The sequence below is a fragment of the Amblyomma maculatum genome, chromosome 1, assembly GCF_055883805.1.
Source record: "Amblyomma maculatum isolate TAMU_Amacu chromosome 1, ASM5588380v1, whole genome shotgun sequence".
Lineage (NCBI taxonomy): Eukaryota > Metazoa > Arthropoda > Arachnida > Ixodida > Ixodidae > Amblyomma > Amblyomma maculatum.
Genome location: NC_139344.1, coordinates 68043017 through 68114516, shown reverse-complemented (window position 1 = coordinate 68114516; position 71500 = coordinate 68043017). Strand labels below are relative to the sequence as shown.

Genomic DNA, 71500 nt, shown 5'->3' with positions numbered 1-71500 from the left:
GGTTTGCAATATCTGCATACTCACAAGGCTTGCTCCTTAACTAGCTTGTAACCATCCCATCTAAGAGAGATAACTATCATCATAACCACAAACTTTATAATGCACATAAGACAGAAAACTTCGTTTGTTTGTTGTTGTTTTTTTTCTATGCAACTAATAATCAACAAAATTTATATTTTAACCATTTTATTATTATAACCTCTTTTTCATAAGGCGTTTATACCATTGTGGGAAAGCTCAAGCCCAAATAAGGTATTCGAGCCATAGGTAGCTCGTAAATGAGGTAAATGCACACCAAGGAGGTTTTAGAAGAAGCCTCCTTGGTGCACTGCGCGATGTGCCGTTCGAGCACTCTAGACAGGTGTGTAGACGGCAGCACAGTGCAGATCAGTGTGACAGGAGCTGTAGCCAACGTAATCTCATGACAGCGGCATCTCAGGCACAAAATTTCACTCTGTTCATGCAACAAAACATTTGTTCTAAACCTGTCGACACGGCAACGGTGCCGCTATGCCGAAAATAAACAGCGAGGCTAGCGGGCTTCTAACTTTAAGCCGGTGTTGATTTCCGCAAACAAACCTTTGTATTACGCCGCTTTAGGACCTTTTTCGAGGCTTTCTGGGGTTTGTCGGCGCCTTCCAAAATGCCTCCGACTGCTGGTGTGGATGGTGGTGTCGAATTGCCAACCTGAGCGAGCGCGCTGACTGCTGGTCGCACAGTCTCTATGGGCCCATCACGCTGTTGGCGGTAGTGAAGGAACTTCTTCAGCAGAAAACGACGTTCTTCTTTGGCTACGAAGATGGACTCTTGCACGCGTGCCACTTGATCGCACAGCGCTGCACTTTCAATGACCAAATCCTTCATAAAACGTTCGAGCTTACGGCACTTAGTGCGGTAACGCTCATTTTCCATCGTGAACATAAGATTGGCTCGTTTGAGCGCTAAATTGCTGGGGCCTTTCTGCCGCATGCTACGGGGAAAGTACTTAATAGTATGCGCGGTAATTCCAGCGTCCATATCACTAGAATCGTCCGACACGTCGTCGTTCATCCTTGTTACCAACGTCCCTTGAGCCGCTTTAACGCTTTAACGCTTTAACTGCTTTAAAGGCCCCAATATAGTCCGACGTTTTTGACGCGACTGGCTGAATCGGCGACGTCGGCCACGGCACGTCGGCTACGACGGGCGCGTCAAAAAACTGCCGCTTCTACAGTCTGGCGCGGCTGGCGTGCCCGGTGCCGCGTCGCGCATGCGCACAAGACGCCCTCGAGGGCTGGTACGTTTTCGGTGTGCATTTTCGAGCAGACGACAGGTCACCTACAGGGACGAACTGGCTGCCTATCGAGGCACTAATTATTGTTGTGATCAAGGCAATGATGCGATGTGTTTACTGCGAATGTTCAAATGGCACAAATCATGTACAGCCAGCCGTGGAGACGTCCAGCCCAGCAACGGTCTGAGCCCGCGGCGACGACGGCTACAGACGGGACGATGATTGTGTACGTGCGTGTTTTACTGAAAACTAATCATAATTCAAGTATCTGTACGAATACAGAAGAGTTATAGATTACACAGTAATGAGGATCACTTTCTCGGCCGGCCGCAGTTCCTGTAGAATTCCATAAATTTCGCGAATTCCCTGCTTGTTGAGCCGCTGACGTTCCGTGTGGCCAAATCGAGTACGGCCTTCGATTCCGGCGTGTACAGGTCACAACTCTATGCGAAGCCGCTTCCGCAGATTTTGGTATTTTTCCACTGAATGTACTGCAGATAAGTGAAACAACATCGTTACACCTCCTAGAGCAATGCATTAAAACGTGTATGGCACACGCACCGCAGCGAAGAACTCACAGCTGTGCCCGGCCGCTCTACTGACAGTTTGCATCCCAGGCATTTTTCTTTCCTCTGAACGTCTCTGTAGTCAATCCGCTTGGTATCATAGACGCAGGGCTGCCCTCGAATGCCTTCTAGCAGCTTTTCCGCAACACTGTCTGAAATGCGCGCGCGGTCGCTGTCTACATGCAAGCCGCCATCTTCACTGCGCGTGAGGAATGCTGGGATGCGTGGCCGACGCGGTCGGCGAGAAATAGGCGAGATTCTATTTGCGCGTCGGCGACGTTGGGCCGCGTCGGCTCGCGCTCGCTACGTCCATCACGCCGTGACGTTGGACTATAGACCTCGGTTTTTCGCCGACGTAACGTCGCGGAGGCCGACGTGCGCGCGCGCGTGCGTTACGTCCCTCTACAGAGCGCACCACGCACCACCAAGCGAGCTTTCAAAAAATTTCGAGGCGCTGCATCTGCACCAAGGTCAATGTACCATGTCTGCACCGCCTACGTGTACGAAGGTAAAAGCAGTAAAAGGGTGAAAGTATACGAAAGCTCACTCGTTCCACCGTGCAAGGTGGGTCGTGGTGGCTACCCAGGTGATGGTGGTGATTTCGCCGCTAAAACGCTAAAACCAGAAACTGTTTTTTTTTTTTTTTTTTTTTTTTTTTTTTTTCACGTAGTTAGTCGATGGGCGGAGCTTGACGTTGGCTGACGTCGCAGACAAAAAAAAAAAAAGGGGGGGGGGGGAATAAAAACGCTGACGTGAACTTTTCAGCACATATATTTTTAGCTAGGAAAGAATTTTACTACCTTTTTCGTATAGTAGAGTTTGGATGGCATCAATAACAACCAAACAAGTCACGTGGGCATTTTGAGATTAAAAAAAAAAAACGAAAAAGAAAACTAACAGATCTGTGAGCGCCAAGCGCGCTTCCTCGCTCGCGCACAACCTGTCTCCCCCCGGAAACTTCGCGCTCGGAAAACTGTAGTTACATATATAAAAAAGAAAGCCGAATCTGTGATCGCCACCGTGGTGCGCGCTCAGTGGCTCATTCTCATGGAGGAATTCCCTCCATGCTCATTCCTATGTCCCAAATTTTCTGATCTTTTGTGATGACTCATTTTTCAATTCCTCTTTCATCTTTTCTGAGTGTAAATAATATTTTATTATTATTTATTTAGCTGGACAAACTGGTTAATAATGCTTACAAAGGTGGACCAGTGAAGACAGACTAAAATTTAGGATGAGCATTTCTTGGGGCCAAGTTCCAGGCTATAGCTTTCAGATCATCAACCCCTGTTCCGTATAGTCCAGTTTCCCTATGCCGCATTGGATATAAACCATGTTATGTGCTACTATGCAATTTGGAATTTGTTCAGCTTAGGTGTACAACTGAACATTGTTAGCACAACTTTAAACATCCCTGTGTATTGATGGCCTGTTGGGTATATGTATGTATGTATATAATTATCTTATGCAAGTGGCTAGATAAGCATTTCAATACTTCATTTCAAGGAGTACTCCGGCCTGACTTCATAGCTTGACTCACATTCACGCACTACCAGTAGAAGCTCAGCTTTTGACAAATTTGTGAATCACTGTCGTGATGCACGTCACCTGAAGCTCCAACCTATTCAGGTCACAACGCATTGGCCCATAATTTTGATCCAGTGGTGCCTCCGTCACCAGGACTGTTATCACTACTATTGCCTTAGCTGCAATGCAGTCACTGATGGCCAACCTCTCACTTGAGCAATTGGCACCCTCACCACCAAGTGTTATGCCCTGGCTCTTTTCAATGAGTGAAAAACTAGGTGTACTTCAAGCTTACATCTCTGTGAATGCAAAACAGTGTGTGCTCCATGTCAGCCTTGTGTGCCCTGCGTTCTTGGTAATGCCAGGGCTTGCTTCTGTAAGGCGCATCTTGTAACTGTTTGAAAAAGTAGCCATGATTAGATTAATTGGCTCGTAATGATCCTAATTTGTAGCCAGCATGACATTTTGGCAAAGGTAGCAAGATATTTGAAAAAAAGAAACAGTTTATGCAACTGCAAAGAGCAGCTAATATTCAGCCAGCAGGTTACTATGGCCTGCTTTGTAAGTTTTTCTTGTCACTCACATTTTGCAAGCATTGCAACGTTAAGAACAGCTCCAATTAAGCTACGACCATTATCACAGCAGTTCCCACTGTAAAGCCTACTATTATGTCATAGATTATAATGCCCTTCCACATTCACCTATATCCTTTGCCTGCCGCTCCCTGCAATCTTGCCAGGCTGTGACTGTGATAGCAAAGTAAAACACAAGACCATTTGCACCGCGAACAATAATACTTATTTATTTATATGCACCTTACAAGCCTTCAAGGATGTTGATTGAGGCAGTTGTAGGTATAGAAAAATATGAATTGCATTGGGAGATTCACACTGAACACTGCATTATTCGAAATGAATAGCGCGAAAACAGATGAAGACAAGAGAAGACAACTGTAGTAAACTTATCATGCATAGAATTTTTGTCAGGATGGCACGAGTGATCAGATTTTGAATTCATTGAATATAACTTTTACAAGTAGTGAATTGCTAGAAATTCATATTCACACATAATCTTTTGCCATTACTTTCCCTACCTTTAGTCCTCCAAATCGAAGTATCAGAAAGACTAGACGACTTGCATCTGCATGCCTTCCTATCTGGTTCCATATGTGATAGGCAACTGATGAGCTGGAGAAAGAACAGCACATTGTAGCTGAATACTTGAATGTGCTTCCTGACATTCGAATAGAAACCACTATCAACATTCCACCACATGTCGACATGTTGGGCCAATAATTTGTGCCTGCATGCCTAGATCATGTCAATGTTTTTACCAAGAACGACCAGATATTTCTGCTCATGTATTATGGTGCAGTGATAAGACAGTGGATAAATATTTATCCGAGAAACTTTTGGTGGTCTTGTAGCCATATGTTTACGTATTTACCTTTTTGACCAATGTAATTTCTCCCACATGTGAAAGGTATAGCCTTTGTCAAAAGTTTAGAGCCCAGAGGGTTTGCTTTTAAGCCGTATATTATGAGTTCTTTAACAATCGTGGAAGTCCTAGCCATTGGAAAGGGTAGGACAAAACATCTTTTTGCCGTCAGCAAGTTTGAAAATCTGGGAATGCATTACGAGTCATATATAGTATGGCTCAGAAATAGACCCCATGGGCAGTAAACTTTTGACAAAGAGTGTGCATTATGTGCAACACATGTATATAAAATGAAATGTACGGTATGCTTAATCTGGCATCTCCTGCTGCTTACGCTTGGTAAATCTTGATTGTTAAATTTTTGTCGACCTTCTCAGAAATGCTACCCAACTTGATGGGCGCGGAGAGCACCACTTCCAGATCATACCCATGTCCTACATATTTTAGGCAATGCGACAGCCCATCAGTGTATGTCACTACAGTAACAAGATGCTTAAAAAAGTAAAGTCGAGCGAGAAACCAGAGATGCTGGGGGCTCCCCAAAAACAGAAAAAGAAATTTCCATTCAATCCTGAGCAAATGCTGTCTGATTGTTCGGTGTAGCTTTTTGTTGCCACAGTATGCTGCTATCAACAAACACGAAAGTAGATGTTGAGTTCTTGTTGAAAGAAAGCTTTACTTGTTATAGCATTACAATTTGCCACCTTTCTTGAAATCTTGAAAGCAGTGGAGATCACGTTCACAGACGATATGTAGTGAGCCTCTGGGACAAACGACACCTCATCAAACTCGTCAGGTAGCAGTACTTTGTCACCGAGAACATAGCCAGGGGTGTCGGAGTAGACGACGGCAGTAAGGTGCAGACTCTCTGACCTTCCGTAGGTGTGCGGCTAGTGTAGAACCACTCGACACCACTATGCAGTTCCAGAATGCCTGCTCCAATTGTGCCTACTAACAGCAGGTGGACCAGAAGACGACGGGGACCATGGCGGCAGCTACTAGAGACTTGCTATGCTCATGATGGATGTAATAAAGCCACGTCAAGGTCCTTTAAACAGACACCTGTGTCCTCAAAATGTTATAACAAAATGCAGGAAGCAACATGTACATGTAACGCAGCAACAAGGTGTTCTATATTTCTCTTTCAAGTGCGCGTGTCTGCATGCATCGCCTGTGCAACTAACTCCTTCATCTTAATAACAATGATGTATTACTTCATAAACTTCACAGCTTTCCTTGAGAATTATTTGCACACCCAAGTAGTAGTAATTGGAAATATTAGAAGCAAGCTCAGGCAGCTGGCTATTAGAATTTCTTAGAGATGGATTTTAGCAACCTTTTATTAACTCAACGATCTCAGTCGTAATTCTTCACAATGAGGTTTTCAAGTATGAGATGATGTGCTTTCAGTATCCCATGACATTAATTATAATCAAGATGTGGCCGGATTGCAAATTGGCAGAGCAACTGTTGTTTGTTAGTTGGCATTGAAACCTAATTTCTACCAATCAAAATAAAACTGAATTAGTATGCTTCCATGATCCACTGAAACTTATTCCTGTCACCAGTCTGCTTCTTCATTCTCTGTAGTGTAATAATAGTGCCTACTTTTTTGTTTCATACCTTTCAAGCAGTCATCTGGCTAATGTTTGTGATCGTCTGCCTGAATAGCTTGTTTGCTATATCCTATTAATGCATTCTGCCTAATTAACGCAGGAAAAACAATAGCACATGCATTGGTGTACAGCGTGCTTCGATATGGAATTTGTTTTTACTTGTGCTCGTGCAACAAGGTTATCATTTACTAAAATCTATAATTCGTGCTCTGCTGTAGATATGCCAATTACCAACAATTACTGCCTTTTTCGTGCTCTCGTATATCTCGTTCACACTATTACATAAGAAAGTGTTATTCTTAAGTATCAGCAAAATAAGGAATTCTGCCTCCATATATGTCCGTGCTCGAACGATCACAACCCCATGACTGTTTTATTTTGTCCACAGTGTGGACAAGACATATGGCGAACCTGTCCATGCTTTCTATGTGCCAAGGGTTTTGAATGATTTGCCAACAAATATATTTTCTCTTGAAGCAACCAGAAGAATGTGATGCCTGTTCTAAACTTGTGTGCTTTTTTCTTCCTTATTTTTCTTTCTTCCTATTCCCTAGTTTTACTTTGCTTGTAAATTGAGTGAGGCATATGCTCAGACTTCTCATGCTGCTGGACACTTCCACAAGCCATTTGTGGAGGCCTGTATGTGCACCATGGCATTCCACAAACAAATAATTCAGTAATAAAAAAGTTACATCATATTATGAGGATTATGTGTGCTCAGTGCATTATGAGTTACTGTAACTATTATCTATATAGATGTTTTTGTTTTGTGCAAAAGCTATATAGTAACATGATTGTGAACTCATTTTTGACCCTTTAAAAGTCAGCATATTTCGTGCAGTGATTTACCGAGTATTCTTAATCCTGATAGTACTTCAATCTTTCTGGCAACCAGTCACACAATAAAAACAGAGTGCGCAAACTTTACGGTATCAAATGTCCATTACCAGCTGCTCAAAGCAGAACAGAAAGTGAATTCTGAATGCAAAGGATGCCACTTATTAACTTGGAAGGTTCATAAGGTATGTAACAGAAACCTCTCACGTAAGTTCAAGCGCTCTTGGTTTCAGTACACTGCATATGCTGTGAACCTTCACCACCACGATTTGCGACCACCAAATACCTTTGGACGGCGGCTTTCTTTACGCGAGCATTTCATCTCTCAAGAAGTTCGAGTTTCGTGTCTCCTACATATTGCATTTAATCACGCACATGCCCACTCACGAAAGCTACCTGCCATTACTGTAGTGTGATATATGCGAAACTTCAGAATTCATGCACGGCACAATTCTGTTTATTTCTGACTCGCACAATGCATTGACGCTTCTGTTAACTCATATTCCCTTTGCCCATAATATTGTCACGTACAAAGTTATTGAGGATATCAAGAATAGCAAGGGGTTAGCTCCGACACAACAGTAGCGAGTAGCACAGACGCAAACCCGCAAGCGACACTTCGTCGCCCTTTTTAACTTCGTCCTCCTTCACTCAGTCATGCGCCACCTGGCAACACTAGGTGGCAATATTTAATGTGAATGGGATATCTTGGTGTACTACTGCTTCAAGCGTAACCTAATCGATGCATCGCAACTACCTTGATGCGTTGCACACACATTCGTTCAACAAGTTCAGACCATTCAGGCTGCCACAACTCAAGAGCAATGCCCTACAGGCTCCAGGCTCTAGGAAATGCCAGCTACGAAATCGTATGCACAGCCCACAGATTGGTGTGCATGCCCTTTTTCATGCAGAAGCCACTGCCAACAGCTGCTGGATGAGCACAGGACAGCGCATCACAACAACTACACGGGTAACACAGGCTAGAAAAAAAAAAAAAAGAAACACAACTCTTATTTGGATTGGATTGGAAAAAAATTTATTGTCAGCAATGAGCGATTCGTGGGCGCTACACTTAGATGGCCTCAAGTCCGTTGCTCTCGGCGACCTTTTGAGCCCACTCAGTAACTCGAACTTGCGTCAACGGGTCTGAGCTGCTGGCCAGTATAGCCAGTATAGCCACCTCCCACCGCTCTAAAGAAGGGACTGGTATAGGTCCGCTGGTGGCGGCGCTTTTTTGCAGCTCCATAATATATGATCGTATCCTGCTATTTCGCCGCAGTGTTTACAATTTGGATTGTATTGTGCTGGGTACATGTGCGCTAATTTAAATGGGCTGAAGAAGGCATGCGTCTGGAGCAGACGCCAGATTACTTCCTGCCTTTTATCTAGTTTCTTGTCTAGTGGAGGATATATCTGCCTTTCTAGTTTAAAGTGATTAGTGTAGTCATGAAATGAGATAAGTGCATCTCTCGAGATTTTGGGGGAATCAACCTGGCTCACTGCTCGGCCGACAACCTCGAGCTATACTGTGAGCCAACTCGTTTCCTTTGTTCCCTGAGTGTGCCGGCACCCATATTAATTCCACCTCTTTTTGGTTCCAGTCTTTACATCTTAAAATTCACTCCGTCTCTTTGGAGGTCATACCCCTCGCAAAATTGTTTATAGCAGATTTGGAGTCGCTAATTATGGTAACTGCTTCGGTGCTGACCATTGCCATGGCGATAGCCGCTTCCTCCGCTGTCCCCGAGTTGTTTGTTTTTATTGAACCTGCCATTAATGTTTTACCCAAGTTGTTCACGCTTACGATAGCAAAAGAGTTGCCTCCTTTGTATTCCGCCGCGTCTACATAAACAGTGTATTCAGAACCTTCTAACTTGGCCTCAAGGGCCTTTGCTCTTGCTTTTCTCCTGCCTTCATGAAAAGCAGGGTGCATGTTTTTTAGTAGTGGTTTAATAGCTAGTGCGTTCCTTACTTCAGTCGGCAGTTTTACTTGTGCATTCCGTTCCGGGATTCTATCTTGTAGTCCTAATTTACCCAGGATTTTCCATCCCTTGAATGTGGTGGCGAGCCTCTTTAGCTGTGTTATTATATGTGCCTCGCATAGTTCCATGGTGTTATTGAAGACCCCCAGTTTAAGAAGCCTTTCCGTAGGGGTGCAGTGGGGTAGCCCCAGTGCTGCTTTATATGCCTGCCTTATGATTGTTTCAATTTTGTTCTTTTCTGCCACCCCTAGCTTGAGGTAGGGGATGGTGTACACTAATCTGCTTATCACAAAAGCCTGAACAATTCGGCACAAATCTTTCTCTTTGACCCTGCGTCTTCTGCTGGCTATTCGCCTTATCAACCTGGTTGTCATGTTAATTGTTGACTTAAGTCGATTTATTATTTCTGTGTTCTTTCCATTGTCTTGGATTATCAGTCCCAAGACCCTGATTTTGTCCACTGTGGTTATCGGTGTGCCATTAATGTCCACCAAAATGTCTTCAGCGTTGATATTGCGTTTTTTGTTCCTCGGATTACCAGAAGTTCCGATTTGCTTGGTGAGCATTTCAGCCTTGCCCATTCCGCATATTCTTCAACAATGTCGATTGCCTGTTGATTTTCTTCTATTTCCCCATTGTTGCCTGTGCATGTCCATAATGTGACATCATCAGTATATAGCGTATGTTTCACCCCTTTCACAGTTTTCAGTAATGGTGGAAGGTTCTTTAATGCTAGGTTGAAGAAGAAAGGGGAAAGAACTGAGCCCTGTGGGATGCCCTTGTCTCCTAGCTTAATTGTTTCAGACCTGATGTCTCCATGACTATATTTTGCTCTGATATCCCTGTCTCCGACCTGTGGACTCTGCGACACTAGTTCTGCAATGCCCTTGTTGATGGAACATGCCTGCAGTATGTTGCAAATAACTGGTGTGGTCAGCATTCAATGTAGTACTTACTTGCATTTCCCGAAATTTATACGAGTCACTGCCTTTGGATCATCCGGAAGTGTGTACAGTCGGACTGGGGTGCACAACGAAAGTACCCCAACTAACGGGATAAGAAAAATTCGTCTCCAATTGATCAACTGGAAATACCAGTATAAAAAGGCCGGTTGGAACCTGTAGTTCGTACGAAGTTGCCTCTCTATCCTGGATTTCAAAAGGTCGGTTAGTGTATCCGGAGGGCAATTTTTTTGCCATTTTCGTTGCCTTTACAGGATGTACAAACAGGAATTTGGTGTCCAATTGATTCAGGCAGCTTCACACAGCTAATCTATTATGAAGCTCCGGTGCGGTAGCCACCCCGGGACTAACCGGGAAATAGAACCTCAACCGGGAAGGCCAGCTATTCATCACAGCTCTCAAGCGATTTGCTGCCGGCCTACTGGACTAGTCTGCAACCGTGGAACACAGGTATATTTTCCAGTAAACTTCTGTACTTAAGAGTGCCGGGAGGTACAACGCCCGCGCAAAGAAAAAATGCTCTCCGCTTCTCCCGACGCAGTCCTGCGTCTAGTTTTGCTCCTAAAGTTGAAGGCTCGAAGCGCAAGCTGTGAAATTCCTGGTATTTTTGCACAGTATTTACCTTCCAGCTGCTCTAGCTCTATACAGTTTATTTTCTTGTGTCGAATTCGTTTAGTCTTTTTTTGTTTTTTCAGAAAACATCCCACCGCATCCTATTTGATCAATGTTATTTCTACTTGCCCTGTTGTGCTTTTCACTGTAGACAAGCATGTAGACTAGTGCCAAAACAATAAATAAATGAACAGTGCTGCGTTCGTGATTACATCTTTGTCCAGTCATTGCCCTTGCGACAAGCTAGTTGCAGTATGCAAATATTACTACTCAGTGAAAGCAGTTTTGATAGAACCATTGCTGCGACTGACATGGCAAACAGTGCTTGTTGCCTTCAGTGATGTGTTGAGCACAAGGCCTGCTTGGAGATTTTAATCCTGTCAGTTAGGCGGAGTTGTGCGTTTTTGTTGTGTCATCATACATGCAGGCCAAGGTAATGCCATATGGTCCTTGTTTCCAACACTGCAATTCTGAAAAAGTGACTGCCAACACAGGTCTGATGTACACCGTCCCAATGCTGACCGTGTATATTCCTAAGTGATGTCCAAGTCTTGGGCAGACACCAATAGACGCAGCTCACAAAGCAACATTCCTGCCAAGGTGGTTCCCTACCATAAAAACCACATGCCATAGCTGCCATTCATGGCAGCCCAGAAGTTATGAAGTGCTGACGAAACACATTTGAGATGTTCAGCGAGTTTACACAAGAGGGAGTTGTTATTTATATGGTTAATTAGTAATTTGGTGAATTTACACAGAATTTATTTTGTTAAAGCTCTTTTTGTGAAGTAAAACAAGCTTCAAGTAGCCACAGGCAAAAAGTAGGCAAATGGCAATACATATTGAAATACTTACTGTGAACTGTGTTTTAATATTGGATGCCTTTGAAGGGACACTAAGGACGGACAGCAGTTTTCCTGTATCGCTAAGATACAGTGTTCTAATCTTAAAGAGACCACTTAAAATGAAAGCAGAGATTTTAAAAGGATGGAAAGACCAAGAAACAGAACAAAGATGCTGCCATTACCGGCCAATTTCGCAAGTAAAATGCATGCTTCCACACAAGTTTTGGTGCAGATTACTGCAAGATATATTGTGTCGTAGGCCACTCTATGTGGCAGTGAAAAGTCCTTTTCAGCAAGGTCATCATGAATTTGAATCGACTCATGGGAAAGGCTTCCAATTTAAATTTTCTCACCAATAAATACTATATACCACAATTGCTGCCAGACAACACAACCATAATGAGAGAAATAATCAAATTTTTACTGAATGGAGTTGTCCTCAGGGTCCTTTTAAAAGGGTGCACTGAAGCATTTAAGCAAAGTATGTACTGATGCATGTGAGAAAATATTCTGGGATAACACAATCTTTGCTCCAACAGAAGACTGGCAACTTAACCACAGAGAGGGAAAACAGCTGCCCAGGTACACTGGTACAGCACATACAGCAATTGCAAAAGTTAGCAGACATGCATTGCAATTCACAGAATGTCACAAAATGTAGTCGCTAGGTTAAGTGTAATGGCCTTAAATGTGCAAGCATATTTTGCAGATTGCTGTGATTTATTCGTTGTTTCAATTATTTATTTCATGTATATGGCCACACCTTTGGTCAACAAAAAAGGCTGTGCAGGTGCCAGGAAAGGGGTCAGATTAGATGTGCTAGGTTTCTCTCCTGGAGGAGCAAGGAGAAAATCATTCTCCTGTAACCAGTTGACGGTGGATTCATCCAAATGTGAAGGGCCGGTGTTCAATGACCCAAAAGTTACCTAAACAGGCATCTTGGCCAGCCGTCGACCAGAGCATATGCAAGAGAGGTGGTCATGTGTAGCCTAAGCACGGACATCTGCACGAGAGAAGGAAAAAAACAAAGAAAGAAAGAAAGAAAAGGGTATCAAATAAAAAATATTTGTAAGAAGCCCTCTCAGCAACCAAAAATGACGTACATTGTGCATGCATACAACGCATGAATATGTCTGCACAACTTAACAGTGTTGGCCGTTCATGCCATATCGTAATTATAATGTAGTGAGACTTGCTGATGAATTAAACACCTCTGGTTATCACAAACCTCTCAGCAGCACCTTCCCACAATCAATGTCCTGATCTTTCAATAAGACAGCTTTCTCCTCCTCGCATTGCTAGAATGCATCACAATGTTCTTGCTCACAGCATATAAATATGATCAATATGAGAAAGCTAACCATGAATGTCATTACGGTTTCTTCCCCTCCCCCCTTGTCATCTTCCTGTACTGTATGCACAGCTTTCTTGACCTATATATATCCCCATCCAAATGAGAACAGGGAATAGTGAGGGAAAAATGAACTTGGTCTATATCAATAAATTACTGTGTTTTAATAATGCAAGATAGGCTTTTTCTATGGTAGAAGTTTTATAGATTACAAAAGTGGAAACTAAAATACAGCTAAGCCACTAATGGCCGCTTTTATAAGTAAACCGCGGTGACGTTACTTGTTTACTCAGGCAGATCTCCAATGCACGATTACACAGCCGTTCACTACTGAATGATGATAAGTGTGTTTTGCAGCATGAGCTGCATCTCTTAAGGATTAAGGGGCTCTCCTGGAGAAATTTGTGATGCCTACATGGCATTTTCTGAATTGTGACCTTGTGGTCTGTGCATGTACAACAGTATGGTGCATGCGCAGAATGAAAAATTTCCTGCAAGCAAATTTCTGGTCTGAAGCCCTGAGGCACTAAACCTACTCTCTTGTCATCAGTGTCACGCCACGCACCACGTACGCGATGGGTGCATAATAAAAAGCATATAAATGGCACACGGCTACGAATGTGATTTGAACCCACGGCAAGCTACACAGGTCAGCTTCCCTGAGCACTGCATCAAACAACAAAGCTATGGGCCTAGTGCGCTGGTATGGAGGCGCCACTGGATGGATGGATGGATGGATAAGGCTGAACCCTTTGAATCGGGCGGCGGCGCCACAGGCCGCCTAGCCGTGAATAGTAATATATAGTGTGGACCTATTCTTGCCTTCCTTTCAGCCACCAATCAGCTAACCTTCGTTTGGTTATTTCTACCCTTTTAAAGTCTATTTTCCCTTCATTATCCTTAAACCCCAATGCTTTGGCTAAATCTGGCCCATTGCCTTGAACTATAGGGCGGAGCCCTTTACAGGAAATTATTAAGTGTTCAGGCGTTTCCTCATCCTCCCCACACACCCTGCACAGCGTGTCTATCTCTTGGTACTTGACTCGGTACGTCTTAGTCCGCAATACTCCTGTCCTAGCCTCGAACAACAATGGGCTGCCCCTAGAATTATCGTAAATGTTTTCTTTGGCTATTTCCTGCTTGAACGTTCGGTACATTTCTAATGCTGATTTAGTCTCCATCCCTGTTTTCCACAGACCCCTCTCTGTTTCCTTAACCTTTTTCTTAATTGATAACTCCTGGCTGGTCCCCCTACTGCTGTCCAAATATTTGCTTGCCAATTTTCTTGTCCGCCTTCTCCATCTTGTGTCAACATTCCTCATGTAGAGGTAGCTGAAGACTTTCCTAGCCCACCGCTTTTCTCCCATTTTTCTCAATCGTTGCTCAAACGCTATCTTGCTGCCAGCTTCCCTGCTCTCAAAAGAAGACCATCCCAGGTCACCCTGCACACCTTGGTTTGGCGTATTCCCATGAGCTCCCAAAGCAAGCCTACCCACCCCGCGCTGTTTAATTTCCAACCGTGCTCGGACCTCTGATCTCATACACAGGACTGCGTTGGCAAAAGTCAGACTAGGAACCATCACCCCTTTCCAAATCCCTCGCACCACTTCATACCTATTGTAATTCCAAAGCGCCCTGTTTTTCATGACGGCTGCGTTTCTACTTCCCTTAGCTGCCACATATTTTTCATGCTCCGTTAGGTATTCAGCTCCAGTATTTATCCACACCCCAAGATACTTGTACTTATCCACTACTTCCAGCATGTCCTCCTGTATCCTATGTTCGCCGGTCTCATTATCATTAAAAATCATGACTGCCGATTTTTCCTTGCTAAACTGCAGTTTCCGGAACAAGTAGCGCCACCTTCCGCCGGCGCACCCATATGTGGTATGTCTGCTCGTCGGAAAGAGGCGGCGGAGTGAACGCGAAGCCTACTCTTCTCGGCAGAAACCTTGTGAGAAGAAAACTTTTGTCGGTCATTTCCTGCCTCGTGTCACACGCGTACATAACTGACACATGTACCATGTGTGTGTGTTGAAAAATAAACCAAAAGCAAAGCGAAGAAAGCCGCTACCCATTCACGCCGTCTGAGAGAAGGCCGCCGGCGCTTTGGGCGCAGCGCATCGTGCGCGCGCGAGCGCGTCTGCTGGCGGCTCTGGCTTTTTTTTTTTTTTTTCCTTTGAAGTAGGAATTCGGAACCCGAACAATATGGCACTTTGAAAGTAAAGACATAAATAAAACAAAAACTAAGCCAGTGTGCAATGCGTAGCACTGGCTTTTCCCCTCGGTGGCAGTGTATATGGAAACGGCATGCTAGACCCCCCAGAAGCGACAGCCGAGAGCTGGGCTCCGCTGGTCAATAGAAAGGCTCTTCAAAAAAGAAAAAAAAAATCACGTCTTCCCCAGGACGGGACGAGCAGGCTGTATATGGAGATGTACCCTAAGGCGTCGGGCCTTGCGTGCACGTGCTTTTTCGGCGCTTGGCACTTCTACCGTAGTTTTTATTTTCTACTCGATGCGTCGAAATAAGTGGTGACGGTTCAGTGCGCGGAAAAACAGCCATGGCTGAGCAAGCTCCACAGCGCGTGCTGTTCGGGGGCTTTCGCGTGATCGGGAATTTTGAGACTTAATTTAAGAATAACTGCTCGGTGCGCGGTCAGAAACTGTACGAAGCCAGCACGTGCGTGGAGTGCGCGGAGAACTTCACAGTGCAGAAGGGCCCTCGGATATCTTCAGAAAATGCGCTAGCGAAATGAAAACCGCCTTCTACGACGTCAGCTTGGAGGTAAGTTTTATTCGGCCCTTTCGGCGTCTCTTCACCACATATGTAATTCATTTCTTTTTGTATGTAGTTGTTGGCAAACCCACGCAATATCACGGATGCCAGTTGCATCTGCAAGGCCGGGTGCCACTGTTAGCGACCAGACCTTCTTTATTGGAATGCTCCGTCGCTTCTGCGCATGCGCCAGCTGAAAGAAGTGAGGAGGAATAACTTGCCGGATGTGGCGTAAGACTTGTTTTATGTTTTGTTTGTAAAATGTCTGCCGCTTCTCGTCGCTGTTTCTAGCTATTCTAGCGATAGGCCGATAGCTGGTCGCCAGTGTCGCCGGCTCCGTGATCGCTCGCAAGCCGGACTGTGCGACTTGGCTGTGGCGATGGTGGCGGACGGGTTTCTTCGCATCGTAGTTTGAATATCGTAGCCGAGTGGCCGCGTGTGGCCGTGTTCCTTTCCACTTGTTATAATACTCCTTGAGCTTCGGCCTCGCGTACTGCTGTTCGTCAAGCGGCATGCTGTGATATTCCCATGCGTTCTCTTAGTTACAGATAGCACCGTCTCCGACCTGTGGACTCTGCGACGCTAGTTCTGCAATGCGTGTCCCGCCCTTGTCGATGGAACATGCCTGCAGTATGTTGCAAGTAACTGGTGTGGTCAGCATTCCATGTACTTACTTGCATTTCCCGAAATTTATACGAGTCACTGCCTTTGGATCATCCGGAAGTACGTATACAATTCGGACTGAGGTGTACAGCGCAAGCAGCGCAACTAGCGCAACACATGGGATGCGAAAAACTCGTCTCCGATCGAGTACTTGAATGGAATCTCGCTGTCATTTTTATCGTTGTCCTCGACTTCGACACCACTATTCAGCAGCAGTGGTAAACTTTAATCACCTCGAAAGTTTTGTTGAAGTTTTGTTAAACCACCTCGAAATACCAGTATAAAAAGGCCGGTGGGAGCCTGTAATTTGTACGAAATTGCCGCTTTATCCTGGATATCAAGAGGTCGGTTAGTGTATCCGCAGGGCAATTGTTTTGCCATTTTCGTTGCCTTTATCGGATGTACAAACAGGAATTCGGTGTCCAATTGATCCAGGCAGCTTGGCACAGCTAATCTATTATAAAACTCCGGTGCGATAGCCAGCCCGGGACTAACCGGGAAATAGGACCTCAACCGGGAAGGCCAGCTATTCATCACAGCTCTCAAGCTACTCACTGCCCGCCTACTGGGCTAGTCATGCAACCGTGGAACCCAGGTATATTTTCAAGTAAACTTCTGTACTTAGGAGTGCCGGGAGGTAGACCGCCCGCGCAAAGAAAAAATGCTCTCCACATCTCCCGACGCAGTCCTGCCTCTAGTTTTGCTCCTAAAGTTGAAGGCTCGAAGCGCAAGCTGTGAAAGTCCTGGTATTTTTGCACAGTATTTATCTTCCAGCTGCTCTAGCTCTAGACAGTTCTTGTATCGAATTCCTGTATTTTTTTTTTTTTTGTCTCAGAAAACATCCCACGACGTCCTATTCGATCGATGTTATTTCTACCTGCCCTGTTGTGCTTATCATTGTAGACAAGCATGTAGACTAGTGTCAAAACAATAAATAAACAGTGCTGCGTTCGTGATTCCATCTTTGTCCAGTCATTGCCCTTGCGACTAGTTGCAGCATGCACCAAAAACAAAGTTTGCCAAGTAATTATTTCCTCTGCTTTAGGAAACTGCAAAGATATGGACTGATATCCCTTCATATTGTTTCACACAATCATGCTAATGATGTGTTGTATTTTCAAAGACCTGCTTGCCAGCGCAAGACGGAACATTTATTGCGGACTGCATATTGGTTGTGTAGTGTCAAAATACACACATGCATCTCGATTTCAGGACATTCAATACCCTCGGGTGGTTGCAAAATACTCCAATTGTCATGATAGCCAACTGCAGCTATGGGATAAAAAAGGTATAGGGACATAAATCATTGCAAGAGTAACAAAACTGCGTAAATTTGCACTGTTAAAATTATTAAACACTACACAGTGAAAGTAGTTTTGCTAGAACCATTGCTGTGACTGACATGGCAAACAGTGCTTGTTGCCTTTAGTGATGTGTTGAGCACAAGGCCTGCATGGAGATTTTAATCCTGTCAGTTAGGCGGAGTTATGTCCTGTTTTTGTTGTGTTATCATACATGCAGGCCAAGGTAATGCCATATGGTCCTTGGTTCCAACACTGCAATTCTGAAAAAGTGACTGCCAACACAGATCCGATGTACACCGTCCCACTGCTGACCGTGTATATTCCTAAGTGATGTCCAAGTCTTGGGCAGGCACTAATCGACGCAGCTCACAAAGTAACATTCCTGCCAAGGTGGTTGCCTACCATAAAACCTACATGCCATAGCTGCCATTCATGGCAGCCCAGAAGTAATGAAGTGCTGACGAAACACATTTGAGATGTTCAGCGAGTTTACACAAGATGGAGTTGTTAATATGGTTATTTAGTCATCCAGTGAAATTTACACTGTATGTATTTTGTTAAACAAAGCTCCTTTTGTTAAGTGAAACAAGCTCCAAGTAGCCACAGGCAGAAAGTAGGCAAATGGCAATACATATTGAAATACTTATTGTGAATTGTGTTTTATTGTCGGATTCCTTTGAAGGGACACTAAGGAGGATGCAAAGCAGTTTTCCTGTATCGCTAAGATACAGTGTTCTAATCTTAAAGAGACCACACGAGTCACTTTGGGACGTTAAACCCCACAAACCATTAAAGAGACCACTTAAAATGAAAGCAGAGGTTTTAAAAGGATGGAAAGACCAAAAAACAGAACAAAGATGTTGCCATTGCCGGCCAATTTTGCAGAGTAAAATGCATGCTTCCACACAGAAGTTTTGGTTCAGATTACTGCAAGATATATTGTGTCATGATCCACTCTAATGTGGCAGTGACATGTCCTTTTCAGCAAGGTCATCATGAATCGACTCATGGGAAGGCTTCTAATTTAAATTTTCTCACCAATAAATACTATATGCCACGACTGCTGCCAGACAACACAGCCATAATGAGAGAAATAATCAAATATTTACTGAGACCAATGACTCAATGGAGTTGTACTCAGTGTCCCTTTGAAAGGGTGCACTGAAGCATTCAAGCAAAGTATGCACTGATGCATGTAAAAAAATATTCTAAGGTAACACAATCTTTGCTCCAACAGAAGACTGACAAATTCACCACAAAGAGGGAAAACAGCTGCCTAGGTACAGTGGTACAGCATATACAGCAATCGCAATAATTAGCAGACATGCATTGCATTTCACAGAATGTCATGAAATGTGTTCGCTATTTTAAATGTAATGGCATAAAATGTGCAAGCATATTTTGCAGATTGCAGAGATTTATTTGTGGCTTCAATTATTTATTTCATATATACGGCCATACCTTTGGTCAACAAAAGAAAGGGCATGTAGGGGTCAGATTAGATGTGCTGGGTTTCTCTCCTGGAGGAGCAAGGAGAATTAGTTCAAATTCTGCCACCAGGCTACGCCACTGATTCAGGACTGAGAAAGTGCCTATCGGCCTTGCCCCCAGTTAGCCGAGGGGCCCAACCATTGCTTTGTAGAGAAGCTTTCTTTTGTTGGAAGGTGGGTTTTCAAAGCCCCATTCTTCTCCCCGCCGTGCGCAGGGGGAAGCGTTCACCTGTTGTTAGCTTGACTACTGCGGATAGCAGGACTGCGGGGTGCTAGCTTGCCTTACCACGGCTGGACTTGAGCGGCGACGCGGACCGCCGCCGCTCGATTCGGCCATGACCGAATGTGCGTAACGTAAATGAAAAGTACCACCTCGTTTTGTTGTTCACTGTTCTGGATAGAGTGGAAGCTTGAGCGAGTTGATGACACATCGTCGATATATGTTCAGGATAGCTCAAGTGTATACCAAAAATGGAAAGGTGCGATATGATGGAAAATATTTATGTGGCCTTTGTATACTATACTTTGACTCACAAGAGATTTGCACCACTGCTAAAGGCAGGGGCTCCCTGGCCCATTCAAATGCGCACTGTAATAGGTAATTGTGCTCCGACGCACCCCTCGAATCGGCAAGGGCGACAGTGGGAGCACAATTGCCTATTATAAGTGGTGTGGATAGTGGTTATTCAAACAAAAGGAAGGAAAAGAGTGCTGCCGGCCCCTTCAACTGCTATCTAAAATCTGAAGCGCCCAAGCTGCAGCCGGCGGGAAAGCAAAATGATGGGGAGAGGAAAGCGAGGGGAAGTGCAGAGGGGAGCTATAACAAGAAATTACAGGGGGAGCTTTGTACATTAGTTACAAAGTACAAAAAAAAAGGGAAACGCGTTTGCCTCGCTCGCGCGCAAGTGTCCAAGTGTTCTTGGTCCATGGCGCCCCGGCCTTTCACAGTACTAAAAACATTTTGTGAGACGAAGTATACATCTTTGGTGGTTTCGTCATGAACTCTGGCTGAAATCCACACCTGTATTGTCTTTCCTTTGATACCCATCTTTTGAGCTGTTATCGCTTTTGAAGTTATGGCATTTATAGTAGGATATTCTTGCGAGCTCTCTGGTGCAGAACTACTTTTATCAAACGTTATTGCACATAATAAAATTGCAATAAAGTCGGTTTCAATCAACAGTAATCATTTTCTTTTTTCTTTTAGTTCGGGCTTTTCTAACCATAGGAACTGACGTTGGTAACCTAATGAGCTGAGAAAAGGGCGATGGCCAATTTCATTTTACCTTAGAGAGGAGAGTCGGCATTGCGAAATAGGTGTGAAATACCTACCAAAAGGGTAAGCACCACGCAGCTGCCGCAATGCATTCAGGCTAAATTTTGGGGGAAATGAATTGGAGAGGGTAGGGTAGCAGACAGTTATGAGGCAACGTCGCCAGTAGAAGCGGGTTAGTTTCGCAAGCGCGTTAGACCGCTCCTTCTCGACCCTTCCCCTTTGAATCTCCTCTGTACTCTTCATTGGTTAGATGTACGTCTTTGCTGCATTGCGAATCCAGTGTACTTTCTATATATTTATTTACTTATTTATTTATTCACTACCAGCATCACCTGCTTTCATAACAAGCATAGAACGGCAATCACTCGTGCTAACCACGGTAAAATGCATAACTGGCTGCCACTGAGGCATTCTTTGGAGTCAAAGGATTCGTTTCTGTCGTTGTATGTGCAACAAAAGAATAATGCAAGACGCCCTTCGGTTACTTACTGCCCCTAGAATTTGTCCGGACATGTACTTCCTCGCGCTGCCCTGATGTGGCCATTTGGCGTGCTGAACAGCTTTCTTTTCTTTTTTTTTTTAGAGCCCAGCTCTTTGGCGCCCGTTTCGCGTTGCAGTCTGCGTTGTCCCTCGTAACCAGCTCCGCAGCCAGGGCAGCGCACGCTCCTGCCACCATTCGCCGCTGCGTGTCCCCCCCCCCCCCCCCCCCTCCCCACCCCCCTACCTTTTTCCTTTGTGACGGCGACGGTGTTTTCCGGTGTAAGTGGATCGCGGTGCATACATCCTAAGCCGAAACGCAGAGCCACGTTGACTTGACTCGCTAGCGGCGTCAGCGGCATCAGTCAGTCGCTGCTATCTCTTCGCTGCGCAACGCTCCTACAGGTCCATACGCTGCCTTACGCGAACTCCTGATCCACAAAGCTTCCTTCATGACAGTCAAGAACTGTTAGTGGAGTGTTTCTTGAAGAAATACGTGTGAAAAATAAAATAAAAAAGTTGTCTTTGCCTCAATCTATCGAAAAGCTGGAACAGCCAATGAGATATGCTCAAATTTCGCATTAGGAAGTAACGTAATCGTCGGTAATTTTTCTGTTGTAATAAAAGTAGAAAAAAAAAACGCGCGCGCTGATATATGTGGGTGTGCGTACTTTCCTTTTCATAACGCGCTGACCGCTTTCTTTTTTCCCTGGTGGGGGGGGGGGGGGGGGGGGGAGGCATTTCCATTGAAACACACGAGGCTATATAGTGTTGACGGTAAGCTAACCGCCCCTCCCCCTCCCCCATTTTTGTTTTTATTTAGAATAGCAGCTTGGGCGTATTGCTTATGCATCTTGAGGTGACAGCGCGGAACGTGGACGGGAGCACAAGGTCAGAAGACGACACAACGAATAGATTGATGTTTTAGATTGAGCTCCTTGTGCTATATACAGCAACATGAGCAGGTGGGCTGAAGGCGAATGCACCAGCGCTGGTAGTAAGCGTACATTGGTAATGGTACTCCAGCTACAATAACTACCGCGAGCTCTAGTTTCAAGTCAGTCTGCGCTCTTGTTGCGACATTTTTAGCTGTAAGGTGCGTTGAGAAAGCGGACTGCCATACTAGCAGCACTCGAGAGCGTGAGTGCAACATATTTCTGAAATATATTCAAAATATATGTAATGCCTCCCTGAGGGGTAATGTAAATAAAATAAATAAATAAACATATTCTGAGCTATAAGACGACCAGAAAAGTGCGACATCACGAGCAGTTATCTAAATATGCGCCGCTTTGCAACTAGCACATGTGTTTCTTGACAATGATTTCATAATTTGAAATTTGCCAGCCCCGGAATTCTTTTGACATGTCTGGGGATCGTACAATAAGATACCCTTTTTGGTTCATCTGCGGTTCCAATGAAGAAGGGGGGGGGGGGGGGGATCGCCCCATTTAGACAAGTACTGGCGAACCTACACCGTTTGGAAACATTGTCCCCACGAATGTGTGAAGGGTTTGTTTCATCATTGATGGAAAAAAGAAAAACAGCCCGAGGAAACAGTACGGAAAATCGAAGAACTGACAAACATGGCTGTCAATCCTCACATTCCTTCTGTAGGTAAACCCTCGTAACTGCCATAAATAAAGAGGGTACTCCAAAGCACTTTCCATGCGCCGCGACGTCAACGCCGCCGTCACGGCAGGCGTCGCAAAAGGGGAATGCACCTGCATGTTCGTGGTGCTGGCTCGCTCACCCTCTCGCGCGGACTGAGAAAATTTGAAAACCGTGAAGAAAACTATTCTGTGAAGAAAAGAAGCAGGGGGAGCTAAGTGGACTTCAGGACGAGAAGAACGGAGTAGGGGACAGCCGCGCGGTCCCAACCCCTCGCTAGTTTTCGACGCGTGTAGCACGCGCCAGATATCTGGCAGGGACAGATCACAGCATCAGAGCTCGCGATGCACGCAGGCGCTGCGCGCATGCGCAGACCGGCTTTGGCTGACGCGTGCGACGACGTTAGCGCGACAGTGCATGACGCATGTGTGTTTGGAGTCGGGGCTTATGTATTCCAGTAGTTCCCTTCACCCCACGCCACTTCTACCCCCAACATGACGCAATTTTGGATGTACTTTGGGGAAGTGGTATGCCTTTATACTTTCTTCAATAGCCACACTGAGAGAAAAAACTTGACGAATGCTAAACAGCACAGGCACCGGAATGTATTCATTTTCATGTTAGACAAAACATTTTCCCAGTGCATGCCCAGATTATTTTGGTCAATTTTGGTCAATCTAGTCTGAATTTACTAGCTTTTGTAGGCTTACAAAAAGCGGCTATGAGCTTTAGGCACACTGTCTCTCTGCAATGCTGTTTCTTGGGCTAGTTGGTGGAGTTTGCTCATTTTGACAAAGCGCAAAAAAGAGGCAGGGATGGTCGAGAGACATGGGACAAAGGGCTTTGCCTGTCCCTCGTGCCTGTATATTTTTAGCCCTTGCCCAAAATGACCAGTCCCTGTCCTTCTCTCTTCCTCTATCATGAGATCAATCATGGTGGCAATTCGTTGACCTCACCCCAATGTTTTGTTGTTTCACTATGCCATGCAGCGTTTCAGCAGGATTAGAGTTGAACAATGGCAGAGCTGGTTCAGGGCCACTTGTTGCACCTAACCCTTATCCTCCTGCTTTTTTTGTCCACACAAGAACTCCTTAGAATGACTTTCCAATCAGTCGGCTGAAGAATGCTCGCGAACGCTCAAGATGCAAGTTGATAGACCCTTGAAGCAATTTCTCTAAACCAAGAAAATGGCAGATATGCTGCGAATATTTATGCAGTTTCTTCTGCGGCGATGCTGTTTCAAGTCATTTTGTTTTTTGAACATTATGTTTCCATTCCCTCCCATTTATTTCCGATTTTATCATTGCAAAGGAGTGGAAATTTGTTTTCCTATCACTAAAAAAAAAATAAAGTTGTCTGCAAGGCGTGGTCGCCATTTGTTATCTGTGCACAGCAAAAATGGGTGATGTTCGCTACACGTGGGAACGAAGCTATAGCGATAACTCGACGCGGTCAACTGTGGGTTTCACCGCAAGGTCTCGACATACAGCTGTCTACATCGAATTGACGTGGTATTGTTATCAAAAATCATTTCGAAACGGATTGAACAGGTTCAGCCCAGTTCGTGAATGCACCTTCGTGCAAGACTCAGGCTCATATATCTCCTGAAGGAAGCAACAACTGCTGCCTTGGTCGATATTGCCGCGTGTCTTCTGCGTGTTTGCTTGGAATTGCTTTCGCACTGCTAGCTGTGCTACTATGCTTATATTTCTGAATCTTTTTGAGTAAGACTACGTGGCTCCTTGATGCTAAGCAGTAAGGATTACAACTAGCGTTAGTCTTTCGTTTTATTTTCTTTTACTGCTTTGCATGTTTGTTATCGGAAATGCTTTCAGTAAAAAAAGAAAAATGCCGCTGGTGACCTCGACGTCAAAACTGCGCGCCGAATCAGACTGTCATGTGATTTCCGCTCCACACATCGTCGCATATTTCATTTCGGTGGTGTCAATCGATATTCAGCCATTCGGAGGCAAAAATTCTGAGCCTCCTCTACTTACTTTACTAAAACTAACTGACGTGTTCGAAGGTGTGAAGAAAACGATGTCCTATGTCAAAACCAAACGCGACGTTTATTTACTTTTTTTTTCGGTACAAAACCGAAATGAGGTGCAAGAAACACCCAAAAAGCTTGGAATTTCACCGCGACGACTAATCGGGGATCACCATGTGCGCTCGTAAAGGGAGGCTGTCATTGTGCTAATAAATAAGTTCGATTTTTTTCATTGCGGCAGTCTAAAAACAGTGGCGATGTGCGTGTGCCGCGGTGGATAACAGTACTCTCTTCTGCACGACCGCCGGATACAGACACGCGCTTCATTCCGTCAACCCACCACATGCACTAAATGTCCGCGAAAGCGTTTACGATGCATCGAATAATAATAATAATAATAATAATAATAATAATAATAATAATAATAATAATAATAATAATAATAATAATAATAATAATATTATTATTATTATTATTATTATTATTATTATTATTATTGTTAGTAATTATTGTTAGTATTATTAATAGTAAGCCTCGAAGCCCTGGATTCATGTTTCAAGGCCAGGGGTCTGTTTTAATAATAACAATATTAATAACAATAACAACAATAACAATAATAATAAGAATAATAATAACAATATTATTATTATTATTATTATTATTATTATTATTATTATTATTATTATTATTATTATTAAAACAGACCCCTGGCCTTGAAACATGAATCCACGGCTTCGAGGCTTACTATTTTGAGCATAGCGTAGACGCACAGAGAAGTAGAGAGTGCCGGCTGCGCACGCGCATTAGCCCTACTTGGCCCCACTAATGCCACTGCGTGTGCGCCGAAGGAATCCGGTAATTCGGTTTACATGTAGGCAAGCACTTTTCTCTTGTCAGTGAAATGCGCCCAGCTGCCCTCTCGGTGTCACTTTGTTTATGTTACGCTGTCTGCAGTTGAAACTTCTCTCTTTCCACGCAGCGTAATGCGGTCAACTGTCCCACCTTTGCGAAGTTGTCCATACACGCTTCGTAAGTGACCAAATACAATTAGACAGACGTACAACGGCTGTTACGTTTCATTATCGTTTCATTACGATGATTATCGGTGATGACGTCTGGTTTTTGATTATCTATGAGCACATATTTGTAATGTTTATAAGCATGAAAAGCACTGAACGAAAACAGTGTACATTCTCATTTCAGCTAACGCTCGACATTCGGTTCAGCAGCGTCGAATTCCTTCGTTTCTTTTTTTCATCTGTACTCCGTATGCGACGTCGTCCTTTTGCAGTTGTATTTCTTTTAGCGGCTGCGAAGCTACATTCAAAACGGTGCTTTCCGAGAGGACAGCTGCACCTAAGCACACGTGTGCCACTGAAAGCTCTAGGGAACAGAGCACGCACCAACGGAGATGTGAAGGAGACAACCACTCGATACCGCCGGCCGAAACTATTTCTTTTGGACTACTGTCCTATTCCTTTTTCGACCAATATTTGAGAGTCGCATGACGCACATAGCATCTAAACGGTGGATCATACGCGTGGTATGCCAGCTGGCGTATCGTGATATCACGTGCGAGCATTTTGCCAGCACACCATGCAGCATAACGTGGCGATATCCGTAGCACTCGCTGTCAAACACATAATGTCTACATTTTGCGAGAAATACCACTGGACCAACTGCGCGCACGGATGAAGAACCTCGTCCAAGCAACCTGCAATCTGTCAAGGCATGTCTTAATTTTGATAAATTTGCACTTTTGTCGTCAGCCGAAAAGCAAGCCCGATACATGTAAATTTACCGGAAGATTCTGCGCATTCTGTTTGGATTTTGAAAAAGAAGTTGTTTCGACAGGCAATGAATTTTTGAAAAGTGTGACACTCACCTCACAAACAGCAATGCAAATAGCAACAAGCAAAACACTTCACAGCACAAAAGTAGTATAGGTGGGTTGCTGAAACCTAGAAGTCAGCAGAGCTGCTAAACCCCTTCACCATGGCAGCCAAAACTGTTTTGAGGGCAGAAGTTGGGTGCAGCGCAGAATACTTCTATGTCCAGCCTGATGTCATGCGCGAACGTGTTGAGCAGAATTCCTTCACTATTGAGAGCCTGGAGGAGGTAGGGGCAGTGGAGGTGTTATGAATGGCACTCACAAACGGAGGGGTTCTTAATCCCATAATTGCGACAAGAAGAAGAGGGGTGCAGGAAATGTACGTGGCCATTATTACCACAATAGACGTCTCCTGCACTGCACCTGTTTTGTGCCCCCAAAACAGGTTTGGCCGCCATGGTGAAGGGGTTTTTGCACTGCAGAGAAGCTGACTTCTAGGTTTCTTGACTAGCTTCAGTACTTTGAAGGAGTGTAGTCACGCGCGCCTCTCCTGGCAATTGAATGAACTCGCACTTTTGCTGCTTTTACCTAGATGGCGCTAGCAGTAAAAAACCTTTAATGACCGAATACAGGTGCAAATACTAATTATCACCATGGTTTGTGCTTCTTATTTTAACTTTATTTTACAGTAATACAATATTAAAAAAAAGCCAACTCAAACAAGGCTCACGTTGTTGAGTATGAGGGCCTTCTCGATTGAATGTCGTGAACGAAAATTTGATTATATTTGAAGGCTCAGTATAATCGTGCTAATTGTATAAAGCGCAATTTGCGATCATGGTTCACAAAAACGACTATTCTAGTTTCGCCATGCATGATTCCTAGGCTGTAGAATGAGCGGTTTTCCTGGTCAAGCTATGCGATGTGAGGCAGTATTACGGAAATCTTCAAATTGGAAAGGTAATTAAAAACGAACTAGCGAATAAATTTCGATGAAACTTCGTACACTCAACTATTATAATGTGCGCCCGAAGTGGTAAAAATTTTACTGCTGTGCACGTTGATAAAGCGCAGATATTCGTGCCCAAAACAGCCAAACTTTACCATGTTTAAAAGGCTGCCGATCAAATACTGATTAAATTAAAACTAATTACGCTTCACGTTTCATAATATAAGTACCCATTCTATGTGTACGCCAAAGGAAACTGTTCTAAGTGCAGCAGTTTCTTCAGCAAACTAATCCGAAGTAGGGTATTTCAACGACGCTAGCGAATTTGTCATCTGCAAAACCACCTCTCATGCAGTTGATAACGTTGACACACTAAAGCAGCGCACATCATTTGACAGAGAGTATATTAAGCTTTCGAATGATGCCTACATTGTGATGTTCGAAAAAGAACAACGCGCAGAATGCTCACGCAAACATTGCCTAAAATGGCACATTCGCGCTGCCGGAGTGGGACCCCCGCCTTAACCAGTTGACGGTGGATTCATCCAAATGTGAAGGTCCGATGTTCGACGACCCAAAAGTTACCTAAACGGGCATCTCTGCCAGCCGTCGACCAGAGCATATGCAAGAGAGGTGGTCATGTGTAGCCTAAGCACGGACATCTGCACGAAAGAAGGAAAAAAAAAAAGAGCTCACATTTTGGGTATCACATCAAAAATACGTGTAAGCCCACTCAGCAACCAAAAATGACGGACATTGTGCATGCATAAAACACATGAATATGTCAGCGCAACTTAACAGTGTTGGCCGTTCATGTCATATCGTAATTATGGTGCAGTGAGGCTTGCTGATGAATTAAACAGGCTCTGCTCATCACAAACCTCTCAGCAGCACCTTCCCACAATCAGTGTTCTGACCTTTCAATAAGACAGCTTTCTCCTCCTTGCATTGCTAGAATGTATCAGAACGTTCTTGCTCACAGCATATAAATACGATCAATATGACAAATACCGGTATGAGGATACCGGTATGCTGTCTAAAGAGACGAAAGATTTGATTAAGAAACACAAGAGTATGAAAGCTTCCAATCGAACAGACCAGATCAAATTGGCTGAGATATCAAAGCTAATCATTAAGCGCAAGGTGGCTGATATAAGGAAGTATAACATGGAGAAAATTGAACATGCTGTAAAGAACGGGGGAAGCCTTAAAGCGGTAAAGAAGAAATTGGGCATAGGCAAAAACCAGATGTATGCGATAAGGGACAAGGCGGGCAACGTCATCACGAATATTATTTAAAGTCCCAAAGCGACTCGTGTGGTCTCTTTAAGATTAGAACACTGTATCTTAGCAATGCAGGAAACCTGCTTTCCATCCTCCTTAGTGTCCCTTCAAAGGAATCCGACAATAAAACACGATTCACAATAAGTATTTCAATATGTATAGCCATTTGCCTACTTTTTGCCTGTGGCTACTAGGAGCTTGTTTCACTTCACAAAAGGAGCTTTGTTTAACAAAATAAATGCAGTGTAAATTTCACTGGATGACTAATTAACCATATTAACAACTCCCTCTTGTGTAAACTCACTGAACATCTCAAATGTGTTTCGTCAGCACTTCATTACTTCTGGGCTGCCATGAATGGCAGCTATGGCATGTGGGTTTTATGGTAGGCAACCACCTTGGCAGGAATGTTGCTTTGTGAGCTGCGTCGATTAGTGTCTGCCCAAGACTTGGACATCACTTAGGAATATACACGGTCAGCAGTGGGACGGTGTACATCGGACCTGTGTTGGCAGTCACTTTTTCAGAATTGCAGTGTTGGAAACAAGGACCATATGGCATTACCTTGGCTTGCATGTATGATAACACAACAAAAACAGGACATAACTCTGCCCAACTGACAGGATTAAAATCTCTATGCAGGCCTTGTGCTCAACACATCACTAAAGGCAACAAGGACTGTTTGCCATGTCGGTCAGAGCAATGGTTCTAGCAAAACTACTTCCACTGTGTAGTGTTTAATATTTTGAACAGTGCAAATTTACGCAGTTTTGTTACTCTTGCAATGATTTATGTCCCTATACCTTTTTTATCCCATAGCTGCAGTTGGCTATCATGACAATTGGAGTATTTTGCAACCACCCGAGCGTACTGAATGTCCTGAAATCGAGATGCATGTGTGTATTTTGACACTACACAACCAATATGCAGTCCGCAATAAATGTTCCGTCTTGCGCTGGCAAGCAAGCAGGTCTTTGAAAATACAACACATCATTAGCATGATTGTGTCAAACAATATGAAGGGATATCAGTCCATATCCTTGCAGTTTCCCAAGGCAGAGGAAATAATTACTTGGCAAACTTTGTTTTTGGTGCATGCTGCAACTAGTCGCAAGGGCAATGACTGGACAAAGATGGAATCACGAACGCAGCACTGTTTATTTATTGTTTTGACACTAGTCTACATGCTTGTCTACAATGATAAGCACAACAGGGCAGGTAGAAATAACATCGATCGAATAGGACGTCGTGGGATGTTTTCTGAGACAAAAATAAAAAAATAAAAAAAATGCAGGAATTCGATACAAGAACTGTCTAGAGCTAGAGCAGCTGGAAGATAAATACTGTGCAAAAATACCAGGACTTTCACAGCTTGCGCTTCGAGCCTTCAACTTTAGGAGCAAAACTAGAGGCAGGACTGCGTCGGGAGATGTGGAGAGCATTTTTTCTTTGCGCGGGCGGTCTACCTCTCGGCACTCCTAAGTACACTAAGTACAGAAGTTTACTTGAAAATATACCTGAATTCCACGGTTGCATGACTAGCCCAGTAGGCGGGCAGTGAGTCGCTTGCGAGCTGTGATGAATAGCTGGCCTTCCCGGTTGAGGTTCTATTTCCCGGTTAGTCCCGGGCTGGCTATCGCACCGGAGCTTCATAATAGATTAGCTGTGCCAAGCTGCCTGCATCAATTGGACACCGAATTCCTGTTTGTACATCCGATATAGGCAACGAAGATGGCAAAACAATTGCCCTGCGGATACACTAACCGACCTCTTGAAATCCAGGATAGAGTCGAGGCAATTTCGTACAAATTACAGGCTCCAACCGGCCTTTTTATACTGGTATTTCGAGGTGATTAAAGTTTACCACTGCTGCTGAATAGTGGTGTCGAAGTCGAGGACAACGATAAAAATGACAGCGAGATTCCATTCAAGTACTCGATCGGAGACGAGTTTTTCGCATCCCATGTGTTGCGCTGCTTGTGCTGTACATACACCTCAGTCCGAATTGTATACGTACTTCCGGATGATCCAAAGGCAGTGACTCGTATAAATTTCGGGAAATGCAAGTAAGTACATGGAATGCTGACCACACCAGTTACTTGCAACATACTGCAGGCATGTTCCATCGACAAGGGCGGGACACGCATTGCAGAACTAGCGTCGCAGAGTCCACAGGTCGGAGATGGTGCTATCTGTAACTAAGAGAACGCATGGGAATATCACAGCATGCCGCTTGACGAACAGCAGTACGCGAGGCCGAAGCTCAAGGAGTATTATAACAAGTGGAAAGGAACACGGCCACTCGGCTACGATATTCAAACTATGATGCGAAGAAACCCGTCCGCCACCATCGCCACAGCCAAGTCGCACAGTCCGGCTTGCGAGCGATCACGGAGCCGGCGACACTGGCGACCAGCTATCGGCCTATCGCTAGAAACAGCGACGAGAAGCGGCAGACATTTTACAAACAAAACATAAAACAAGTTTTACGTCACATCCGAAAAGTTATTTCTCCTCACTTCTTTCAGCTGGCGCATGCGCAGAAGCGACGGAGCATTCCAATAAAGAAGGTCTGGGGCCCGATCCTCGATATTCGCCTTAGAAGCGTTTGCGGGTAGATCGGCTGGAAACGCTGATTGGTGGACACGCAGCGGCCTGGCGTGACGTTTTTCGCGTCACGCTCGATGCTTAACCGGATGTGACGTCAATGAAAACTGGGTTTGCTTGTTTTTTTCGTCCCTAACCCATCTAGGGAATCCCTAGGTACCGGCCGCTCCGGCGGCGCGCGCGATATGCCGGCATTCGGTTCGTGGTTCTCGCTGCGGCGCGTATTCGGCTCGTGGGTGTCGTTGCGGCGCGTAATTCCTATGATGGCGGTCCTGCGTGGTGTCATAATCGGCGATAGCCAAATGAAATTCTTGTGCAGGTCTCGCCTGCGGCTTTCGCCGCATGTTGAGACGTGCACTTTCAGTTTTGGCGGTTATGATGCCACCTCACTGTCATTTAAGGTCGCGCAGATGCGTTTGCACGCCGATTTTGTTATTTTGTATGTAGGGGGCAATGACCTCGCTAATGGTCATGGCCCGCGGGAAATCGCCGCCAACATCAAGGTACGTATAAATTACGTAAAATCGTCTCACAATTTGCTTTAAAAGTGCTGTGCCGTTCATCTTGCCCCACGTGCTTCCAGGACCTCGTGCGGCAGCTGCAGCAGCACGTCGCACGGATGGTGTTGGTTTTTAAAATACTGCCGCGGTATTTCAAAAACGAGAGCGAAGCGCTTCATGAAAACGCCCGTCGTCGGCAGCTGAACCGGCGCCTGACTGCTGCGCTGCGGCGCATGCCTGACGTGTGCATTCTGAACCCTGAGGTAAGAATGCTTTGTTTTCTCGTTTGTTACTCATTTATCAAATTGTTGAGTTCATAACGCAACTTTTTCGACACTCTTGCAGCACCGTTTCCTGGATGCTGCGAAGCGGCCGAGGCGTTGTCTGTACGCGGCCGACAGTTACCACGTGGCAAGGGGTCGCGGCATCGATCAGCTCTCGAAGATCATCGTCGCGGCCCTGGTCAAAGTGTACGGCTCCGACATCGCTGCAGCGTCAAGGGCAGAACCAGGAGCGGTGTACGTTGTCCACCACTGTCGGCGATGCAGGGCGAAGGGCCACGAGACGGGAGAGTGCAGCTCGTTTTGCTGACCACGCTTTTGCTGACCACGCTGCCATGCCACTGCAAGTCACCGATGGAACGCTGCGCATACAAACGGCCCTTTTCAGGGCCACCCCATTGTTTCCTGGCAGACCGCAGGCTTGCAGTCCCGTGATCCAGTTCCCTCTCTTTAGATATGTTGCACGTAGTATATCGTTGTACTTAAAGCGTAGCTGCCGCAGCGAAATTATATATTTCGTATAGCATGCGCATAATACTGCTGTACCGCTTATAGCTGCTTCCCTCGTGCATTATTTAAGACCCTAGGACAGGAATCACAAAACACGTGTAAGCGTAGCTGCCGCAGCGAACGCTAGGCCTTATTGCAACAGGGCTGCGCTCATTACGGCTTTGTTACGTCGTTTTTTTTTTTTAATGTGAGCACCATTTACTATAACAACGGCACAATCGTCTGAAATATGGATTCTGTACAGCCTAAATAATTGCCGCTTACCTCGTGGGACATCTGCAGCATCATGCCGCCCGCGTCTTTCATTTCAACGCTGCTCCGACGATCACATGTATAGGCCTCGCGACAGGAGTATTGTGCACACAGTGCGGTTTTCTGCCGTGTTTGTTTTTTTTTCTCTCATAAATCCCATGCATATTTCGAAGCATCTCGTCGCGGTGCTGTGTACAGCACCGCGACATGTGCATAATACAGCAGTATTATGCACATGTTGTATGAAATATATAACTTTACTTACCGTCACTCGACGAATTCCTCTTAAAGGGAGAGAAAAAAAAAAAAAGAGGCCTAGCGTTCGCTCTGGCAGCTACTCTACACGTGTTTTGCGATTCCTGTCCTCAGGGACTTAAAATAATGCACGAGGGAAGCAGCTATAAGCGGTACAGCAGTATTATGCACATGTTGTATGAAATATATAACTTTACTTACTGTCACTCGACGAATTCCTCTTAAAGGGAGAGATAAAAAAAAAAAAAGAGGCCTAGCGCGATACTTTATGGCCCAGCACGTCGAAGCGACGACGCTGTACGTGTAGTAAATATGCTGCCTACATTTCCCATGCTGTCGAAACGATTTTCGGACAGCACCGCAACGAGATGCTTCGAAATATGCATGCATCTATAAGAAAAAAAAAAAATGGAAATGTCCGCGACGATCACATAGGCCTCGCGACAGGAATATTTCAGTATAGTTAGTGCGGTTTTGGTCTGTCTTCTTTTTTTGATGACTGCAGGACATTTCGAGGGTCAGCGACGTGGTTATCACTGTCTGCTGGCCAAGAATATCACTTCGACAACACCGGAAAAGTACGTGTCTTCCCGTGGACGGCGCCATTTTTTTTTTTTTTTTTCAAATAAATGTATTCGATGTACAAGGCCTCACTATGCAAGGTTCAATTGTGCAGTGTGCTTTTGTATTGTAACCGTGCATAAAGTGAAGGGATGCCGTGTTTGAGTTCACTCTTGTTAGCTAGCTGCATTTAATAAAATGTTTGCATTTTTCAGGATTTCAAATGCACAAATATTGATTGTCACAATAAATCTTTCAGTAGGTATCTATAATTTTTGGTACCTCCTGTATAGTGTGTTTATTTTTTTTTTTATTACGTAAGCAATACTACGCCAGGTTTCAGCCTGTCACATAAACCCGGCCTGACAGTCAAGCTGTCGGGTAAACTCTGTCGATAGCCACGCCGTACCGCAGAAGACAAGAGAAAGAACAGAAAGAGAAGCTACGTCGGCTTTGTTTATATGCAACCTACCGGGTTTAACTAACAGTAAACCCCAGATAATTTTTCTTTTTCTTACCCAACTCAACGTCGGCTACTGCTCCCTTCTAAATGGCTCCGGAGTGCACCCAGGGAAGTTGTTGGATGCAACATTATTTATCCCTGGAGACTGTCCAATATGCTGATAAATAAAGAACTGAATAAGATTGAAATCTATTGACTCCAATTTGGACTTTGAAATTTGTCGCACAATTTCTAATTGCAAATTTTATTTGAAAGTCTAATTTTTAGGTTTTTATTTTTCCCAGGAATTAAAGCACAGCTAAGGAGTATACTCTGCAATCTATAGCTAGCTTCAGTTCCATAGCAAGTGCACACACACACAGATGATGCAATGTAATTCTAATTTGAAAAGAAAATTGAGTACAAAAAAAATTTGGGGTGGCTAAGTATGCAGTCTGTTTTAGGCTACAGGTCCACTAAACTATAGCTTGACATATATGCCATGTTATGAATGCAAAACGTGTTGCCATGAAGGAAACGCGCAAGACATTAGGTTTGTTTCAATAAATAAATATTGGACATACAAAAACATATGGCCGAACTCAAATGAACCATATGTTGCATTAGAACTAACACAAACTTAATACAAGACATGAACCTTATGGATCTCAATTGACAGCAAACATACACTAACATTTACAAAAACATACAATGCCATTTCTTTTCATGCAACTGACACCACAGTTGTCATCTTATACAAATATATCTTTAAAGCATTCTGCAAACCATCGTTGCCTTATGACAGAATAACCTGTTACAAATTACAGTAGAGCCTCGACACATTCCTCGTTCATACGTTCAGAGTTGCAGGAAGTAAATATCTGCCATACAGCTGCACTGTTCCTTTCCTGTTTAATATGTATGTTCCAGATAACACAATTTCCAGATATTAAATTCTAAATTAAAAAAAATATATGATCAAATGGCTCGTTTAAGCATTCAAATGTGCATGTTTCAACATAGGGCTGAGCCCAGGAGCAGAATGCATGAACTGAAAGCAGCAGCACCCACCCATTGTGGTATCTTCTTCGCAGTGCCTTGATGGAAGGGTGAGGCTAACAATTAAGCGAAGGTCATTCACGCAAAGACATGACTTGCAGAGAAGGCAAAAATTGAAAAACCAGTACATTTTTTTTTGCAGTGCATGGGACAAATCATTTGTGAAGAACTATGCGCTTGTATTTCATGAGCAGGCTGGACCCAGAGAATGCAGCGACAGTCAGCCACCCCCATAGTGTATTGGGGATAAAGCAACGAGAAACAAGGAAGCAATCTTGGCTTTCCATTGTCCTCAACACATAAAGTGTGTTACTAAACCTCATCTGCAACGAGTGCAACACAACTGTAAGCTGAGTTGTGAGGACTAAACCAGAAGCCTTTCACATATATCTTATGCCAAGAGATGACAATCTATGCTTCTTCAGATGAAATGTTTTCCCAAATAAAATGTTTCTACCTGCATTTTTGAAGACAAAGTATCAACAATGTTGTACATGTGTTCATGCACAGTGACACACGCACAATTAATACACTATTACTCTGACAACAGTGAAGTCAGACAAATACCGCTAGTTTTAGTTAATAGTTACTGATATTTTTTATCAATCTGAATGACTGTAACCTTTCTTGGAGCACTGACTTTACTAAGCTTTTGAAGCTTGCTCTGCAGCTAAGTTTCCTACCTCTAAAACTTATTTCAGCATCTCTGCGGCAATAAAATTTGCCTAAAATTTTCTAGCGCCACAAATTTTCCCCTCTTTAGCTGCTATTTTGAACAGTGTAACATTGCTATTGTATATCCCCATGATGCAAAATATAAAGTACACATGTTCATCATGCATGCATCTTTGAAGGCTTTACAATTGTTATTTCAGCCGCTGATCAGCATGCATTCTTTACTCGTGATATATCCACTGCATATTCTTCATTTATCACTACAGCTGAATGAAAAGTTATGTGTACTTATTTTTTCAGTCACAAAAGAAGTTATTTCAATTTCTTTCGTTAAGCATATGCATTAACCTAGCTGTACCACATTCTGTGATCCGGTGAAAATTTATATAAATTCAGCAGGAAACTGACAGGTCGTTTTTCTGTCATCTCACTATAAAAATGTTCAAATCATCTCTCAGTTTAGTGTTGTCTCCACCAGTGAGTAAAAAAGAATGAACCTATTTTACCCTCACAGTTCCTGAGGAAAAGCTTTTCAATTCATGTTTTCTTGCATTTTAAGTGCTTTATTTATTTGCTTGGAACAGTAACTGCTTATATATGCTCTCTCTTACACTTGTTGCAGTGACTTACCGTCATGAAAGTACTATGCATTGTGGCAGTTACATTTTCTTGCTCCGTTTTTTACTAATTGTTGAATGACCTAGCATGTCCACTTCTAGCTAGCACTTTTGACTCTTCTTCATACAATTACATGCAGCTTGTATCAGCTTGTATCACCTATCACTTCATCCTCAAGGCATTCCGATCAGCCTCCTCTAGTCATGTTTGTGTAATGACAATTCCTGCAAAGTGAAATATATACATAGGCATGCGCATGGAGGGCGGCTGTCCTCCCGAATTGTCTCAGGGGCACAAGTCAGCCCGTACTTTTACTTTGTTGCACTTGTGCCATCATTTCTAAACGTGCACAATTATGGTCATGCAGGTTTTCGAAGGTAAATACTGGCAGCCACTTGTGATGTTGTTTTGCACAAACTGCAAAACCAGGGGCAGAATGAACCATTGTGAGAAGCACATCGTCATGTCATTTTCAATTTTGCATTCATGGCGAAGCTTGATTTCTTTTTATAGTGCACAACATTTTGTACTGAAATAAAACAAAACAAGTGCACTGAAAAACCCATAAGACAAAGAAAACGACAGGACAATTAACTCTTGCAAGGACATTATTGCAGGCTAGTTGATGCATCCCCTTCATGGATCACTGCCTTGTCGTGGCGGAGGGGCTTGCGAAACTCGATGAAGTCGTGAGCTCTGCTGTGTAGGGCCACCCAAGATAGGCAAGTTACGGCAGAGAGTTCTGACAAAATGTGATTCACTGGAGAAGGTAATGGCAACCCACTCCAGTATTTCCTGCCAAGAAAACCCTATGGCCAGTCACAATAGCATTAATGATATGGCGCCGGAAGATGAGCCCCCCAGGTTGGAAGGCGTCCCACATGTTACTAGAGGGGGGGGGGGGGGGGGGGGAAGGCGTCCCACATGTTAAAGGGCGATTCCTAGTAGCTCCAGGGCGAATGAAACGGCTGGGCTAAAGCCAAAAGGACGCTCAGTTGTGGATGTGTCGGGAAGCGACCGGAAGGTCCGATGTTGCAAGGACATATATATCACATAGCAACATGGAATGTAAGATCTATGACGCAAGGTAAACTGGATATCGTCAAGCGAGAAATGGACAGATTGAACATTGATATCTTGGGTATCAGCAAGCTCAAGTGGACCAGAATGGGAGAATTTAATTCCAGTGACCATTATGTCTTTTATAGTGGGCACGAATCCAGGAGAAGGAATGGGGTCGCTCTCATAGTCAACAGAAGAATGGGCGAAGCAGTGCTAGGGTACAACCCCAAAAACGACCGAATGATTTCACTTCGGATCCAAGGTCAACCTTTCAAGTTACAGTTATCCAAGTCTACGCACCAACCTCTACTGCTGAAGAAGCTGACGTTGAGAAATTTTATGCTGACCTGCAATGTCTTTTAGACCGCACTCCCTCATCAGACGTCCTTTTTCTTAATGGAGACTGGAATGCTAAGGTGGGGAGTGAAGAAATATCCGGAATTACAGGCAAGTTCGGTCTCGATGAGGCAAATGAAGCTGGGCAGAGGCTAGTAGAGTTTTGTCAAGAAAATAACCTGACCATAGCGAATACTCATTTTCAACAGCACAAGAGGCGCCTGTACACATAGACTTCACCGGATGGTCTGTACAGGAATCAGATTGATTATATTCTTTGCCGGCAGAGATGGAGAAGCGCTATACAAGCAGTAAAAGCAAGGCCTGGGACCGATTGTGGCACCGATCATCAGCTTCTTGTTGCCAAATTTAAGCTTCGATTGAGGAAAACGCAGAAAACTAAAAGGCCTTTCAGGTATGATCTGGATCAAATATGCTGTTAAAGTGAGGAATCGATTTCAAGAATTAGATCTAGAAAACAGAGAGCCTGAAGAGATGTGGACTGATGTGCGTGATATAATGCAAGAAGTTGTTAGGTAGTTCCAAAGCAAAAGAAATGCAAGAAAGCAAACTGGTTATCTGAATAGGCTTTGCAAATAGCTGGGGAAAGGAGGATGGCAAAAGTTATGGGGAAAAAAGAAAGATACAAGGCTCTCAATGCGGATTTTCAGAAAATCGCAAGGAGAGATAAGAATGCCATCCTGAACATACAGTGCCTAGCAGTTGTGGACAACAGCCAATTAAGGAACACAAGAGCTCTGTATAAGACAATCAAAGATATCAAAGGAAGCTTCTGTGCTAAGCTGGGCGTGATAAAGAACAAACGAGGCAGGGACCTCACGGAAGCCTCAGAGATAAAGAAGAGGTGGCAGGAATACACAGAACTGTACAAGAAGGACCCGGATGTGCAAACCCAACATAAGACGGCTGTGATTACTGATCTCGAGCCGGGCATCCTGAAGAGAGAAGTTGAATGGGCCTTATCCAGCCTTGCTAAGAACAAAGCTAGCGGAATTGATGGCATTCTAGCTGAGTTGCATCAAAACCTCAACCATGACGACGCTGTTAACAATCTGTATACATTATGTCAGCAAATTTGGACAACCCTGGAGTGGCCACAGGATTGGAGGAGGTCAGTTTACATCCCTATTCCAAAGAAAGGCAGTGCCAAAGATTGTTCCAACTACCGCACGATCGCGCTTATTTCGCATGCTAGCAAGGTGATGTTGAAAATCCTCCTAGCTAGGCTGTAGCACTATGTGGATCGGGAGCTTCCGGACGTCCAAGCTGGGTTTCAAGGGCAGAGGAACTAGAGACCAGATTGCCAACCTTCGCTGGATCATGGAAAAAGCAAGAGAGTTCCAAAAACCCATCTACTTCTGCTTTATTGATTATGCGAAAGCGTTTGACTGCGTAGATCACAGCAGATTGTGGCAAACTCTCTAAGAGATGGTAGTTCAAAATCGCCTCATCTATCTCCTCAGGAACCTGTATGAAGGGCAAGAGGCCACAGTCATAGCATGGTCTTACTGATTGGTTTCCGATTGAGAAAGGAGTGATACAAGGCTGCATACTGTCGCCCTGCCTATTTAACCTATATGCTGAGTGCATCATGAGGAAAGCTGGTCTGGACGAGTCTTCAGCTGGAGTGAAGATTGCTGGGAAACGTATCAACAACCTTAGATATGCGGATGGTACCACTTTAATGGCAGTAAGTGAAGTGGAACTCAAGAGACTTCTGATGCGCATACAAGAAGAGAGTGAGAAGTTTGGACTTAAACTGGACATTAAAAAGACAAAGATCATAGCGTCTTGCCCCATCAAGACCTGGAGCATCAAGGGACAAGAAGTGGAAGCTGTGACAGATTTTCTCTTCTTGGGCTCCAAGATAATCCCGGAAGGAGACTGCAGCCATGAAATTAGGAGACGCCTACTTCTGGGAAAGAGCCATGGCTAGCCTTGACCACCTAGTAAAGAGCAGAGACATTAGTCTGCCAACCAAGATCCGTATAACTCGTGCTATGGTATTTCCAGTTGTGATGTATGGATGCGAGAGTTGTACTGTGAAGAAGGCTGACCGCCGAAGAATTGACGCGTTTGAATTGTGGTGCTGGCGGAGAATCTTGAGAGTTCCTTGGACGGCCAGAAGATCAAATCAGTCGATATTGTCGACCATAAACACTGACTGCTCATTGGAGGGTCAAATTCTAAAGTTAAATCTCAGCTACTTTGGTCATCTGATGAGAAGAGGGGAGTCGCTGGAGAAAGATTTGATGTTGGGAAAGGTTGAGGGTCACCAGAGAAGGGGTAGGCAGCGAACGCGATGGTTAGATGGCATCCTCGGGGCGTTGCAGATGAAGTTATGTTATGTTAGGAAGATAGTGAGAGACCAGAAAGCGTGGCGTGATATGGTCCATAGGGTCACGAAGAGTCGGACACGACTGAACGACTGAACTGAAGTTGATGCATTTCTTAAAGTATGCTTTATGACAAGTATGAGTAGACAGGACAAGGCGCTTGGTGGGACACAGGTTTTTCGACCAGGTGCAGCGCCTTTCAAGTGCAGGCTACCAGCCTTCACTGATGGCATCAGTCGCTGAAGATAAGCTAAAAAACAGCTATCAAGCCTGATCAATTGGATCAAAGTAAAGTTACGGTTATTCCATATATACATGGGTTCGCGCACAATCGGTTGCGAGGGCTGGCATAAAAGTGGCTTGTTCTGCACCAGATAAACTCTCAGGATATGCAGGAGGGTTAATCGCACAGGACAAGTCTGTCGCTTGTAAAATGCATCACCAGCAGCGCTTCGTGAAGTGTTCCAGGAGCGCAGTGTATTCAGTACCACTCACCCGTGGTAAACGATATGTTGGCCAGACAGGGAGATACCTTAATGAGAGGCTGAGGGAGTATACCAAAAAAATGTTATAGACAAATCAGGCAGCAAAATGACTTAACACATTCGGAAAAGCCGTAACTGCACTCCCGAGATGAGAAACACCACAGTGTTGCACAGGTGCAGGACTCAACTAGGCCGGGAGATTATAGAAGCAGATGAGATTGAAAAATTTGATTGTGTGTTCGGATAATGTGTGTGTTCGACTGGGCTTTCAAAAAGGAATTAAACTTTCTTGCTCAGCAATAGGCCAAGCTTCTTTGATACAGGTCTCCTTGTGAGCAGTAATTGTCCGTGTGTGCTTGCTTTCATTTCGTTCATAAGAGCAAATACAGTAGTTAAGCAAGTGGTCTTTCAATAAAACCTGAGTTGTTAGAGCGCCTTCTCCAGTCTACTCTGTTCCTTTTGTCCCACACTTAAAACATATACTGTAAACAATTAACTCTCATGGGAGTTACTTCTTGTTCCTTTATTCTCTTTCTTCTGTATATCTGTTTTTCCCTTGTTTTTCCCTTAAGCAGTATATATGTGCAATATGCATATCTAGCCCAGATATAAGTTTTGTCAATATTTTATTAATGTTGAAATTCCATTGCATCGAAACAGATGTCTTATAGCCATCGTTTGCCTTTGCGAGGTGTTTTGGTCGTAATAGCTAGGGATGGGGGGGGGGGACTTCCTTTAATTCATAACCCTGCACGCGCACGTATGTGTATACATCTGTGAAATATCTCATTTTAAAGATCAGTATCAGATAAAAATATAACTGACCCAGGGACATAAAAAATTAAGTGGGAAGAATTGGTGGGAAGAATAGTTCCTTAATTAAACCTGTTGAACCAGTAAGGATTTTCTTACAAATAGGGTTTGTATGCATGCATGCTCAGTGCAGCAATTATTATTAATGATTATACTGTTTCTTTGCACCTCATTAGAAATAATATAGCTGTCTCCCCCCCCCCCTTTTTTTTTTCTTTCATTCACTGTATAATGCAGTGCTCCTCGATCTCTTAATTGAGACCGAGGGGAGGTCAATGTGGTGTGAACTGCAACCACAGTTCCGAGAGCAGGTCGCGGAATCGGGCATGACGAAATAATTACAAAACTTGGAAAAGAACGGATACCCAAAAAAGCTTATTGAATGTGTGTCCAGACATCAGATCGACAAGCATTTGCAGCCGATGCCTACACAAAATGCAACGTCATCATCTCGACCAAAAGGCATGCTTTTGTACATTCTGGGCATAATTAGGCAAAGGCATGGGTCTTCAAGAAGCAAATGTGCATACTGGCCACATGCCATCCAGTAAACTGCGAGGGGCTCTTTTGAATTTTAAAGAGGCTTTGCCCCATTCAAAGATGCCAGGTATCATACATAAGATACCATGTGATGATCATCTTAGACTCTGTCTACATAGAGGAGATGAGAAATTTGACAAGTGTGATAAAAGAGCCCCGAGGCCACTAGAAACCTGACAGCATACCAAATGCTTTGGTAGAATACATGCAGAAATAAGGGCATGAAACTGCTTGGGATGACATGATAATCATTGCTACCAATAGAAGTCTATCAGCACAACTGTGCTCGCAATCTCTGATACAGTCAATGCCAAACAAAGGGGAATCTTCATCGTGCTTATGCAAAATCATTATGTTGACCTGTCAAAGCTACTTAAAGGTTTAGACGGCCGGTTCTTGAATGAGAAACTTGTAGGGTTTCCAAATTTTATACTGTTTTTTGAATTGGTTAGTGGTCTGAGACACATTCTACCATGTTCGGCTGTTGAAACATGAGCCAAAATAGTGACGAAAAAAATATTACATCACAAATTTCTTAGCAGTCTGAAAGGAATACCATGAAATGGTTGATGTACAGTGGACTCTCTTTCGGACAGACCTTAATGGGCTATGTAATAACAAAGTTTAGAAACCAACAGCAGCTATAAGAACATTTTTTAATACCAGCAGAGTACCTGTAATATATTATAAAGCATATCTACACACTGGTAATAACAGCAGACAGCATTAGTTGTGAAAGCCTTTTCTGACCTTCCTTCCACTCAAGCACAAATATGCCACCATACACTCCCGTAAGTACATCTCCATGACTAGGTCTAAGCTGTATACGCAATGCGTCATGGAGTCATCTCTACATGAGGCACTGCTTCTCTTTATTTTTTTGCAAAGGTGCATGGAAGACATCAGGGAGTGCCCTTCTTGCACAGAATCACTGTATACAAATATTTTTTATTGCTTACTTCCACCTTGCCAGTGGCAATAGGGATGTCAAATTCCTGGAAAATTTAAAGGCTGAGAAAAACCATATTGAAAAATTTGGAAAAATATTGAATATTTTCATTCATGAAGAAATGCATATACTTGCATTAAAACAGCAAACAGTCTTTTCTCCTAGCAGTTTGTTGCTCATGAAAATGTTGCGCCACATTTAGATGGTTATAAAAGACATAAATGACACCTCTGATGGTTCTAGAAGATTATCCTGTCTTATTTAATTTACAGCTTCCACTACTGCAATGAGAAGAAGTGGTCAAAGTTTGGCTTTGTGCATACCAAGGGCAGGAGCAGGTTCATGGGATAGAGTGCAGAAGCTGTGTTCATTCATTCTAACGTAAAGCTTAAAGCATCTAGTTTGAGAGCGGCACCAGAAATGAGAGCAGCAGTGATTCGGAGTATTGCGGGTAGACGAAGTCCTGGGTTTGTTTCCGTGCCTCTTTTCCCTAGTGCGTTTTTTTCACCTCATACATTTTCGCTTGTGATTAGCTTCTTTTAATGAAATCTTATGTGTAGTTCAATCTACGTCTTCTTTTTTTTTGCAGTAAATCATGTGGCAATAAGGTCTGACAACGTTTCTGCGGTTTTTTTTTCTTCCTGGTATTCTCGTCATTTTACATTCCTGTGAGTTATCTTGTACTGTTTGAGGTTTATCTCATTTCCCTTATGTCAAACGCATGATCAAATCTACAGGCAACTATTGTGTATGTTCCTCCTGTGTTCCGATGTATGCTTACTCTTGCTAGTGCTTTTATGTTTTTAAGGGAACGCTAAGGTGCAGTTGAAAGATTACCCCATTTGTCCCTAAATAAGCCATGCGGAATAATAAGTATCGACCACACTTCTACATTGTAAGCAATATTCTAATCATTTAATCAGAACGGTGCCTTTTTTTCATTGTGTAATCATGGTACATTAAAGTTGACCACAATTTTCAGTAGTACAAGAAGCCATATGTAACAAATAAAATTCTGCCCTGTTTCTTTACAGTCAATACAAAACAGAAACCTGAAATGTCAGTTCTGTACATTTTCCTGCGATGTTTCTTAGTTTAAATTTCACCACAATTTTTACTAAATCATTGACATGGCAAGGCACTCTAGTATCGACGATGTTTTTGTGTTCGCTGTTCATTTTGAGTTTTTTTTTTTTTTCTTCCATTCAAATTCGATCATGTCTTTAAACTGGTTGGGACACCAAATTTTAAGGCTATACAAACATATTACGGGTTTCTGCCTTATGTAAGGTCATGCAAGGCCAAGTTCTGGGCGCAACAAACTTTTATCATATATTTTATTCATCTCCAATGAGCTGTTAAATCTTTCTCCCAACTGAGACTCGTCGTTAGCACCATAATTAATGACACATGAAACACAGAAGGGTATCAGTGAATGCTAGTGACATCACATCTTAGTAACGTGACAGACTATCAACGGCTCAACGACGCTCGACATCTGCATGAAACTACGACCTGACTAGCTTCTCTTCGCACTTCATTTGAAATACAAATAAGCGAAACGAGACTACATTTCATTATGTTAATGCTTTGACACTCAGCTAGTGGAAGTGGGAAAAACAAAAATGCAGCATTTCAGCATACTAAATTTTTCCAGTAGATTAGGCATTGATCACGAAGCTTCTCAGGCAAGCCTAAATTGTGCAAGCAAACCTAAATAACAGCAAAAAAATATTTTTCTGCACCCTTTCCAGTGTTCTTTTGTATTTAGAAGCAGCCATCTATTAGTACAAATTTTCAAGCTTTTTTTAAGGGCATCATACTTAAAGCTTTTGTTTGTTTTAGCGAGCCCTCCCATCTCTATTGACAATGTGTGGGGTAGCTGTGATTCAGTCACTGGAAAAGTTTGTCTTCACTGAAACATGCATGCAGCACCTAGTTTCAATGGAATTTTGTTTCTGCACAGTCCTATTAGGGAAACCAAACAAATGGTCCCACATCGCTCACCTTATCCTAGAATTTGTTGCATTCTGCGGCCTCTAATTAAATATTGAAGTTAGAATACAAATACCTATTACACTTTCAGTGGTGATCTAACACTTATTTGTATAAGTTTGAAATGTTCTTCTTCAATGTCATAATGAAGAGTTGTGCTGCCATTATGAATGTGCCTTATACCTATTCACTTAGCAAAATGCTGTCTTGTTTCTGCACATATTGCTTGAACTTCATTTAGCAATAGTTCTTCAGTAAGATAGTGCAATTAAGTTAACAAATATTCATATTTCATCATTTCTGTTTGCCACTATTGCAGCTTTTCTTCTAGTCTTGAACGAGTATGCAACATCTGGCGAGAGAGGCACCAGCCAAGATCACAAGAACATGATAAAAACTGGTTTGGACAAACAGCTGCTAGACACAGACAAGTGTTACGTGTTAAGTTAATTTTGCAAATTTGTGTGCTTACATAACTATATCTAATTCACTGTGCAACCAATACCCTTGGCTATTACAACAGTATTTTGCTGCCATTCATACAAGTGCTGAAGAATGTGGTTCAGCAATGTCTGATGCCTGAAACATGTCATTATTAGGATAAATGATTGTGATTCATTGCAGTGGTGTGAACACATATCACCACCAAGTGTTGTAGTTTTCTTTGTGTTCAGTGCACTGCAGGCAGTGTTGCTTATATATCGAAATCCCTGGAAGCATGCATGTAGAAACAAGTGAGAAGACAACACTTTTGCAAGATCAAAATCAATAAATATTTTCATTGAAGTGCTAGGACAAGCAAATTCCAACATGAGGTGCAGGATGCGAATTACAACCAGATATCCCCATTAACTGAATGGATTCTTGAATGCAATTGTGAAAGGCAGCAATGGTGTCCATGTCTCTTTGCCTGTTTGTCCTCTGAAATGCATTACAGTGGGATTAATTAGCATGGAAAGTTCTGTTTATTTCGGTATGCATACATTTACCTGTCTTGTGATAGTGCACAATGCTGTCAGCCAGAAAATTTGTCTAGAACATGTTTGTATGCAAGCTCCACTCTAACAGCAATTTTTTAATTGCCAGTAGCATGCAGCCATGGACCTGGGTGAAAATAAAACATACAAGTGAGAAACATGACAAGGCATTCAGGTAAAAGCTCTGTTGGTCCGTGGGTGCAAGCACCACTCTTACGAAGCACCATGGCATTATAAAACACCTCGTGTCTGAGCACTCCTTCCTTTGATTGAAGCAATTCTGTTTTTTGTTAGCTCATAGCTCAGGTGCTTGGTTAGAGCCTCCCTATCCGCCACCTGGGAGACGCGCTCTCTAGCAGTCAGGCTCTGCCGAGAGAAAAAATGTTGTCTGGCTCTGCCAGATGCAGCGCACGATGTGCGAGATGCTGCGCTGAAAGAAAAAGTATACTTACCTGCAGCACACATGACCAGCGTGTTAGTGGTGCACAATGATGGGCTGGAAGGAAAAGTACTTACCTGCAGCATATATGGCCAGCTTGGAGGTGTTTCTCGCGCTCTAACGCACACACCAACCAACTGGTACCATACAGCTGCAAACTTCACCTACAGCTAGGTAAGATCATACAGGAAGCACAAGGACCTTTACAAATGTAGTGGCGGTGATTTCGGCAGAGATGAAAGGCTCAGTCAGTCTAAGGCAGTGCTCTTCTCAGAAGTAGGAATTCACACTTATTCCAAGTACATGCTAGTTTTCTGGGTTAAAAAAAAATGTAATTTGAAGTTAAATTTTCATGCTTGCTTGTGCATTTCCTGCTTCACATTATCTTCATAGATCTGTGCAGAAGAGTGGCATAGGGGTTCCATTCCACTTTTCAAAGATATTCATGTCCTGAAGATGTAATTATAAGAGTATCTTCGGTGGTGCTGTCGAGGATTTGCCTTTTGATACTCTCTTTCTGAAGCTCAGTTGGCTTAGAAAAACCTAAGCTGGACAACCTAGGTTTCTTAGTAGTATGAAACCTCAGTTGATGCCCAGCTTTCTTGTTGGCTGGCTCCCTTGAGTTGTGGGACTTTTGTTGCTTGTTAGTTTCTTCGTAGATCTTCAGCACAGGGTCCAAAAGCTTGCACGCTTTGTTGTGCACTTCTTGAGAAATTTCTTCTTTCACTGTATATTCCTTGATTACTTGCATCTTGGCCACAACCAACTCTGAGTTTGCCACGCTTGTTGAGGCTTCTGCTGCCTGAACACTTTCCAAGATGTGGAAAGCCTCACTTATCTTCGAAGTTGACAACACTCCTAGAGCAGTTTCAGGGATTTTCACAGCTGCTATTTCTGGTGTGCTAGCTATGACCACACCATGAATGTGTTTGCAAACTATTATGGACATCAGATGATCATAGCAAGTGCATGCATAGCTATGCACACACACCATGCACACACTGCATGCAAGAGGGCAGCAAGCACCATCTTTCACCTTTGAGACTTTGTATGCGAGGCCTTTTGTGGACTGGGATTGCACAGTCCATGTTCGATCTTCATTCCTCTCTATAGATGCTGGGCTTGCCATGGCAGTTCGATGGCTCTTCTCAATTCGACTCATCTTGCAGGTTCTCTTTTCTTTTGTGATGTGGCCTATCCTCTTCATAAAAAAATGGTATGCCATGTCCATCAGTGCCGAGATGAGCTTGTCGACACGGTGATTCTTCTTGCCTTCCAGAAAATTATGCTTTAAAGTCCTGTGCATTCTTTCAAGATGCATGTTTGTATTGATCCCGAGGCCAGTTCGAAAACTGTAGGCCCACATTTCTGGGCGGTAAGCATAGTTTGCTTTAAAATACTGCATGAACTCCTGCAGCCTGGGGTCGTTGTTGGCCAAAAATGGCTCAAGAAGCTCAGTCAACTCATTCTTGTCAAGGGATTCTAGCAGTGTGCGAACTGTCCGGTAAATCTCAGCTCCAAGTTCTCTTCCTTTGACTTTCTCCATAATCCTTCGCCTCCAGTTTTTGTCCACATGCCATGAGCAGAGCAGTCGGTGCTGAGGTGGACCCATGACAGTTGACCAAGCCTTGAAGAACTCAGATGCATCATCTGACATAAAAATCTTAGTTGATAATGCTCCTGTGGAAGACTTCACAGATTCAAAGAAGGCTGTTAAAGTTTTTTCATTTACTGTGCTGGAGATAAAGTATGCCATAGGCAGTCCTGCTCCAAATTCATCCAGCACCAGAACAGTCACTAATTCAAACTGGTATCCTGTTGTTCCATGTGTGGAATCAACACAGACTGTTCCTGAGCCCAAAACCTTCAGAAGGTCTTCCTGTGGCTCTGTCATTAGAGCAAGAGCAAAATCCTTCGTGCTGAACGTATTTGTTGAGTCAACAGCCCCCTGCTCCTTGTACAAGCGAACAACAGGTCGGTTCTTGTTCCTCGTGATTTGCACCCATGTGCTAACACTGACAGCATCACTGTCATGACATCTTTCAGGCACATTGAGATTATACTGCCGTTTGATGTTGTGTAAGGTTAAGCGATCGGTCAAATGAAGAGGAGTCAGCTTGACTGTTATTGATGCCCTTATTTTCTTCATTATAGTCTTCATGGGCACTCCTTTTGAAAGGTCACTTGCAATGATTGCTCTTTCCTGGGTGGTCATGGTGAGGTGTGCAATATCTGCATCATGCCCATAATGTGTCCTTTGGTACATCACCTTGACTTCATTCTTTTCTCTAGTAACAATCATAAAAGAAAGGCATGTCTTACCACTCTTGCAGCTTCCCTGGCTCTTCATTGCCCGTACCTTGTTCCCTCGGCTTGGCCTAGCCACTCCTGACCTGTGGCATTTATAGTACACCCTTGTACTTCCACCAGCGAGCCTTTTTTCGCCTTGAGGTGCTATGAATTTGCAGTCCTCATTCACCTCCTCTCTCGTTTTCCATTCCTGGAACTCTGTAAATTGAAAAAAAAAAAAAAAAAAAAAAAAAAAAGCAGGGCTCTGTATCACTGACAAAGTAATTTCTACACTCATCAAGCATGACTGTTTGAAAAACGTTGTGCACAACACATACTATTACTTACAGTATAATGTAGTCCACATTCCTAAAACTGCATGTGTGGAATAGTTTTTTTTTTTCCAGTATTGCTGAGTATCTTGCAATGTTCAGGGAAATTCTACCATGAAGGTTTAGTTGTTGCAACTAATTATTCTGCATATTTATCAATCTTGGGCTGTAAAATATTCTGTTCAAACTACCAGACTATAATTCGGCTAAAATGCCAACCACAAAGGTAGCTTTGCTAGTCCACATTTTTCCCCACAGTATTTTAACATTGGGATTTGCCCGCATTTTTTTCAAGTGGCAGAAACCGCAGTCGACTGTGGAAGAACCTTTTTATCTGTAAAATTGCAGATTCACAGGACCAATTAAATTTGACTGTTGTGCCGCTGGCTGGACCCATAAATACTAGAGAACACTGCACCAGACAGATGCGAATTTGTGTACCGAACATTGTGACAGTTATAGTACCGAGTGCTGCCACACCTGAGGACCATTAATTATTACAGCATATACATATAGCCCCCTTATTTTTTTCACAAACGCAGAACATTCACCTTTGTGAGGACTTTTGACCTGGGATTCGTATTTATATTATGTATATATATATAGAAAAGAATTGAAGGGGAACTGAGAACCGAGGGGCTCGCTATATATAATTGAAAGGAGAGAATAGTCTACGAGCCCAAGGCGAACATTTGGACATATATTTTTTTAATGTTTTGTTGTTGGTATTGAAAATGTTCCCCTTGGACTCATAGACTGTTCGCTCCTTTGAATTATATACATATACATTATATATATATATATATATATGGTTGAAATACATGCTTGATCTAAATAGTTGCTTACATATATGCCTTACACCAATGCGTTTCTCAAATGGAGGTGGGTGTGCGAAACCCACGCCCACGATAAAAGAAATGAAAGGTCGCGCGATAGCTCTCCGGCTTTTGCTCTGGTTAGAGTGAACTAGTTCACTCTACTCTGGTCTTGCGGGGTCCACGTAGGTTCAATGTCAATGTTAACTTCTCTAAGCGCAAGAGCGCGCGCGAAAGAAGGAGATAGGGATCGAGAGATGATCGTGCGATTGTTGATACCGGCACCACTGAAACTAGCTGATAGACGGGCCTGCAATGCGTGGCGAGCGGCATGATATGTGGAGGAGTCGAATCCCTTATTGTAGCCGCGCGCTGGCATCAAATGCGCGTTGTTTAACCGATCGATTCAATCCCAATTACACAACGTGCTTCTAGTACGCAAAAGATCGCAGCACGAATACAAGATTCGCCCTGCCCTCTACCTTATAGTCTCAATACCGGTCGCAATTGATTAAGGTTCCGCACCACCTTTCCACATGGCTGAAAACCGGTGCACTAAACAAAACCGGCAATTTCACTGAAGTGCCGATCGAAAAGCGTAGACCATTGTTCTAAGTTTCTTGATATAATTTAACATCTGTGCTTGCCTTAGTTTTCCGGAATCGGCGAAAATTGGCAGTCTGCTACAGCAGAATTTTTCACCGTGGCGAGCGGAGAACTTGATTCGACAGGCTGCTCCACCTGACGAACTACGAGACCAGCCCCCAAACTGTATTGCGTCATAGTTCGCCAGGTAGCGCAGCCTGTAAAATCGGCTGCTTCGGTTGAAGAATCGAGTAAAACAGCGCTAGGGGAGACGAAACACGTGAACGACAGACAGATGCATGCTCTGTCGTTCACGTGTTTCGTCTCTCCTAGCGCTTTACTCGATTCTTAAGCATGTGCCAACCAGACCGTATTTGCCCTCTTCTGCTTCGGTTTATTGTCTTCACTAAGCTTTTGCCGCAAATGATAGGTTTTCCTCGATTTCGGAGAAAATGCAGCATGCATAGTAAAGTGAAATTAGTAATGTAAAAACGTAGCCTTTCAAAAGGTACCTGTGGTCAGCGGCTGAGCCGAAATAACGCATTTTTTTTCCCAACTCGTATAAATATACGTATATGATGGGGTTGAATTCCAAGCTTCTCGAAGCGTCTGACATGGCAACAAGCGAACAAAAAACAAATGAAAATAAAGAAATAAAGAAAAATATCAAATAATCGAAATTATGCTTCCTATACAAAACCGACCACAAATACAGGCAAGAACAGTGCAGCGCGGACATGAACACTATATGTACACAGCTATATAATAAAAACGAGACATGAGAATTAATCAAGCTCTCAGAAAAACGGTCTATTGCGAATATATGGAAGTATTCACGCTTCCTAAAGAACAAGAACTAAAAAAAAAAAAAATATGAGACGCGGCAATACAGCTCCAGTCTGACATTAGTCTAACATTTATATATCTAAAAATGATCGAGTACATCTTAAATACAGCTTCCAGAAAACGCCTCATCAAGCTAAACGAATCGCAGAATGCCCTGCGAAATTTTGAAAGGCAGCGGATTATATAAACAGCGCATATCGCCGAGAACATGGAAAAAAATAAATTATGCTTACATGTATTGCGCATGCGAATTCGCCTGTACCAAAAGTTCAAGCCGCGAATGCTCACATCGCAAAACCGAATATATATATATATGGAATCACACATGTGCTGATCGAAGAACGAGACAGAAAAAAATAAAAAATAAAAACGAAGTATGTATATAATTACTTACCTTTGTCGTTCGCGAAGGACAGTTGCCGATGTTCGGCTGGGAACTGGTGTACGTCGCTATAGTGACGAGTCAAGTTTTCCAGCGTCGAGAGCCCGCGCAGTTGCACTCATCACACTTCAGGACAGCTCCTTTGCCTCCAACTTGTGAACATTTCTCTTATGCTGTAACATGTTCTTGCGCGCAGTGAAGACTTTGTTGCAGATGTCACAGTGCCGATCATGTAGCTGACGATCATCGTGATTGGAATCACGGTCAGCGTGCCGAGGATCGCTTTCACCCTGGTTGGAAATCCCTGCAGCCATTCCGACAGGAGCGCATGCTTCTTTTAACCTCCCGCGCGCGCTCTCAAAAGCACGGGGAATCCAGGGACTCTAGAGACAATCTGGGAAAAACACGTGTGTCCCCAACAAAACATGACGTCACAAAATGTCACGTGACTTGTGACGTCACACGTGACGTTACACGTGACGTCATGCGTGACGTCACACTTTTTGACCAATCAGCGTTTTCAGCCGATCTACCCCTAAACGCTTGTTTCGCCTTCCCCTGGCGGCGCCATATTGTCTTTCTGATTGGCTCAGAAAAGAGTCACGTGCTTCAAACTTGTGGCGCGAAACCATCAGTTGAGGCAAGCACTTTTAGCGGTTACGTCAAAATGACGTAGCAGTGAAAATTGATTTCAACCGGAGCTATTCTTGTTGACTGGATGACAAATACGAATGATTTTGGAGTGGAAGCAAAGTTACTGATGGTGGTTTGGAGAACACTTACGCTCGATTAACCAATGTGATGAAAATAATGGCATACTGGGAAGGAGCGGATGCTCAAATTTGATTGGCTGGAGCTATGTCACGTGAAACACGTGATACGCAAGCATATTTAGATTACGTCAAGTTGACGCGTCATGACGTAACTGACGTGCCGCCATTACCGAAAATGCTGACGTTTGGCCGCCATAATTTCGCCGAGTGGCGAGGCACCCGAATTATGCTAATGAGGCTATGGCGACAGGCAAGCTGATTTATGCAGCCGTTAGCCTACCGTAGTTTCTTAGCTTGTTATTAAAAGTAAAAGGATAACTTTATATACACCTTGTATGGCTTTTTAAACGGAATAGAAAAGCAAATTATGAGCGCGTATGAAATAAAGGACGTTTGAGACAATCTCTAATGGGGGCAGAAGCATGCGGCCGCGTGACGGCGCTAACTGCTTTCTTATTTCAAACCCTTTCTTCCCATGGTAAGAAATTATTGGTCTGCGCGGTTATAATAACCCAGCAATGGCGGCGGCCATGGAGGGAGGTACGCTTACATAGAGGAAGGAAAGAACTTGTACGCTTACGAGCGGTCTTCGTGCCGTTCGTCGTCTGCAAGTAGTGATCGAGGATTTGCTGCAGCACAGCAATGCTGTCGAATTGTCTTGAAAGATAGCTCGTCAGTACAGTCAGATCTGAGGAGTGTAGTGTGGCGGCTTTGCAAACTCCGAAGCGAGAATTGCCCTGCGCTCGGAGTGTTGAACTGTTGAGCTACTGGTGTTTCGGGTGGAATCGGCAGTGGTGAACGCCTCTGATGTAGGATGGCACGAAATGTATTCGTTCGGCCGAGCAACGAGCTCCTGGAATGTGTCGGGCTTGTCGATGGGTGTCGACCAGCAAGGCAACGCAGTCAATCTGCTGGAAATGCTGCAGCACGTCGAGCATCACAGAGGTAAGCGCAATAGGAAAACCTGTAAAGGTGACTGTTCATACAGTGTCATTCGCATTCAAGTTGTACACAGGCGGGAAATGACTGAAGATTAAAGGAATACTTACAGGACGCATGCGGCGAATCCGATATTTTTAATCAGCACTATGCGTTGCTTTTAGCTGCCTATTTCTACGACGCATTATAATTTTCTTCAACTTCTCTACACTGCACAAACTTAAAAAAAAAACAAAAAAACCTGAGTGTGCTCGTAGTTGTCAAGATTTCTTGGTTAATGGTTTCGACGACCGATAAAGGAAAAACATGTAAAATCGCCTGATATAAGTCGTTCCTTTAGTTGCAAAATAGAAAAAGTTAACCTTCGCACTACAACCTGTTACGGAAATGGTTCACTTAGGTATAGGTTTTGCACTGACCATTTCTTGCATTCATAGATTACACTTTACCGCAGCATAGCTTGCAGCTTTGATGATTTTGAATGTTCCTGTGCCATGCGTGTTTGATATTTTATTTGCATATAATTTAGGCACTAAACATTTGCAGGTGATCGTGTGGACCTTGTGCAGCCGTTGCAGCACTTCCGATCCGAGTCATCATGTGGGCGAGAAGTCCTGGGGCCATATTCAACATTAACCTCTGTGCTAGGCTTGTATAATCTGGGAGGCCGCGCCTTGTCCCTGGACGGCCACATCAGATGTGAAGTGCTATGCAGATGGACAGCTCTTGTTGAAGATCGTTACAGCTTGTAGTGTGTGCAGATCACATGACATTGACGCCACCTGCAAATGGTAATCGCAGCAGGAACATCGACAAGTACAAGGAAGAGGACGTGCAACATTTATATTAACTCGGACAGGAACAACTTGATCACCTGCACTTGAGATTTTCACTCGCTGTCATGATTTTGATATATGCCACAAGTGATCAATGTGCACATTCTTACTGCTTCATGTTCGATAGCATACTGCTGAAAAGCCGTCCAAGTCTTAATTTTTTCTGTGGTTTTGAGATATAACCATCTCTTTGGTGTACATTTTGTTGATAGCATGTGCAAGAACCAAGTTCAGCTTTGGGGTGGCGCAGTGGTTACGGCGCTCGACTATTGTTCCCAAAGACGCGGGATCGAATCCCGGCCTCGGCGGCCGCTTTTCGATGGAGGCGAAAAGCAAGGCGCCCGTGTGCTGTGTGGTTAGTGCACATTAGTGCGATGTTAGAACCCCAGGTGGTCGAAATTTCCGGAGCCCTCCACTACGGCGTCTCTCATAGCCTTAGTCGCTTTGGGACGTTAAACCCCACAAACCAAACCAAACCTTTCCTTGGTGCTATAATTTTTTGTCTACCATCTGTAGACATACTGAGTGTATTCTTCTACAAGTGCTGTGGCCCTTGCTGAGAGCTGTCATTCTTTGTTGTATACTTTGCTTTTTTGTGTTCTGCTTAAACTCAGTGTGCATTTTATTAAGTGCTTCATGTCAATGAAACACAGAAAGGTACAAAAACGTTCTCCTTCTACCTCCAGAAGTGCCATTCTGAGTAGGACGTGCATGCACCAATAGTTCACAATTCACTTTGGTGTTTGTGGCAAGCAGGCAGTCTGTGATGTACTACTTCAGTGAGAATATTTGACATACGTGCACCCTGGTGGATGTGTCTGCAGTCGTTTACCATAGCAGAGTCCATTTCGTTACATCTATCTTGTGTGCTACTAGGGTGAAACGTAAGGTGCCCACTGTATTTTCCCACAAACTGCAGAGTGAAGCGAGCTGTGCTTCTTTGTATTTGGTTGCCTTTATGCTTGTTTTCTATTGCTTTCTTCATATGCTGAATGTAGATGAACAGCAATCAACTAGTTTTCCCAAGGATAATTTGTGCATCTATTTGGTGGTCATTGTCTTTCATTGTTGTATGCACGGAAAATGAGGCCCCCGCCAACTTGTCAACCCAATTTGGCAATTTTAGATTCCACTTTTGCAAAATTTGCCAGGTTCATTTTGCACTGCAATTACTGATGCTTTGTAGTAATGTTAATCAAGATCCCAGATAACCTGTTTAACCTCTGCATCATTTGTGTGGCTCGGCTATCAATGAACATTTTTGTATTCTTCAGTTTTTTCACGAAGGCAACTATTGACTTCTCTGTTTTGTAACTAGGTGATATTGATGTGCATGTGCACCCACTGGCAAAAGTTCTTGAAGGTGGCTTTGCAGGGGAAAGAATGCATTCATTTGTGTACGAGATAAATTGCTTGACATTTCATGTTTCACTATATAACCCATAGTCACAATAATGATGCACAAGCGCAGGAATGAAATAAAAACTTTTTGATAAGATTGTCCTTCATAAATTTTTGACTGCAGCTCTACAAAATGCTTTGCTCCTTTTGTACATTGCTACATATCTTGTTCCATAAAATATCTCCCTCCATGATAGCGTTGTGTGTAGACCTTCCATACCCCTATTATGAGGCTGCTATCTGGGCCAGTTGCTTCTTGACACATTCTTGCTGCTGCCACATGCCCTCCGGCACTCACATATGTTAAAAGAGGGTTGGCAAAGCTCACATATTCATGCTCTAAGCCACTGAAGCATGGCTTCATCACTCGAGATGTTTATCGAATGATTGCAGCTGTGTATAACTGCTTCATTATTTTTTTTCTGTTAGTTGCTTTTGTAGCCTTATCTTCATTGTTCTTTGTGAGCTTTAAATTGAGAATTTTAAGGAAGGGGCATAAATTTTATGCCAATCACTTTCATTTCATTTATGTAGGAGCACTTTCAAGGAAACTTGTGTTTCATCATCACTTTTCAACATTTTGTACCATTGTGCTAGTACTGAGTTGTATAACTTTTTGCTCTCATAAGTGACAGCTGCGCTAGTTTCACTTACACCTATCCTATTGTCACATTTTCTACGTTATCTAGTATCCCTATGCTTTCCTATTATATCAGCTTCAGCAATCCTCTCTGCATTTAACCCTCAGAATGTGTTCCATATTTTGCACGTCTGCTATGTGTACAGCCTAAATTGAACACCACAATATATTCTTAAGATTGCATTCAAAAGGTAACTTCCTGAAGGTACAATCCTATTGAACACAGTAGACGTCATACTATCCATAAGTGAGCCATCTTTTTCATGATGTATTGAAGAATTTGTGAACACAGCGATTTCATTTTATCTTGACCACATTCATCTGTTGTTTCTGTGGTACAGCCTCTGCCACAGCTGCATCTATAACTTGGCTCATGGCACTGTGGTCAAATGTCTTGCGAGCCAGCAGAGCCTAATGTAGCGTAGATGTTCAGCTATTGGCTTCTTGCTTTTTTTTTTTTTTGATGCAGCAACGTTAAAGCCTCTTTTCTGCACAAAACGCGACGTTGTGAGTGGAAAATCTTGGGCACATTTCAGACAGGTGACATGGCCGAGTACTCAATGTGATGTCTCTGGCTTCACCTTTGAGATGAATGTGTGAGGTGATAAACCTTGCAGGATCTTTGGGTAATAAGACAGGCAACCCTTAGGCCATGGAACCGCATCCGTACAGCTTGGTTAGAGTGGGCTTTATAGGTATCTAGACAAGTGGTCTTCCACATAATTGGATAACTTACAGGTATACGCTACTGATATGTATCATAGAATAAATACTAGGTGTTAGCAGTAGCAAAGTCGATTCACACGAATGAGAGTCTGCAGACAGGAGCCATAAAAGCTGTTGTGTCATAGCGGTAAATGCTGAGCTTGCGTGTCCCCACAATTGTTTTTAGAGCATGAAGTTTTCAAGTGCTGTGCTGGTTTGCCTGATAGCCGTCACATTGAGTGACTTGCTGAAATATTGCTTAAGGCTTGTCTTCCTGAGACAAACATTTCTGCTTTTTGGTAGACTGCATAAAGGGAACATTCTAGGTGTGGCAGGCATTTATGCACAGATAAAATCATTCTTACACTTACTATAACTACCTTTGCCCTGTCCATAACGGAATCAGGGAATACTTGCTCTGTCCCAGGTGCCGACTACCATTTAAATGACGTTGAGTTCCATAATCTTTGATACTGGTAATACTGCGGAACGCATAGCATCCCTTGACTGTAGTTGCAGCCTAGTGGTTTGAGCATTTGGGGACCAATCCTCAGTGGTGTTGGGTACTCTTTGGTAAAACAGTGGGTGCTTGCTTTGCTGGTGCTGGGGTTATCTTGGGCCAAACACTTGGAGAATGGGTTTTTGACCCTATCTTGTGTTCCCTTGCTTTGTATAACTAATTTCTCTTCTTTGGTCTCCAAGGCCGTGCCACCTTTCAGATATGGCGATGAGCTGTACAACAATACTGTAATTACTTGAATGTGTGACAGCCTTTCATTTTAGGCTGTGTATTGTAGAGTGTGCAGTGCTGTAAATAAATTTTGTATTGTTTTGTATATTGTAATTTTCAGTTTTTTTATAAGCAAGGCTTCATGTCAGGTGCATGGAAAAAAAAATGCCAAAAAGTACCGAAAGCAAATGATACACCAATTGTTAGTCAACGACGAGCTGTTTAAAGCTACAGGGAATGTGTTACGTGAGTAGCAGGTCTCTTAAAGTGTGCATGTTTTGCCAAAATAATGGACAGAAGCTATACTGCAACCTGTTGGAAAAACCATGCATACAAGACACACTAGCTGCAAATCATACGCTCATTTAAACAAGCCATCACATTTAATTTTCCAATGATATGCAATCAGAATATCGAAAAAGTAAATTCCATGCTTTATTCCCATATTTATGCCCGTATTCAGGTGAGGTTCATTTGAGCATGTTTTTGAGTCAGAGTGTAGAGAGTGGATGTTAGACAGTAGCGCGTTGGACATTATGCATTGCTGGAAGAGCACACAGGGGATGGCAAAGCCAATACAAATCATACAGTATTATCACCTGGCATTAATGACCCTTTGCCAAAAAATCCAGAACACCACCCGATTGCGTTGCTGTCTCTCCTAAAAATAATGTACTGCAGGCCACATCAGCCTTGCAATTCATGCCTCTTTTTGTCTAATATTGTCCCTGTGCATACTTCTGTTTTCCTTTTTTGTTGCTGTTACTTTTTACTTACGGTGTCCTTAAAGTCATGCTTGTTTTCCCCTTTGGCTCCCTTGCTTCACTCAGAGACAGGTTTGGGCTCTGTGTAGCATGTGCACTGGTTAATGTGTGCATGAATGCTACATTCAATGACAATTGCTTCAAGAAAATGGTTTTCATACTGCATCTAGCTCATTGTAATTAGGCATCATATATCATATTCACTCTTCATGTCTGTTCCTTCACTTCCTGAGCGTCAAATAGTATATGTGAAGGCATTTCTCTAGCCGACCTCTTCACCCTTTTCTCTCCTCTGAAGAATCTTGTTGCACTGAAAGAAAGTGCCAGATGCTATTGCAAGTGCAAAACTGGTAAACAGTAGCAAAGGAACTAGGCTGTACCTGACAAATTTTGTTTCACTTGTGACATTGTGGTGTGATGTGTACCTGCATCAGACGAACAGTGTTGCTACTTTTATAAAATGTTTTTATGTAACATGCTCAGAAACCAAGGAGAATATTTTTTTTTATTTTAACGAGGTAATACATCTGCCACAACAGAGTGACACACTCTGCATGCGGCGAAATGTGCATACAGCGTGCTATGTGTAATTCAGGGCACATTAAATGCCATCAGCGTGAAAGCTAACCTGTTGTTGCCAGTGGGCATCTGGCTACACTTTTTATTTCATTTTGATTGCTGCCAGAAAATCTTCTCTGCTTATTTTTGTGACGAAATTCGCGGTAACGTATCCTGTGCGGCAGCGTGAAAACGTCCCAGCCGCGATGGCTCAATAATGATTATAGACGCTCGGCTCTCTGATCCGCAGTATGTGCGTTGCCCAGCCATGACGATCGCATTTCGATGTAATTAACGCGCTAAATGTGGTCCGACGTCAGCGCAGGCTAAGATCGCCAGATATATGGCCTAATCGAGCTCTCCACTATGCGTGTTTTCGCTACGCCGCTCCACCGGGCCGACATCCGCACGCTACGTCACTGAAGCCGACACGCAGCCGTAGCAGACTTGCTAACATATGATGGAAGCGGTGGGCTGCCGCAGGCAGTTTCCAACGACAGTGATACCTTGAGAAGGCCAGCATTGTCGTCGAACAGGTGTGTCTCTTCTCTAGTGGCAACTGCAGCCCGAAAATCTGCTGGGCACTTCCAATTCTCAGTATTCGTAAACAAATTCTTTATAGCCACTAGCTGAGAAGTGAATGTGCAAAGCTCGATCCTGATACTCGCCGATTTCTCTGCGCGACTAAGTCCATAAATGAAACACGCACAGCTAGCCACATGCACTCATCTCAAGTAAGGCATCGCTCACACTTGACGACCGGCTGTTTGTGGGGTTTGCGTCGAGTACCGCCGTTCGCTCAGCCTATACTGCTGCTGGACGTCCGACAGCGTACGTGTACTATGATGCACTGTGGTCGCAACGACCGTAACTAATAGTATAGTACAGCCGCAACGTATATGTAAGTATCACTATCTCAGCCTTGCCCTGCCGCGCGACGCGTATATGCAGCGTAAACACGGTTCTCACCGACCCTTCAGCTTCTCGGCATCGCAGCGTTGGCTTTTTTGTAATCGGCGCCAAGTAGCAGACGACGGCGTTATTTTTTGTAACTTTTTTCCTTGTTTTTTAAATTTCGTCACCAATTTCTGTGTTTACGTGCTTTAGCACCGCCTCAATTTTCACGTCACGGGTACGTCACAACATGGCCGAAAAGGCGAATATCGAGGATCGGGCCCCTGGTCTGTTAGCGATGCGATACATCGCTCTCGTATGATTTCCAAGGAAACCGCAAAAAAAAAAAAAAAAAAAAAAAAAAAAAAAAAAAAAAAAATCGATTTTTGATTGCTTTCCGACGGTTTTTTTTTTTTTTTAAATAACTATTATGACACCCATAAACACAACAGCAGATAGAGCTGTTAGTTTAAAAGGACGTTTTCTCTTTGCGGGGAGCCATATGAACGTGTGTCAAGTCAGAAAGCGCACACTCCTGCAATGTGCTAGCTTCGCTCTCCATGTCGTGCTTCTAGGTCTTCTACGTACGTCAGGCTAGGCTTCCCAAAAGCGAGCGCCGAGAACAGCTGGAAACTATCATTAGGAAGTCGTTAGAAAAAAAAAAAAAGCTTCCGTTGGGCAGGAAGGCTCCGCGCTCTCTACAACACAGGCCGTGTCCGAAGACCTGCCAGCGCTGGTTACAACAAATTTTAGTAGTTGTTACAACTTTAGAGCTCGAGCTTGGTCAAAAAAAAAAAAAAAAAAAAAGACCCGTTTGTGTGTGTGTGTGTGTGTGTGTGTGTGTGTGTGTGTGTGTGTGTGTGTGTGTGTGTGTGTGTGTGTGTGTGTGTGTGTGTGTGTCGCGTGCTGCGCGCTCGATACAAATAAGCGATCGCTCGCGCATGCTTGAAAAAACCTAGAGTCAAGTACTGTACAAAAAAGAAAAAAAAAAGAAAAGTGGGAAATGCGCAGCCGAAACGAAAAGCAATGGGTGCGATATGAGATTCGAAATGACTAAGTAAGTACAGGCCCTTGTTTTAGTCGCTGTTTATTTTTTATTCTTACGGGAAACCAAAAAGAAATCGGAACACAGCGTCGGCGCTACTCACGGTTGCGGATCCAGACAGCCGCCTTTTACAGCGGCGCCTCCCAGACGGCGCCACATGTTCGGCCAAAGCTGCAGCGCACCAGGCCCATAGCTGCACCTTGACATTACCAAGACCGACTGAAATACAGACCTGCACAAAAAACAGGGTCCTATGGGACCTCGTGCGCCAACTTTCGTTACCTTTCTCGTCGTTGAGGGCGCTCGGTTGACCTGTTCGTCTGTCATTTTCATCATCATCAAATCACAAATTAATATAAACAAACTGTACCCAAATTAAAAAAAAAAAAAGATCTTTGCCCAAGTTATACTTCTAAAATTTTGCCTTTTTGTATTTTAGCGGACAGTGTTTATTTTTATAATGTTTTTCTGTCGCCAGAAGACATACCGCGATTCCGCTTTGTGCGACGGCACTGCAGTTACTCGCTGCACATGCGCAGAACAGGTGCTTGTGCATTACAGCGTGGACAGATAAATAAACTATAACGACGAAGAAAAATGACAGAACTAATAGACCCTTCTTATTAACAGGTTTACAGTATCGCCAGGTTACCCGTAGTGTTCGTTCCCTAGCGGCGAAGGCTATGAACTAGAAGGTGCGCGCTGGAGCAGTGCTATCTGTGCAGGTCTGTATTTCAGTCGGTCTTGGACATTACAGCCACTTTCTCATGCTGTGCATAGTTGTCTTCATCAACACATGGTCCCTTGAAAAAAAAAAAAATCGTCTAATGCCCATTTCATATGGCTTAGGGAAACCCTCCAAGGTTAAGCAGACTTGCAATAAAAAGTAATTACTCACTGCCCTCCCCCCATGACAGCCATATTGCTACAAAAAAAGATATGTAGCTTTTCAACCAACGTGTTTTTGATGAAGCTGCATACCTTTTCTTTGCAGCCTTATCTCTGTGCAAGCGAGCCAACGGCCGAGATGGCGTTTGCCTCACTGCTCGACAGATGACGCACCATGTCGAAGCAGCTTTTCGACTCTCTTTTGCGAAAATTGTGCACGCCGCCGAGAGCAGTTTTTCCTCGATTTCGAAAAATCAGGCAGGTATCGATGTTGAATCACTTATCAGATAGCATAGACCATACTTTGCTACTTTGTGAACGTTATTTCAGTTCAAATCGGGCAGTAGATTTTGCATAGGATTTTTTTAAAACCCGGCCCCCAAATATTCAGGACCCTGTATACATCAAGCATTATCGGCAAGTGGCCAGCTTTCACGATACACACGTCTTAGGATCCGGGATTTAGAACTGACATGAACAGTCCTTCCTTCAGGGAGAACGTTGGTCACTACTTTTAATGTAGCCAAGTGGACATGTACCTGCCGTTTTTATCGCAGCTCAAGCACAGGTGACATATAGTTCTGAGCCTTGCCTGCTGCACCAACACAAATGTCGCGGCTCTACAACAGTTGCTGCTGCAGGTGACAAGAACACAATGGGAGCCCGACGACACTGCATCGCGATCACACGCAAATGCAAAAGTTTGTACTCACGATCTCACCGCGTCCCTTCGCAATCCGCGCCGAGTCCCGGAGCCAGTGTTGCCAAATGTCGGTGAGCAAAAGTCGCTAAATGGCAGCGTGAAAGTAGCTAAAAGTAGCTAAAAAAATAAGCAAGGAGCTAAAAGTAGCTAGATTTGTTCGCAAGAATTTTTACTTTATATTTTGCATGTATAACGCATTTATTGGCAGCTCTATTATTGTAAAAATTAAACACAGCTATCAAGACATGGTTTCCTGCAGGCGACTACGCATGACAAGTGCTAACTAACGAATGATAAACGTGCTCAGGTTTCGATTCCGATAATTTAGACAGACGTAGTTTTTGCAAAGCGTTAAGGCTTGCGCGCTAAGAAAAGACGAGCTGCGGATGCATCACTGCTCTGTAAATATGTAAAGAATGGACTTTTATCTACTTTTTGCGCGTACACAGAGGCCTATGAACGGAGAGTTATGAAAGGTTTAATGACTGTCCAGGCGATATCTTCAGTGCGCGACTCGGCGTAACTCGGACCGATGGGCTTCTCGGCCTCTTTCATCCACATCAGCGCTGACCGCGCATGATCCGCAAAGAGAGTCCAATCAGACAGTCGATTCCAGGCGCCTTATGGTCGCCGCGCAGGGAACGTTGAGAGTTTAAGTAATAGGAATGCGTACACAAATGCACAACAGTGTACCGCGAGCACGACTTCGATGCTCGTCGGAGCCCCCGCGCTGCGCGATAGGCGACACCCGTCAGAAGCTGCGCCGCCGCATCAGCCGCATCGCCTCGCCTCTTTACTTTGTGAGCTATTTTTTTTTTTTTTTTCTCGCTGAGGCAGACATGGAGGAAGCTCCATGGAGGCAGAAGGGGCGGCATGTATGTAAGCGGCGCTTTGTATTGCATCCTCCTCTCTGTTTTCAAGTGTTTCCTTCTTTCTCGCAAGTAGAACACTATATCGCAAGCTTGTCTGGTTTGCGTCTTGTTTAAAAACTACCAGATGGCGCTATGTGCCTGACGTCAGTAATTTTCCGAAATGAAGCCAGATTTAGGCTAGATTTCACCAAAATAGCTAGATTTGTAGCTAGACTTTGAAGAAAGGAGCTAAAAAAGCTACTCGTAGCTAAACTAACTTTCTTGGTAGCTAGTTGAGTCCAAAAGTAGCTAAATCTAGCTACAAAGTAGCTAAATTGGCAACACTGCCCGGAGCCATTAGCCAGTAGCAGCCTCCTTCCGAGCCGGCCATCATCATCACCGCAACTTTTTTTCTAGCCTGCTTTCCTTCCTCCATGCCTGCCTATTATTTTTTTGTTGAAAGGCAGTGCCAAAGATAGTTCCAACTACCGCACGATCGCGCTTATTTCGCATGCTAGCAATGTGATATTGAAAATCCTCCAAGGTAGGCTGGAGCAGTATGTGGATCGAAAGCTTCCGGACGTGGAGGCTGGGTTTCGCAAGGGCAGAGGAACTAGAGACCAGATTGCTAACTTTCGCTGGATCATGGAAAAAGCAAGAGAGTTCTAGAAACCCATCTACTTCTGCTTTATTGATTATGCGAAAGCATTTGACTGCGTAGATCACAGCAGATTGTGGCAAGCTCTCCAAGAGATGGGAGTTCCAATTCACCTCATCTGTCTCCTCAGGAACCTGTATGAAGGGCAAGAAGCCACAGTCACATGGTCTTACTTATTGGTTTCCGATTGAGAAGAGTGAGACAAGGCTGCATACTGTCGCCCTGCCTATTTAACATATATGCTGAGTGCATCATGAGGAAGGCCGGTCTGGACGAGTCTTCAGCTGGAGTGAAGATTGCTGGGAAACGTATCAACAACCTTAGATATGTGGATGATACCACTTTAATGGCAGAAAGTGAAGTGGAACTCAAGAGACTTTTGATGCGCGTACAAGAAGAGAGTGAGAAGTTTGGGCTTAAACTGAACATTAAAAAGACAGAGATCATGGCGTCTTGCCCTATCAAGTCCTGGAGCATAAGGGACAAGAAGTGGAAGTGGTGACAGATTTTCTCTTGAGCTCCAAGATTACCCCGGAAGGAGACTGCAGCCATGAAATTAGGAGACGCCTCCTTCTGGGAAGGAGAGCCACGGCTAGCCTTGACCGCCTAGTAAAGAGCAGAGACACACTGCCAACCAAGATCCGTATAACTCGTGCTTCTAGTTGTGATGTATGGATGCGAGAGTTGGACTGTGAGGGCTGACCGCCGAAGACTTGACGCATTTGAATTGTGGTGCTGGCGTTCCAAGGAACTCTTGACGGGCAGAAGATCAAATTAGTCGATATTGTCGACCATAAACCCTGACTGCTCATAGGAGGGTCAAATTCTAAAGTTAAAGCTCAGCTACTTTGGTCATCTGATGAGAAGAGAGGAGTCGCTGGAGAAAGATTTGATGTTGGGAAAGGTTGAGGATCACCGAAGAAGGGGTAGGCAGCAAACGCGATGGTTAGATGGCATCCTCGAGGCGCTGCAGATGAAGTTATGTGATGTTAGGAAGATAGTGAGAGACCGGAAGGCGTGGCATGATATGGTCCATAGGGTCACGAAGAGTCGGACATGACTGAACGACTGAACTGAACTGATTTTAATGCGGTAGCGTTAAGGAGCGCGTGTCGCTGAAAAGCCGGTGTCGTCGGCATCGGCGGCGTTGGCCGTGAGCGATAAATCCCGGCATGTACTTCATAAATAAAAAGCAACTTCCAAGATGGGAATCGAACCAAGGTCTCCGGAGTGTGAGACGGAGACGCTACCACTCAGCCACGAGTTTTTTTTTTTTCTTTATTTCCTGGCTTTGGTTCATACCATTTCACAAGAACACAACACGAATAACACAAAACAAAGTACATATTGGAAGGTCATCATCAGCCAATGTCAGGCTGGCTTCGTCTCAGTACATTAAAACTCCCGCAACGACAGCAAAGGCTCTATCCTTGAGAGCCATTCGGGAGGTTCAGCAGCCACTTTCTGTATGGCAATAAACCAATTCACACTTTCTCGAAAGTATATTCTAGCGGGTCGAGCATCCCTGTCGCAGTGATAGCCCGCCATTCTGGAGCGCCATATAGAGTGGAGGCCCATGAGCATGATTAAATCATACGGAACGCCATCTTCATTATCAATGCTTAAATACCGGATGCCGTGGGAGTCTAGTGGAAATTCTTTCTTTATCGTACGTTGCAAAACATCCCAGAAATAAACCCCTTCCCAACAATGCAAAAAAACATGGTCATTTCTTTTTACCGTGGGGGGCGCACTGTTTAATCTGCACTCAGCCACGAGTTCGATGCTTGAAAGCGGTACAAAAGCGCTTCTAGTGAATGCGGTGTTGCCTTAGAAACGTGACGTAGAACGTTATACTGCGGTGTATATCGGTAATTATGAGCATGTTACTTACAGAAGTCGCAGTTACACGAGTAGCAAAGTATGTTTCCGCTACATTTCTTCTGCGCTCTGCGCACATGCAGAGCCATCTTGCGGCAAACACAGAAGAACCCCTCCTCGCAATGTGCGGCGCTGCCCCGACACGTGGCGCGCCACTCGCCCCTGACGTTTCGCCGTGCACCCTCACGGGTTGTAGAATCAAGCGTCTTTCCTTTCTTTAGATCACTATCTTTGCTCACCCGCCTCTCCCCTTCGGGCCGCGCGGGTACCGGTGTGAGGATGCCCCAATACCCTTGCATTTAATAACTTTTCTCGACGAGGTGCAATAACGCTATCGCGTTCCACTCTTGAAGGCGAAGCTTAAGCGTCCTCCAAATTTTTTTTGTTTGCATTTTGGCGAAACCGTGGGCAGATCTGGAAAAGTGCCGCGGCGTTCTTTGGAAATTAGGTTAGTATTTTGAAAGTGCACTCTGGTTTTTATTTCTCGATTTGTTTAAATGCGCTATGATGGTTCGGGATTTTCTTCCTCTGCCAGGTTTTTCAGGGCCTAATTATTTGTTCCGTTTCGATTTAAAAATGATGACATGCCTCAATGCGAGTCCCAACCTATAGTTGCACGTTTATGAGTTCATATAGTCGCTCGTTGGTTTCGTCTTTGTGGCCTTGAACGCATATTGCAACCGCGGAAGGCCAAGGGACAGAAAGAAATCGGACAGCACGGGGCGCGGAAATTGAATATTGCAGTTGTCGTTATTCTCTAAGTTGATGGCACATACCTACTCATGCGCTCCGTCCCGTTTGTTTTCTTCTTTGTCCTTTGCGGGGTTGTAATATGCGTTAAAGTAATAACCACCAATTAACCCCCCATTTCCCTGTTATCTTTGTGTCTGTCATTAGTCGCGATCGAATGTCTGGTCCTACTAGTGTAGTCTGTCATGCTGTTGGTGTCTAATCAGATTGTCTGGGCCTTTTCATCTTGGCCCCGTGTTTTGCTGCTCGTCCTGATAGTTTCGCAAATGGCAGCATCTAGAATACCGCCATCATCTGTCAGCCAGGCAGCGTCCTACAATACACCAAAGGAAACTTTCTAGTGCCCTCTCTGATGCTTGCTTCAGAGCAGTGGTTCCTTTGTGGTTCCAATTATTGAGTGTGTTGAGCAATCAGCATAATCGTTTGGCATTGTGGTGCACAATATTTGTGAGGAGAACAGATGCTTAAACATATTTGTAATTCATTTAATAAGGAAGAAGTGATTAGATCATTGAATCAGGTAGTGGAAAAATTTGGTCGGTTTTCAGCCCTTGCTAGCCCTGTGAAAGTGATGGACCGGCATCATGATGACCGCACTTCCTACACATGATTCATTTGTCTTTCATTTCAACATCCGAAGCGTAATTGTTTGCATACTATATAAACATTTCTATTTTTTACTCTTTTGTCGAAATAGTGTTTTTCAAAGGAATCTTAGACAAAATGAGGTATTGAAACCTGTTCGTTTCACTTGACGCTGAACTGCCCGCGCCTCCACCCTCTGGTGCCAGTACGGTACACGGTCTGACGCCATGTATGTTGATGCAGCACCCTACCTCTCGCACCCCGCTTATGCTCTGGCCACTGTTTCCAATACACGAACAACCCTCTCTGTTGCCATTATCCCTGCTCTCACTTCCACTGCTGCAGAGGAAGCAGCCATCGCCCTCGCCATTGCCAACACACCGGCCCTTTTCACATTTAGCGACTCGAAGACCGCAGTCCGCAACTTTGCAAAGGGTAGAATGTCTTCCTCTGCGCTCAGCATTCTGAAGCACTCCCCCCCCCCCCCCTTCCTGTCCTATCCAAGTCTTCTGGGTTCCAGCTCATGCAGGGCACTCTGGAAATGTGGCGGCAAATTTCATCGCTCGCGAGATGACCGACCGTCTGTCTTGCCAAAGTGCAGCTAAAGTGTTAAGAAAGGATTGTATAATAAATATGACCATGATGTCAATTTGCAGTCCTCTCAAAGGTCAGCACATCAGTGCATAGCTTTCAGAGCATTAGTAAGAGCTGGATGTGCAATTCACTTCAGTTGAAAGCTCTGCCTGAGCAGAATCTTTTTTTCCCTACATACAAACCCAAAGAACATAACTATGCTCTTCTTTGAATTTTACTGTGTTCAGAGAGCTATCGCAGCTTTACTACCCAGCAGGTGTACATGCCCTGCGAGGGATGCTAAGATAACAGAGGGCTACGGGGTAATTTTGAGAAGCTAGAGTTCATTACCGATGCACCGATGTTATACAACATGTGGGTGTCCTAACATTTAATCCGTGCCAAATTGTGGCCGCTGCGGCCAATGTTTGGCCCGCATCGCCAAGCTCAGATGTCGAGTGCCATAGCAGTGGGGGCTCTTCGTTTACTTTTTAGTTTCATAATGCTAAGTGTGACAATGCTTGATTGCAAGAAATCATGTGGTATACTGCAGAACGGCAACAGCGGGGTCACACTCCCGTTGCAGATTTGAACAAGATGAACTGGTCTTGGTAATCACGAACTATTGCTCGTTCTGCCATCCTGTTCATACAGTGTGGTTTTGTGTAAACATTTTCCTTTTCCTTGAGGCCCATTTGATGGTGCTAACATATCAATGCTAGAATGTGCAATTGCATGATGCATTTTTTAAATCCTTACAACTTTATCTTTAGCTTGGGCATTTCTCAAGTAATTCTACAACTTTAAGTTTGCAATTCTGTGCTAAAGTTCAGGATAAAAATAGCCAATTTAGGTCTTCATTAGCAAACCACATGCATTTAAACAGTGCTTACCTGGAGAAGACAACTGTCGAAGCCTTCATAGAGCGTGTTTGTCATTCTTGAAGCTTGGCACAAACTAGATGAAGCACATTGTATATATATCAATCAGAATGGTGTGGCACTCTGGCCTTTGGGCGAAGGTCTAGGTAAAAAGGTGAAATGAAAGCCATATCTCATCATGCAGGCTGGTATGCTGGCATCTGTGCTGCCATGACCAAAACACACATTCACCACATTTTGTAAAGAACAGCTGTGTAGTCTTGCATCAGGGATCTGCCTCAGTAAATGATCTGGGATGTTGAAACGGTTTGCTTGATTGTATCTTTGCTCACCCCTGCTTGGAGTCCAAACGACTCTGCGGTATTACTAAAGAAATACATAAACTTACTTACAAAAACTTGTTGGTGAAGTCATAGCAAATATTTTCCAGTTTGTGTGTTGAATATTATTAGATACAATCCTATACACTGTGTCATGCTTAGTATGCATAATTGCAGTAGGTGCGCAAGTAATACACCAACAAAGGCATGTCGCTCTGCCGTGTTCCTCTCCTATTCCATGAACCCTCGGTGAGGGTTTTGATAATGATGACATCAGTTCAGTTCAGGCGTTCAGTCGTGTCCGACTCTTCGTGACCCTATGGACCATGTCACGCCACGCTTTCCGGTCTCTCACTATCTTCTTAACATCACATAGCTTCATCTGCAATGCCTCGAGAATGCCATCTAACCATCGCGTTTTGATTTCATGGCTGATTTCATGGCTCCTGATTTCATGGCTGCAGTCTCCTTCCGAGGTAATCTTGGAGCCCAAGAAGAAAAAATCTGTCACCGCTTCCACTTCTTGTCCCTTGATGCTCCAGGACTTGATAGGGCAAGACGCCATGATCTTTGTCTTTTTAATGTTCAGTTTAAGCCCAAACTTCTCACTCTCTTCTTGTACGCGCATCAGAAGTCTCTTGAGTTCCACTTCACTTTCTGCCATTAAAGTGGTATCATCCGCATATCTAAGGTTGTTGATACGTTTTCCAGCAGTCTTCACTCCAGCTGAAGACTCGTCCAGACCGGCCTTCCTCGTGATGCACTCTGCATATAGGTTAAATAGGCAGGGCGACAGTATGCAGCCTTGCCTCACCCCTTTCTCAATCGGAAACCAATCAGTAAGACCATGCCCAGTTCTGACTGTGGCCTCTTGCCCTTCATAAAGGTTCCCGAGGAGACAGATGAGGTGAATTGGAACTCCCATCTCTTGGAGAGCTTGCCACAATCTGCTGTGATCTACGCAGTCAAACGCTTTCGCATAATCAATAAAGCAGAAGTAAATGGGTTTCTGGAACTCTCTTGCTTTTTCCATGATCCAGCGAAGGTTGGCAATTTGGTCTCTAGTTCCTCTGCCCTTGCGAAACCCAGCTTGCACGTCCGGAAGCTCCCGATCCACATACTGCTGCAGCCTACCTTGCAGGATTTTTAACATCACCTTGCTAGCATGCGAAATAAGCGCGATCGTGCGGTAGTTGGAACAATCTTTGGCACTGCCTTTCTTTGGAATGGGGATGTAAACTGACCTCCTCCAATCCTGTGGCCACTGCAGGGTTATCCAAATCTTTTGACATAATGTATGCAGTGTGTTAACAGCGTCGTGGTTGAGGTTTTGAAGCAACTCAGCTGGAATACCATCAATTCCGCTAGCTTTGTTCTTAGCAAGGCTGGCTAAGGCCCATTCAACTTGACTCTTCAGGATGCCCGGCTCGAGATCAGAAATCACAACCGTCCTATGTTGGGTTTGCACATCCGGGTCCTTCTTGTACAGTTCTTCTGTGTATTCCTGCCACCTCTTCTTTATCTCTGAGGCTTCAGTGAGGTCCTTGCCTCGTTTGTCCTTTATCACGCCCAGCTTAGCACAGAAGCTTCCTTTGATATCTTTGATTGTCTTATACAGAGCTCTTGTGTTCCTTAATTGGCTGTTGTCCTCAACTGCTTGACACTGTATGTTCAGGAAGGCATTCTTATCTCTCCTTGCTATTTTCTGAAAATCCGCATTGAGCACCTTGTATCTTTCTCTTTCCCCCATACCTTTTGCCATCCTCCTTTCCTCAGCTATTTGCAAAGCCTCTTCAGATAACCAGTTTGCTTTTTTGCATTTCTTTTGCTTTGGAACTACCTTAGTAGCAACTTCTTGTATTATATCACGAACATCAGTCCACATCTCTTCGGGCTCTTTGTCTTCTAGATCTAATTCTTGAAATCGATTCCTCACTTCCACAGCATATTCTAATGGAATCTGATCCAGATCATACCTGAAAGGCCTTCTAGTTTTCTGCGCTTTCCTCAATCGAAGCTTAATTTTGGCAACAAGAAGCTGATGATCGGTGCCACAATCGGCCCCAGGCCTTGTTTTTACTGCTTGTATAGCGCTTCTCCATCTCTGCCGGCAAATAATATAATCGATCTGATTCCTGTACAGACCGTCCGGTGAAATCCATGTGTACAGGCGCCTCTTGTGCTGTTGAAAATGAGTATTCGCTATGGTCAGGTTGTTTTCTTGACAGAACTCTACTAGCCTCTGCCCAGCTTCATTTGGCTCACCAAGACCGAACTTGCCTGTAATTCCGGATATTTCTTCACTCCCGACCTTAGCATTCCAGTCTCCTATGAGAAAAACGACGTCTGATGATGGGGTGCGGTCTAAAAGGCATTGTAGATCCGCATAAAATCTCTCAACGTCAGCTTCTTCAGCAGCAGTGGTCGGTGCATAGACTTGGATAACTGTTATGTTGAAAGGGTGACCTTGGATCCGAAGTGAAATCATTCGGTCGTTTTTG

The 71500-nt window shown here is 43.9% G+C and overlaps 4 protein-coding genes across 9 annotated transcripts in view; 2 read left to right on the top strand and 2 right to left on the bottom strand.

The window, feature by feature from the left end:
* LOC146202729 (transforming growth factor beta regulator 1) overlaps positions 1-2233 on the bottom strand; it is a 61070-nt gene extending 58837 nt beyond the window's left edge. The window contains exon 1 of the mRNA XM_084588282.1: positions 580-2233. Within this exon, the coding sequence (XP_084444408.1) occupies positions 580-1050 (471 nt within the window). The 5' untranslated portion in view covers positions 1051-2233. The remainder of the gene's footprint in view (positions 1-579) is intronic.
* Positions 2234-31488: 29255 nt separating this feature from the next.
* Positions 31489-33687, top strand: LOC146202728 (uncharacterized). The gene is made up of 3 exons (XM_084588280.1): positions 31489-31772; positions 31853-32032; positions 32115-33687. Exons 1-3 carry the CDS (start codon positions 31530-31532, stop codon positions 32358-32360), a joined length of 669 nt encoding a protein of 222 aa, XP_084444406.1. The 5' UTR covers positions 31489-31529; the 3' UTR covers positions 32361-33687.
* Positions 33688-45723: 12036 nt separating this feature from the next.
* LOC146202727 (uncharacterized) lies at positions 45724-51926 on the bottom strand. 6 transcript variants are annotated; one of them, XR_014703739.1, is made up of 4 exons: positions 51637-51926; positions 48698-48883; positions 45949-46063; positions 45727-45880 (listed from the first exon to the last, which is right to left on the bottom strand). XR_014703739.1 is itself a non-coding variant. In XM_084588279.1 (2 exons), exon 1 carries the CDS (start codon positions 48675-48677, stop codon positions 46809-46811), a length of 1869 nt encoding a protein of 622 aa, XP_084444405.1. In that variant the 5' UTR covers positions 48678-48691; the 3' UTR covers positions 45724-45880; positions 45949-46808. The 6 variants fall into 6 exon arrangements, 1 of the variants encoding a protein (XP_084444405.1); XR_014703742.1 differs by lacking the exon at positions 51637-51926 and adding an exon at positions 50459-50610 and having other exon boundaries at positions 48735-48883; XR_014703738.1 differs by lacking the exon at positions 51637-51926 and adding an exon at positions 50459-50596.
* A 659-nt stretch (positions 51927-52585) lies between these two features.
* LOC146202726 (uncharacterized) lies at positions 52586-57754 on the top strand. Its single transcript, XM_084588278.1, has 2 exons — positions 52586-53342; positions 53883-57754. Exons 1-2 carry the CDS (start codon positions 53222-53224, stop codon positions 54086-54088), a joined length of 327 nt encoding a protein of 108 aa, XP_084444404.1. The 5' UTR covers positions 52586-53221; the 3' UTR covers positions 54089-57754.
* The last annotated feature ends 13746 nt before the right edge of the window (positions 57755-71500 follow it).

What these genes read in the sequence shown, in the direction of transcription:
- LOC146202726 (XM_084588278.1), top strand. Translation starts at nt 53,222, where the DNA reads ATGTATTCGTTCGGCCGAGCAACGAGCTCCTGGAATGTGTCGGGCTTG. An exon ending in GCACGTCGAGCATCACAGAG is followed by an intron (nt 53,343 to 53,882) that starts GTAAGCGCAATA and finishes AAACATTTGCAG; the next exon opens with GTGATCGTGTGGACCTTGTG.
- LOC146202728 (XM_084588280.1), top strand. Translation starts at nt 31,530, where the DNA reads ATGATGGCGGTCCTGCGTGGTGTCATAATCGGCGATAGCCAAATGAAA. An exon ending in AAATCGCCGCCAACATCAAG is followed by an intron (nt 31,773 to 31,852) that starts GTACGTATAAAT and finishes ACGTGCTTCCAG; the next exon opens with GACCTCGTGCGGCAGCTGCA. An exon ending in TGTGCATTCTGAACCCTGAG is followed by an intron (nt 32,033 to 32,114) that starts GTAAGAATGCTT and finishes ACACTCTTGCAG; the next exon opens with CACCGTTTCCTGGATGCTGC.
- LOC146202727 (XM_084588279.1), bottom strand. Translation starts at nt 48,677, where the DNA reads ATGATTGTTACTAGAGAAAAGAATGAAGTCAAGGTGATGTACCAAAGG.